Source organism: Coptis chinensis, chromosome 3 (genome assembly GCF_015680905.1).
Source record: "Coptis chinensis isolate HL-2020 chromosome 3, ASM1568090v1, whole genome shotgun sequence".
NCBI lineage: Eukaryota > Viridiplantae > Streptophyta > Magnoliopsida > Ranunculales > Ranunculaceae > Coptis > Coptis chinensis.
This window is the reverse complement of record NC_141458.1, coordinates 37,067,922-37,140,010: the sequence shown is the minus strand read 5'-3', so window position 1 is coordinate 37,140,010 and position 72,089 is coordinate 37,067,922. Positions and strand designations below refer to the sequence as shown.

Genomic DNA, 72,089 nt, shown 5'->3' with positions numbered 1-72,089 from the left:
AAGATAAACCTTCATCCCTGCTTTCAGGGGTTTTGAAAAAAAGAAAAGAAAAAAGAGTTTACACAGGAGTTTACACGGAGATTTTTAACAGAGAGAAAGGGAAAGATTATGGGGATTGCTTTCTGACGATTGTTACAGGGCGTTATTCGTTCTCAAGTTTTTATTCCTTCACGCCGCTCGTAAACATAACAGAGGTGAGTAGATATTTTGTATATGTGTAAATTTCTACGTGACTAGCGATGAAACATGATATTTATAGTCTGTCGTGAATATATATGTTATGTTGGATGATTATATATTGTCATGTCTACCGATTATAATTAGTATACTTATGATTTATTATCATCACAAATAAATACAGACAACTTCAGATAAACAGTTTTAGATCTCGTTAAATTCATGGAGTTAATGTATCATTTGTTTTTCTTAAAATTCTCTTTAAGGGATTTGAATGTAATTCCTTTGTTCTTCGATTTAACTGCCATCAATCTATGTAGATGTATATTTATTATTTGGGTTACAATACTATGTGATGAACTGTCGGATAGCTTACTGTCGGGTTATTTGTTTGGGTTGATTTGGGTTGTTGGTTTTTTTTTTTTTTTTTTTTGAAACAGATAATAAGGTTAGGCATACCCCTTGGACCTACATTAAAATATGATAAAAACCTTTCCTCTAACATCAGTAGCTACAAGCTCATCTAGTGTAGCATCAAGAGGTGGGTAGTTACATACATATTGATCATTACTGGAAGAAGACAGACTAGCTAAGTAATCCGCACTCCTATTTACCTCCTTATATACATGACAAAATTTAACATCAAGTAAGATAGCAACTAGCTTAGTTATAGCTCTTACAATGTTCATACAATACCAAGGCACTGTCTCTTTCCCTTTCAGAATTTGAATTACCCTTTGTGAGTCTGAGCAGACCTGAATTAGAGTAAGTTTAGTCTCCATACATAAAGAGAGACCTGCTTCTATTGCTTTCAGTTCTTGGAATATAACTGACCTCCTGGCTCCACCTCCTGAATATGTGAAAATCACATTTCCTTCCTGATCAATAGTAATGCCATAAAATACAACTCTCTGGTTAGCTACCGAACCGTCTGTGTTGAGCTTGAAATACCTTGTAGGTGGTAGCTTCCATTTGTAGAGAGTAGGATTTCTAACCGAGTACTTTACCTGTATATCAAGTCTTGAGAGTAAGGCTTTGATTTCTGCAGTGTCAATCACAAAGTCTATCTTGATGCTAATGTAGAGCTTCATGTCCTTCAAAATGTTACTTACCAGGTGTTGCCAAGTAGTATTTTGGTTCTGAAACCTCCTTTCATTTCTTTCTAACCAAAGATAGCCAATGGTAGCACATACATAAACTTTGTAGACTTCAGCAATGGGAGATTTTTTCCTGCAATAGTTGATAATGCTGCACCATTCTTCATTTGAGCTTTTCACTATGTTTTCCAATCCTAGAGCCTGTTTCACTCTTGACCAAACATTAGTGGAGTAATGACAGTAAAAAAACAAGTCTTTAGGCTAAGTCCAATGGTGCGGCAAAACACCAAATATCACGGAAATTTTGATCCAATGGTGCGTCAAAACGCTAACCCGCCAACGCTATCGGTATAAATTTACTTATATATAGCGTCAGTTTTAACGGGATAGCGTCAAGTCTACACGCCACTCAAAGTGGCGGGTAAAAGAAATCTAAACCACATGCCTTTGGGAATGGCGGCTAGAGAGTCAAAAAAAAAAAAAAAAAATCTTTTTTTAATTTTTTTTTCCCCACACGCCTGTGGGAATGGCGGTTGGAGAGTCTCAAAAAATAAAATCCTACCCGCCATAGGCACTGGCGGTTGAGAGTCTTAATTTTTTTTTTTTTTTTTTTTTTTAAAAAAAACCCGCCATAGGCACTGGCGGTTGAGAGTCCTAAAAAAAAAATCTTTTTTTTTTTTTTTTTCCACACGCCTGTGGGAATGGCGGTTGAAGAGTCCCAAAAAAAAAACCCCCATTGGATTGGGAAACGCTAAGCCGCTAACTGTATACACTATGCTATTGTGGTTTGGCGGGATGGCGCACCAAACCATTGGACTTAGCCTTAGAGTTTTCTCTCTCACTATTGCAAAAACAACACTGAGAAGTGTTTAGGAATTTTTTGTGCATAAGTCTATCTTGGGTGGGTAAGCTGCCCGAGAACAATTGCCATCCATTGAAAGAATGTTTAGGCAACACTAGTTTTCCCCATACCATCTTGCACCAGTTCGGATTCTCTTTTCTTTCGAAGATCATGGTATGTTGCTTTAGAAGAGAAGACACCTGAAGGGGAAGACAACCAAACTACTCTGTCTTCAGGTAAGTGTGCATTTATCTCAGTAGCTAAGATATGATTTTTTACATCTCCATCAGGAAGATTGTAAACTAACTGATTCCATTCTCCATTAGTAATGAGGGAACTGACTTTGGCATCTAGGGGGAGTGCCAATAGATCCTTTGCTTCTTGACAATGGAGTAGTGAGTCTGGTATAGCCCAAGGATCATGCCATAGAAAGGTTTGCTCACCAGTTGAAATGATGTACTTTGAAAGCTTGATGGCAGTTTTTCTATGTTTTAAAATGCATCTCCATTTTCACGAGCAGTCTTTTGGAGTTGACATAGTCCAAAAGAATTGCTCTTTGATGTGTTCTGCCCAAGTCCATGCAATCCAGAGACTAGGATCTTTACAAGAGATTTTGTATACCAATCCGCAATAAGAAACTTTATTCCAGATAACATGGTCTTGTATACCTAGTCCTCCCTCATCCTTTGGGTACTGAAGATTGTCCCTGCTTGAATGATGCATCTTATTCCCCATTTCTGGACCACTCCATAGAAATTTTATGTATGTCTTTGAAATCATTGTAAGCACACCTTTTGGGAGAATGAAAGTATTGGCCCAATATATATGAAAGGTGGCTAGGACTGAGATAATAAGTTGTAACCTTCCTGCATGACTCAAAAATTTATTTTTCCAGTTATCAATTCTTGCAGTAGTCTTTTCCACCAGAGGGAGGCAGTCTTTGACACTTATCCTTGCTGAAACAAGGGGTAAGCCAAGATACTTTATAGGAAGAGAAATGGACTGCATTCCCAAGAGGTAAGCTAAATGAGAACTATCATCTTGTGTAAGACCACCAGCAAGCAAAGAAGATTTGTTAAGATTTAGTAGTAAACCAGTAGCTAAAGAGAAATTATCAAGAATAAGCTTTAGAGCCAAGATTGAGTCCTATATTCCTCTTATAAAAATCAGGACATCATCCGCAAAACACAAGTGAGTAATTTGCAGTCTTTTTCATACGGGGTGAGGTTGATATACTTTTTGTTGCAAGCCCTTCAATAATAATGAGTTAAACAACTCCATAACTATGACAAAGAGATATGGTGACATTGGATCACCTTGCCTCAGTCCTCTCATGCCTTTGAAAAAACCCAAAGGTTCTCCATTGAAAATAAGAGAGTAGAATGGAGTGGTGTAACAGACTTCTATCCATCTTCTAAGCTTAGGTGGGATGCCAAGTCTTTCAAGCATTAAAGAAATAGTCTGCCAATTCACAAAATCAAAGGCTTTTTGAAGATCAACCTTGATAGTACATCTAGGAGTGCCATGTTTCCTTGAGTAACTTCTGAGCATCTCATGGGCTAGAAGAAGATTGTCCTATATAGTTCTTCCTGGTACAAAAGCAGATTGGCTAGGAGCCACCAAGTCATGTATAACATGCTTAAGCCTATTAGTGATGACTTTAGTAAAGCATTTATAAATGACATTGGTACATGAAATAGGTCTATAATCTCTTACTCTAGATGGATTATTCACTTTAGGTACTAAGCAAATAAAAGTGGAGTTTATGCACTTTGGAATAATAGAGTGAAGAAACATGTACTTGACAGCTTTGATGTAGTCAACTCCTATCATTTTACAACACTTCTTGAAGAAAAAAACATTGTATCCGTCCAGGCCAGGAGCTTTGTTGTCATCTTGCTCAAACAAAGCAGTTTTGATTTCCTCTTCAGTGACTTCCAGGTCCAACTCATTATGATGATGTTGCTGCAAAATGCTCGTGACTTCCAATTCATGAAAGAAACTCTCTTCTACAATATAGTCACCTTGCTACCCCAGAAGTTCTTTGTAATAATCTAGGAAGGCTTCAGAAACTTCGTCAGGTTCATTTAGTCTTTCTCCCTGCTCATTCACAATAAACCATATACAGTGTTTCCCTCTCCTTTCCTTTATGGCATTAAAGAAATAGGCATTGCACCTATCTCCAAACTCGAGCCAATCACAGTGTGTTTTTTGCTTGAGATCAACCTCCTCCATCTTGGAAAGTTCAATGTACTTGCTTCTGACCTACTTCTCAAGAATTGCTAATGGTATGTTATTTGGATCTGATTGCAGTTGAAGTTACAAAGAGTGCATGCTTTCTCTGGCTTCTTTTACTCTCTCACAGAACTTTGAGAATATTTCTTTTGACCATCCCTTGAGAGCTTTTTTTAGTTCTGCTAACTTAGAGTACAAGATAAAAATAGGGGTGCCATAAAACTACTTGTCCCACACAGAGGTGAGCACTTCATGAAAATTAGAATGCAAAAACCAAATGTTACAGAATCTAAAAGGTAAATGTACTTTCTTAGAATCATACCAATTTACCATCATGAGAGAGTGATCAGAGATTCATGGAGGTGTGAAAGAGGCTTCAGATAAGAAAATGTTGTTCCATGTTGCATTGACAAGAACCCTGTCAATTTTTGACATCTTTCTATGCACTCCTTGAGCGTTGTTTGACCATGTATAGAAGAAACCAGTGAACTTCATGTCAAAAAGCCCAGCAGAGACCACACAATCCATGAAATCTTCTACTTCTTTGGGATGGACAACATCGCAGCCAAGTATTTCATTTGTATATAATACATTATTGAAATCCCCCATGAAGCACCAAGGCTTGGAAGTGCAATTCTGCATTCCTTTTAGGATGTTCCACAAGGCTTTTCTTTCATTTAAATCATTGCTGGCATAAATCACTGATAATTCAAACACTTGAGCTGATGAAAGAAGCTGCACTGTTACATGAATGTGTTGCTTACTCTATGCCATTTTCTTCACCTCTATGTAATTGGGATCCCAACATATCCAAACTCTTCCACTGGGATCACTATCATAATTAGTGTAAGATTTCCATCCTGGGCAACACAGATTACTAATGAACACAAAATTATCTTTTTTAACTTTTGTTTCAATAAGCCCAAAAAGATATAGACTATTTTCTTTCCTTACCTTATTCACCTATTTTGCTTTCTGAGGCAAGTTTATTCCCCTAACATTCCAAACTGCTATCTTATTCATCATTGGAAAAGGATTAGGAGTGGTTCTTACATGCCCCCTTGGGCTTTGTTTTTTATTTTTGTTGGTTGGTTGTTGTTTGAATTGGATATTGTGGGTTAATGGTTTGGGTGTAGTTGAAGCTTGAATGGGTTGTTAATGGTGTCGAGATCGAATTTTTGAGGAGTGGTGGAATTGGGTTTTGGTTATGGCAAAATGTTGGGTTTTTTAGGAAGATCAAAACCGAATGGTTTTGGTGTGGTGGGGAGTGAGAGTGGTGGTGGCTGATTTCGGTGGTGGTGTGAGTTGTTGAGGGAGAAGAAGGAGAACACGATCTAATGCTCCATAACTAAAGTTTTGTTTTAGTTGGGCTTGGGCCGAATTTGAATGGTGGGCTTGAGTTGTTTTATAAACTTTTGGGCTTAAGTAGTTTATGGTTTTGGGCCTTGAATTGTTGGGCTGGTTTCTATTATTTTTGTGGGCCGGGTCCTTTTTATTTTAAGTGGACCGGATTCTATTAATTTAGATGGGCTTTAGGTTAGAGTTTGTTTTGGGCCAAATCTGTGCATGGTTTGGAATCGAGTTTTCACCTAGTTAGGATTAGATTCAAACTCTTTCCAAAACATGAAAAAATGATTTTTATGAGCCTTCTTTCCAACCCAATTGGCCTCGTCACATTCCGAGGTCTGTGGTGGTAGATATAATGTCTGAAAGTTTGGTTGATAGAAAATAGTGCGTCAGAAAACAGTTTATGCGCACTGTGTTCAAGTCCAGTTTTAATTTAGTTAGAGTTTGAACTAGATTTTTATGAAAACATGAAAAAATAAGATTTGGAAGTCTGCTTTCTATTCCAATTTGCCTCATTGCATTCGAAGGCCCATGGAATTAATTATGGTGTCTGGAAGTTTAACTGGCAGAAAACAGTGCGCCAAAAATCAGTTTCTGCACACTGTGTTCAAGCCTAGTTTTTGAACATTTAGAATGAGATTGAGTATTTTTGTAAAACATAAGAAAGTAATTTCTTTGTATTAGATTTTCAATGAAAAAAGTCTCGATGCATTTGGACACCTGTGGAAAGCGTTGTGTCATTCAGAAGATAGTCCGTCAGAAATCTAGTTTACTAAAAATTAGGATTTTTACCAAGTTTGAACTATTTTTACTCCAGAGATAGAATGACATTGGGACTTCGAGTTCTACATTAAAAAGTAATTATACCTATCCTAGTTTTCAAATAATCAAGTGGGGTATCATTTGGATGGCTATAGGAAACGTTATTGTTTTGGCAAGTTAACTAGATAACCTACCATATTTTCTTTTTAGGGGAGCTCTAGTTAATTTTTCTTATTGTAATAAGATAAATGATTTTACTTAGACATACGAGTGTCTTGAATCTTGATTGCTTAATTTCACATTTGTATTATATTCCAAGTACAATTGTTGCATATACACTAAATGTTAATATATATTTATGTTATCTTACGTGACATGTTACATTAAAGTTTGTGTTTAATATATATATAATTGAGGAATGAAAGGGAAATGAAGTGTGCAATCTTAAAACATGGATTCTTATTGTTCTTTGACTTTGACTATGTGGCTGATAAGAACTACGAAGGCTTGATTCCAATCTTGAAAGATTTGGATACGTAGGCAGCTTTGAGCAAAAGTGCAGCCACTATATTATATATTAGTTATTAGTTATTGTGATAACTATATGTGAATAATGTCGGCACTTTTGCTCCTCTGATTGGATCACGGCTTAGACCATTGGAAAGCTCTTTCCGAGCCGGTCGTTTTGACATAAGGTAGGCCCCATTTCGAGGTCTGAGTCCAAAGATATGGCCTTCGGAAGTTCTGCTGACTTTGTGTGTTGTTTTTGCCCGCGTCGACTTTTCAGCTTTTGACCGGGCTTTAGAAAGGCTTTGTCTTCTTGAATCTTGGTCTTTAATCACGGAACTCCTTAGTAACCGACCTTTGCTCCTTTATCTCGCTAAAGTGGCACATTTCTGCACATAATGGACTTTGAAGCCCGAAATGCATAAAAACACGTGTCGGTGTTAACTCTTAATTATTACTTACATAATTGGTCTAAAAGTATGTCATTCAGGGGTTAAAACTACAGTTTTGGGCTCTTATCAAACCACCCCAAACAGCATTTTGCTTGTCCTCAAGCAAAGATGAGAAATTAGAATAAGTGACCAAAATGGAGTTCTAACTACTCTCGTTTCGCTGAGTGTGATTGCATTGACCATATGCAACAAGGCCTTAAACCACTAGGAATTCCCTAGTGGATGAGTTATAGCCTCGTGAGAGTTTTCCAGTGAAGGTACTCACAAACTTCATCTATACTACAACGACTAAGAAATAAAACTATTATTTCCTTATTCATGCTCCAAATTATCTATACCTCTCATTAGCAATGTATATAGAGTAATCAAGTCGAAACCTAAGCTAATATATGCATAATAATCAATCATCTACAATAAACATATATACAATGAGTAATACTATGAAATGCAATAGCAGGTCCATTTCTGAAACTCGGAATAGCGTCCTTAAGTAGGTTCTCACAATAATAGTAAAGATACAACACTCTGATTTTTCCACTCAAGTTTCATTTACTCTAGTGCTTGTGCTGGGCACACTTTACCTTACAATCTCAATGACAACAAGGAAGCCGGAGTCGATCAAACACATCTGCCACTTACTATCACACTAACCTATTCCTAATTGAGCTAGAGGTCTTTATTAAGTGTTGCGGGGATTAGGAGATGGTTTAAGAAGGAAGGAAATGGATATTCAAAAGGACAAGTCTGAGATAATAGAGTCTTCATATTATGTAACTTAGAGAAAACCTTGTTATTTTCTTTTGCTTCTATACTTTGTTTCCATCCTTAGCCATATTTTTTTCCTTTTTCTTTACTTTGGCTTTTGACTCCCTTTTATTCTTTTTTTTTGGAGTTTTTATTTTATTTCTATTTTTATTTTTCTTTTCTTTGGATGGAAACTTCTTTTCTTTATTTTCTGAAGCAATTAACTAACTTTTGTTTACACAGGTTTTTCTCTTCTTCTTTCTTCCTCATTCTATTCTCAGACTTATCTTAATTGGGTAGGTTGAATATTTTTTTTTTATTTTATTTTGTAACAGGGTAAAGGATTTGTGGTTTATGAAAGGCTAAAAGAAAGGCTCGAGGGGCTTAATTAGCGGAAAATAATTCATAGGTTTGAATTTCTGGCTATATCGATCCAAAGAGGGCCTAAATTCTCGCTTAGGATATGGTTTAGTGATCAAGCAAGTGGACGTGTGATATCTCTATCCGGATTTTACTTCTCCCTTGTGTCATTTCTCAAATGTTTCGCTCATATAAGGCTTTAGGCTATATTCTCACAGGATTTGTAGAATAAGTACTCTAGCCTAGATTTCAGAAACTTACTGCTAACAATCATCGATACTCATGTAATATATTTATAAATAGATGCAAAGATTATTACCTACATATTAACCTATGTTTCTAAAAATTATTCTGATGCGTATTACGCGGAGATTTCTAGATTGTTAAGAGCATAGAGAAGGAAAACAATACCACTATTCCTAAGTGTATAGCATGAACTTATTTATTTATATTTTTGAATTTTTAAAATTTTAACTAGAAAACAAATGCATATTAACTCTATCTATATCCTAACAGATGCCTTAATTACACGTGTTTCTATGCCCCCAAACAAGAAGCATGCGTTGTCCTCAAAGCATTTAAATAAAGAGGGTAGGAAAAATACCATTGAAACGCGCGTGAAATTTAGGGATATCTGCAAAACAAAGTTAGAACGTACTAATATAGGAAATAAAACCGACGCAACTCTATACGGACGAGTTCTACCCATTATGGGGTTAACAAGAATGAAATTGCTTGGGACATAAGCAGACACTAACTAGAATGAAAACTTACCTTATCTCCCGCATTACTCATCATCTTACTCATCCTCTTCTTCCATAAAGAAGTGAGGTTCCTTTGCGTCCTGCCATGCCATGATAATTTGCCAGGCTTCCCGCCATTTATCATCTATTATTGCTAACCTATTAAGAGCCACTTGGTCTGATGGGGTGTAGGGTGCAACCTGATGAGGTTATATCCTCCACCCTTGCCAAGTCATTGCACGGAAGGATCGAATAATACTATTGATGGGTCATACCATGTCGACCGTAATCCAATCCGTGAAACGTGTACAAAAAACTGGAAAGAAACATAGCATAATACTGGAAACTAGAACGGGCATAAGAAGGAACTTATGCCTCATGCTATGGGATCGAGCTAAACTAGACATCAAGGTTCGGGGAAGGTCATGACACATACGTCCTGTGGCTAAAGCAAGGAAAACGCTGCAAGTGGCATCATTCACAGAAGAAAAACGCCATTCCCCTAAAATGTTTAGCATGATCCAAAACATAACAGTTCCTATGTTCATGGACAAGCTACCAAAAGCGACGTTATAGTCCCCTTGGTCCTCGATACGGAAAATACCTGCACCGTACGACTCATGCAAGAACTCGTAAGTGTAGACATACATATTATCTACCCAATAGCACCATGGGTCTTGTATTTCAGCGGGCATAGCAAGTCCAAGAACAAATGCTAGCAAGAACCTGGTAATTTCCATTGGTTCATTATCAATGTTGATGGAGAACACTTGTTCTCCATCCGGTCTTTCAAAGAAAATGCAGTTATCGTGAAAAATAAGATGCTAGTGTTGGAGAATAAAGTGCATCGTCTTACCATAAAGCGGCTCCCAAATAACGTATGTGATCGCCTCGAAACCAAGCACCATAAGTAGTGCTTTGGAACAAATCTTCGAAAGACTGTTCCGGTATCAATGTTGGAGATGTCATCTCAAACTTACGCTCTGGAATAGCTGCGAATGATCCGGATACTTCCCCGCAAAAACCGGAAATTTTTCTCGTCCCACGGAAGTCGTATGAGTGCGCTCGATAGAGAGATGAAAAGCGCTCTGAATAGTTGGAATTTCCAGTGTTTGAGCTGGTCGGTCGCCTCAGCTTAAAAAGCGAAGTGTGCTCGACAAAAATTCAGAAAAAAATGCAGAGCGAAAGTGCGCCTCCTCAGAGAAAAGTGCTTTTCGGAGTTCTTGAAACTTCGAAAAAAAGCCAAACGTGGGAATCGTGGGGAGTGAAAGGTGAGTGATGGAGTTTAGGTGTAGTGTGAGTTGTGAGTGTAGAATGTATGAAGTTTATATAGGTTTTAAGTTGCTAAAACGGATCGGAAGTTGCCAAAACTAACTAAAGGCGGTTTCGAAATCCTAAAATTTCCAAACCCAAAAAACGAAAACAACTCATTATCTTGATTCTAATTCAAACCTAGTATCTTTTAGGTTGAATTTATGATAGAATCTACCTATTTAATCTAGATTTCATCCTACCCTTATACTTATTCCTGGATATGCCTAATCGGCCATATTTTCACTTTGACTCCGCAATAAATTCTAACACGAGGGTTATATAAAAATCATGCTGGAATAGATAAAACCACCCCCAAACAATTTGGGAAGGTGGGATCAATATGAGACAACCACGCATAATAAAAATAACCGCATTATATTAAAAATTTCATTCGGAGTACATTTCACTACAAAATTCAAATTACGGAAATAAAACTTACATTAAAATAAATAACAATAATGAAACTACAAATAAACATAAAAACATCAAACGATGCTATCCCTAACTACTCCGGTACTGGTAGCGGAGGGCACACGGTCCGGAGACTACTCCTGGGCTCCTGATGGGCCAGCACCATTCGTCCTTCGGCGACGACGCTCGTGCCTCGATGGTGTGTCCTCAGAAGGAGAGTCCCCGTGAGGTGGGAATCGTGTAAGCATCTCTTCCCGGAACTGGTGCTGAGCTTCTAGCTCGGCCCTCATCTATTCCCACCTCTCGTCCTCTCTCTGTGTACGGATCTCGAAGTTATGACGCATCGTTGCCTGTCGAGTCCGGAGGTCTTCGCAGATGGTGTTGAGCGAACGCATGCCACGATGAATCACAGCCATGCGTTCTGCGTCTAACCAACACCTCTCCAAGGCATCCGCATCAAAACAAGTCAACTCCTCCTCATCCTCCGAGGCATTCTGATTTCCCCCAGCCTCCTCGGCATTCTGATCTCCACCATCCTCTTCTTCTTCTTCTCTATCCTCAGCCAACCTCCAAACTCGTTGGACGCACTCCTTATAGATGCGAGGGTTACGGTGTAGGGTGATGTAAGTCCTATCGATCCTCGAGCTGCTCTCAACTTCAACATGATCTTGGTTATCAACACGGGGAGAGGGCAACGGACTTCCTTACTCCCCTAATCATGCTAAGTAAAACTCCAAGATGCGTAACTCATACTTCGCTCCTGAGTATCCATAAGATGTGGAGGCGATTCGGGCCGATGTCGCTAACCTTCTCCTTCCCGGATCGTTCCGACCAATCCACGAGCCGGCCGGTTGGTTGGTCCTAAAGAAGCTTGACGAACACAATGCGACCTCGCATTGTAGTTCCCTTCAAGAATCGCCTCGCTCATCAATGGCTCTACCCCATTATGTTGGGACTCCTGCAACGTGACATCAAATGGATTCTAGGCGGGATGCCTAGAATCTCAAAACAACAACCCGTCGTCACTTCCTTTCTCCTCTTCACCACCACAACAAAAATCCTCATCTCTTCCAACTCCCTCAGATAGAACCGTCGGACTAAGTCCTCGTGGTAATAGGCTTCCAGTCGAGTTACCACAAGCTAAGCTATTCCATCTCGACCGATCATTTCGTCACCGTAAAAACGGCGCGAAGTGGTCGCTGTAAAAGCTTGTTCGCAAAAATTCGCGTTGTTGACCCATTGGTGTTTGGAATGTAGTAGGGGTTTAAATGGGATGTGGTGGTGGTTGTTAATCGACCAACCGGAAGCAAACAAAGCGGTGGTGGTGGTGGAGTGGTGGTCGCGGCAAACAACAAAATTTGGAATTTTCGGTGGTTTTGCTTATTTAATTTGGTGGAGGTGGTGGTAGGCTGGCGTTTGCGATCGATTTGGGTTGGGTATTGATTGTGGGCTGGGTTAATTTAGGTTTTTTTTTTTTTAGTTTTGTTTTAAGCTTTGGGCGTTAATGGCGGATTGTGAAAGATGATCGCGACTATTGGTGAAGGTAAGGGCTGGTGCGCTTATCAAGATTGGTTGGGTTGGCCAAGCCCAAATCGAAATTTGTGATTTTTTTCGATTTTTGCGAAACTTCAAATCAAAATTGCCGCCGTTCGGGTCCGATTTTTGCGAATGAGTTATGGAAATGATCAGGAGAGAATTTCAAATCCAATGATCCATAAAACACTCTATTCCGACCATGGATGACATATAAGATAGTGGAAAATGCCTCGAAGTGCGTGCATGACGTGACGTTATCTTAACAATTGACTCTAAAATCATGGATTATGTCAACCCGAATCGTAATACAATTAAACGGCCTAAGCAACTATAATGGGACATAAACATTCTAGGATCGGAATACGAACACCCCACCCCAAACAAATTTTTTTAAACGGAGCTTAGAAAATTTGTTTTAGCAATAGGTCTTTTAAAGTCGATTCCCGAGACTTCCTATTACTATGTTTATTTTTAATATATATATATATATATATATATATATATATATATATATATATATATATATATATATATATATATATATATTTTTTTTAATTTTAAAAAGAAAACAATAAACAAGAAGGACATAATTCACCCCATAGAGAAACATGACTCAAAAATCCGAAAAACATGCAAGAGTGGAAAACGTGAATTATGTTTAAACGTGGACTTAGGATCCGGTACTTACAGCCACACACTCCGTAGGAGGGCCGGTTATCTTAATGGTGCACTCACCAATATATGGAAATGAAAGGAAATGCACCAAACACAAAAGTTGAGTCGTTTATAGTCAGATACTCGAGACTTATCTAAACATATGTATGAACATGCAGTTTATCATATATCAACAACTGAAATAGTTGTGGATCATTCCATAAATAAATATCACAGAAAACATATCCAAACACAATCAAGCACCAAGATTTCCTATGACGCAACCTAGTAAAATGAAAGCGAAGTCGGATAACCCTATTACTTAACCTAGCATGCACCTTCTTTTTCATTTTTGAATGAGTGGGTGTTCTAGTGAATAAGTGTGGAAGAGTGAATGGTTGTGGAGAATATGGTGGATATGGGTAAGTTGTAGAATGAAAACATGGAAAAAATGAGGATGTGGGTTTAGCACAAAACTCATTCATAGTGTAGGTAGGGACTGTCTCAAGTCTGAAAATGAAGGTGTCACACGCTTTTGTCTTCTGAAGTATTTGTTTAGTAGGTGAATTTAAAAACTTATGAAGCACAGAAGAAACAAAAGGATCGAGTGCAAACTTGAGATTCCTTTGAAAGGGTGGAAGGAAGGAAGTCGAGGTGGATGTTGTGGAAAGTAGTTCTTGATAGGGTGAATTATCACCTGCTCTAAGAAACTCATCGAATTGCTCATCTAGATTAGTCATATCCTCGTTACTATGATAGTCCTCTACATCTTTGAGAAAGTCATCTATCTCATCCTCATTCGTAATATGTGTATCGACTAGTGTAGGGATGGAAATGTTGGAGTCTGAACTTCCAAAGGAAAGAAATTTGGGCATATGATTATCAGGGAACGTGTTGTTGAAATAATCTCGAGCAAAGCTCTCGATCATGCTAACCTCTCCATCCATAGACGAATCGGGTAACTGTGTCTTTGTTTTAAAAACATTGACTTCAACAGCAAGATGGCCAAAAGACATGGACATTGAACCATCGCGGCAATTAATGAGCGCATTGGCAGTTGCCAGGAAAGGACGCCCTAAGATGATCGGGACAGAGTCGTTAACGACTTCTGTGTCGAGGATGACAAAATCAGCCGGATAGTAAAAATCCTGAATTTTTACCAGAACATTTTCGACGACACCCTTAGGATACTTAATAGACCGATCAGCTAATTGCAACGTCATTTTAGTGGGTTGCATCTCGTCTAGACCTATTTGTCTATACAAATAAAACGGGAGTAAGTTAAAGCTAGCCCCCAAGTCTAATAACGCGGTCGTCGTATAAGAATCTCCTAAGGTGCATTATGCAAGAGGGGCGACCGTGGTCCTTGTACTTAACAATTCTATTATGTTCGGATAAAGTTGGGAATTGTTCGTTAAAAGCGTCTTTTGGTATATTGGTCTTACGCCTAGTAGTACACAATTCCTTTAGAAACTTAGCATGGTGTGGTAGCTTTTTATAGCTTCGAGGAAGGGAAGGTTTATAGTTAGATTCTTGAAAACATCCCTAATCTCCTCATAATTTGTATCCCTAGTTAACACGGCTAATTTTTGTGGAAACGGCGGGTTTCGCTTTATATTTAGCAATGGTATCACCGGATGTTTAACCGTGGCTTTACGTTTCTTAGGTTGTGTTGTAACTGGTACCTCTACAGTGGTAGGCTCTTCAGTTTCTATTTCGGTATCTAGTAAAATAGCAGGTGTAGGGGCGACTAGTAGGGTAACTATAGGCATAGTTACTTTGTTATCAACCACTCTGCCAGAACGGAGAGTGGTGATGGCCTTTAGCTCACCTACATTTTCATATTCATTACTAGTATTATCGGTTACCTCAAAGGCTGTATTTGTTGTTTTAGTATTAGGTATTGCGTGACCTGAAACACACCTTTGGGTTGGGCTTTATCTTGAGCCAACTGTTGGGTTAAATTATTAACGGATTGTAGAAGCCGTTGGTTAGATTGAGCCATGGTTTGGAAAAAAAGTTTTGGCTCACTTGTATGAAGGTGTCAAGACGATCCGGTTGTGTGGGGTGTAGTAGTCACGGGGTGGTGTGGACGAACTATTTCACGAATTATTTATGGGTGGATTTTGATAGTTATTATTTACCTAATGATACCTCTATTAGCATTATAATTATTATAACTACCTTGACTTTGTGCTTGACCTTGTCGAGGTTGCACTTGGTTGTTATAACTATTGAAATTCCCCCGACCACTGTCCCTGTCGTGAGTGGGGGCTTGGTTAAAGCCGCGCGTAGGCCTAACATATTGATTATTGTACCCTTGAGGTGTGACGTGTTGGTTATTTCTCCAACCGGTTGGGATTTTGTCTCCAAGGTGCGTTAGGTTCACTATTAATAGAACAAGCCTGTTCATAGGCTATAGACGATTGGAGTCGGGATGCTCGTGGCTCCAACAGAAACTACATGGATTTGAATTTACATTCATGACGGGGATAGGCTTTTGTTGAACAGAAATGGCCTCTACCTTTTTAGTGAGTGATTCGATTAGAGTTTTAAGCTCGAAATCGTGTTTAATTTCAAACATACCGGCGGCCTTAACTGTATTTGATGAACTAGCGGGCGATGGATATCATCACTACCCCAGTTGTTATTTCGCTTAGTTTGATCCTCTAAAATTTATAAGCCTCCCGGTGGCTCCTTTGCTTAAGAAACTACCCCCATTCGTTATGTCTAGGACTTCTTTATGGTGGTGTAGAAGTCCTTTGAAAAAGGCACGAACTAACGTGTCTTTTGCTAAGTTATGATGTGGACACTCTATAAGGAGATCGGTGAAACGATTCCAAGCCTCTGAAAATGATTCATGAGGATTTTGTCGAAAAGAAATGAATCTTGGAAAGCATCTCATCCGTCTTTAGGGGTGGGTAAAATGTTCCATAAACAACTAAACAAGTTTAGCCCATGAGTCCACGAATTAGGCGCTTGGGCGGTTAACCAAGACGCCGCTTTATCGGGCTAAGGTGAAAGGGAATACCCCGAGTTTAATTTGTTTCACCAACCAACCCTGATGGTGGAATGTTGTTAGGACTTGTTCAATCCTACGCGTACGTGATAAGGTTTTTCATGGTCTAATCCATGAAAAACGGGTAACAAATTAAAAATATTTGGGGGGATTTCCGAATCCCCCACTGGGTCTCCTAGAACGATGCAAGATTTGGGGCTATCGCTCAAGGCTTTGTAGAAGTCAGAGAGTGGAGTCTTTTCTTCATCGGGCATTGTGTCAGGTGATGTGTGTGAAATAGTAGCTAGAGGTGTAGTGGGTGGTATACTAGATAGACTTGTTTGTTGACGTTGTTGTGTAATTACGTTCTGTGTTTTTGTTCGGCCAGACCTTAATCTCATACAAGGCTAAAACCAAACTTAGCTAAACACATCAACACTCCAAACAATTCTGATATACTAGTATAAAACTCTAATAGGATATGCAAGGTGTGGAAGAAAGGAATACCTGATTGCGTCCTTGCTTCGCTTATGAATAGCGTCTTGTTTACGCGTGTTCAGTGTATATAACAGGTTAGAACACTGAAAATTTTGAAAAATCAAAGTTCGAGTCAAAACTGTAGAATTCCGGAAAAATTAACAAAGGGCGCGGGTGCGCTCGCATAGGGCGCGGTCGCGCTCCGGGTAATTTTCAAATTACAGTGTTTTTAGGGCGGGTCGCGCTCCACATGGGGGCGGGTCGCGCTCAGTGTTCAGGCTATAGGGCGCAGGTGCGCTCCTTCTGAGCGCGGGCGCGCTCAGTGTAATTTCTCGCTGAAATTTTTCAACGATGAAACGGAAAGCCACAGTATGAATCAAACACGGGTGGGTGGGTGAAATGGGACTTTTAAGAAAAGTACTTACACTACGAAAACAATGCGAAAGTGCAACTAAGATAGCAGCGGGGCCATTTGATAAAGTAAAATTGGATAGTTTACCTACGAAATGAACGATGAACTCAAAACGTAAGTAAACTAAAACTAACTTATGATCCTATATGCTTATCAAAGATTTCTACTCTTAATCCTATGAGATATAGTGGAGTAGAATGATTCGTTCCACTCCTAGTTCTTCCGCATGTTAATGTTCTCTAAGTATAAGTATTCTAACTCTAAATTCTAATAAGAGATTTACGAAAAGGCAACTAGACTAAGATGCAACTACCCACAAGATGCAACTAGTCGGTTATCAAAATAACTAAGGGAATGCTACGTTGATTCGATGATAAGGAGTTAGAGGGGGATTGATTCCACCTTAACTCGACTTAATCCTATTAACGGCTTAATCGTCAGTAATCGAATTAAATCGCTTCGCGAAACAATTGGTTCTTCCTAATCCCTAATTACACATGGCATTCCTACCAATTCATAACTAGCATGTGAACGATTAAACCCATTCTCATGGTGAACTAATCGTTTCTAGAGTGGAAAGGAAATTACGGCGATTCTACGATAGTCGAATCAAGCTTTTATCAAGGCTTCTCAACCCCTCTAATGGAGGTTTAGCCGAGAATCATTACGCAATCATTTCCGATTAAAGTTAAACTAAATATGATATAAAGAATTGAAATTTACTAATCTAAATTAAACAATAATTAAAATCTAATTAATAACTAAGAATTGAATAACAAGTAGTAAATGAATCAGATCTAACACAAATGTAAATGACAAGAATCGAAATTTAACAACTAGCTATTTTATTAATCAAACTAATTAAAAGTAATGATTCTAATAGTTTAATCAAAAACAAGAATTGGATTTGAAATTAAACTTAATTAAAACAATTAAATCTAGATCTAGAAGCTATTCTAATGGCTACTTTCTATTCTAAGCTATCTACCATTAACTATCTACCATTAACAAAGAGCTAAGCTTTTGTTTTTATACTTTCAGATCCAAAAATCGTGCATGGGCTTGGAGCCATGTTTTGGGCCAGAGAATCAGGCCCAAAACCCAATTCTTTCAGTCCAAAAAGGCCTCTTCAGCTGTAGTTGGCTTCAATAGACTTTTCGTCCACTTCTGCTCCTCTGATTGGATCACGGCTTAGACCATTGGAAAGCTCTTTCCGAGCCGGTCGTTTTGATATAAGGTAGGCCCCATTCTGAGGTCTGAGTCCAAAGATATGGCCTTCAGAAGTTCTGCTGACTTTGTCTGCTGTTTCTGCCCGCGTCGACTTTTCAGCTTTTGACCGGGCTTTAGAAAGGCTTTGTCTTCTTGAATCTTGGCCTTTAATCACGGAACTCCTTAGTAACCGACCTTTGCTCCTTTATCTCGCTAAAGTGGCACATTTCTGCACATAATGGACTTTGAAGCCTGAAATGCATAAAAACACGTAATCAGTGTTAACTCTTAATTATTACTCACATAATTGGTCTAAAAGTATGTTTGTTACAGGGTTAAAACTACAGTTTTGGGTTCTTATCAATTCATAAGGGATGAATGTACTCTCTGGTTGTGATATTTTCCTCGTTCTCATAAGTAGACGAGAGGTTTTTAAGAAAAATATTAGCTTTAAGTATGAACGAGTTGTTGGATATGATTGGTGATATATTATGATATGATGCATATAATTTCTTACGAAGGAATGTGAATATGGTTAGCGTGATATGATGGATGTGGTGGTGTGATATGAATGTTAGTTAATATTGGTGATATATTATGATATGATGGATATGGTGGTGTGATATGAATGTTAATTAATATTGGTGATATATTATGATATAATGGTTATGGTGATGTGACATGAATGTTAATATTGGCGATATATTATGCCAGATTATATATACCCATGATGGTTGCAGTGAGAGTGAAATAGATGTATACTATAAATAATTACGTTTAGGAAATTTAACTTTGTTTTGCAGGAGGGTAAGACTTATTAACTTTTTATGCAGAGACGTTGTCCTACCCTAAGACGACGTGCTGGCTTAAAGGTAAAGTGTCTCAAACTCATATTTAAATAAGTTATCATATGTGTATGTATTAAGTTGAATGTAAGTGGAAATTATATTGTGAGTTATTTTGGAAAGTGGGCATGATGAATACTGTTATATGAGATTTCTTGGAAATGTATATTGGGGGTTGAAATTTTACTTGGGAAGAAACTGCGTGCTGTTTTGAGAATATGGAACTAACTTGTCTTCCAAGTTGAAATGATTGAATAGTATATTTCTTTTTTTGAAAGATATGAACATATTGCTATTTTATATTTAGTCTTACTCATACCAGCAAATTTAATTTGTTAGCCCATGTTTGCTTTGTTTTATAACGTGGGTGTGTCCTTGGAAACATAGATGATGGAGTGCAGTGGATGAGGACACGTGATTTGGATTTGCTCTTGGAGTCTTCTGGTTTAAGTTTTCTGAAGTAGAAAGTTTTGATTTAGAACAGATGTAATAGAGTTAGTTAGTTATTTTTTTATTCGTGAATGAAGAGTTGTTATTTTGATCTAGTTTGATCTCAAATATTTAATATTGTGTTTCATAATGGGTTATTAGGGTTTCATTTCATCCTAAGTTTTCAAATGATTGAATAGGGTGATGATTGAGATATTTATATCTTGGATAATTCCCTATTTTAAATTTTCTAGAAATTTGGGGTGTGACATGGTGTCTCCTAACATGTCCTGGAATATTTCGGTTACCAATCTTTGGTAGGTCGCTCTTGCGTTCTTTAGGTCGAGTGGGAGGACGTTGTAGCAGTAGATGCCCTGTTATGTGATGAATGATGTTTTCTCTTGGTCTTCTTCGGCCAGAGGAATCTGGTTGTAGCCACTGGTAGGCTTTCATGAATGACATGAGTTCGTGGCTAGCGGTTTGGTCTACGAGCTGGTCGATTCTTGGTAAAGGGAAGCTGTCTTTGGGGGTATTTTGATTGACGTTGGTGAAGTCAACACAAAGGCGAACTGTGCCGTTCTTTTTTGGGACTGCTACTATGTTAGCAACCCATTCGGGGTATTCTACCTTTCTAATGAAGCCTACCTTTTTTAGATTGTCGATCTTGTCATTTATTGCTTTTCTGAACCTAAGGGATAGTTTCCTAGGTCGTTGGCGAACTGCCTTAACATTAGGGTTCACATTTAACTTATGGCATGCAATATTAGGATCGATTCCAGGCACATCAATATACGACCAAGCAAAAACATCTTTATTCAATGATAAAAAGCTTACAAGTTGTGCCTTGAGAGTAGGATCAAGGTTAGCTCCTACATAAACAAACTTGGGGTCATCCTCCATTCCTAGGTTGACCTTTTCCTTCATCTCGGTCTGGGTAACCACTTCGGTGGGCTGGGCGACCTCTGGTGTCTTGGTCCCTTGCGATGTCTCCTCCGCTTGTATGGGTGGAGCGACTTTTAGGGGCTGGAGTCCTAGAAGGATGTTTTCTGCCGAGCTCCCAATGTTTTCTTTAGCGACCTCGATACTGGGGGTATTAATCAATGTCTTGACATCAAAGATGAAATCTTTTGCTAGCTTGGTTTTGGCAATTTCTCCCTTGTTGCTGAGGGAAGCCCCAGTAGGTTTGCTAACTAAGTGGATATGATTATAGTTGTGAGCGTCGAGCTGGTTGCTTCGAGAGCTCCATCATGCCTCTGGGGCCAGGGAAACGTAACACTTTATGAAGTGTTGATGGGACAGCTTGCATCTTGTGGATCCAACATCGTCCTAGTATAGCCGTGTAGGATGAGTTAACATCCAGGACCTTGAAGCATGTGTTGATGCTGACCTTGTTTTCATGCGATCCCACTAAGACAGGTAGAATGATATCACCTATTGGATTAGCTCGTGATCCGTTAAAGCCATAAAGGGGGGCTATTGGATCGACCATGACCGACTTGGGCATGTTCATCTCCTTCAGAGTTCGATAGAATAAGATAATGCACGAACTACCTGGATCGATGAGAACGTGTTTGACAGTCCATTTGCTGATTTTGACATGGACTACCAAGGCATCATTATGAGGGAGGCACATCTTGTTGAGTTCGGCCTTCAGTGAAGGTGATGTCTCCTGAGCTGTGGCCACGTGGGATGGCGGCCACTTGTGAGGAAAACTAGTAGACTTCCTGGAGGGTGCCTACTCGTCTTCTTTTTTCTCTGGAGGACGTGACAGAGTCGTCCAAGAAGGTGATCATGTTGATTATTCTATCGGTGTCTCTGTCAGAGGAGTGTTGGTGACGCTCATGACGTGGTCGCTCATTTTAACGTCCTCTAGCATGAGAGCGAGCTCTGTTGGTTGGTCGTGGTGGAGTCAAGCTTCGCTCCCTGTGAGCCATGAGTTTATGGCGCAGGTCGCCATCAGGTATATCAATGTAGTACTTGATATGCCCTGCCTCGATAAGGTCTTGAAGGTAGCTCTTGAGCCCCTGGCATTCGTTAGCCTCGAGACACTTTGCTTTATGAAAAGCACAGTACGGCTTTCCTGGTGTGTCCTCTGGGCATTTTACCTCAGGACGGTAATAAGTCCTGTTTTTTATCTTCTCCAATATGTAACTTGGAGATCTTATAAGCATAGGGAATTCTCTTTTGCTTTGGTTCCTGGTGCTGGTCTGTTGTCCCTGTTGCCTCGGTCACTTGTTGGAGGATGGGGCGTTATCCGAGATTGCAACGACCTCGCCTGCTGTCTTCAGTCTTTCTTTCTCGAGGCCTTTGGCAAGTTTAATGTATTTCTCCACTCGCGTATACAGCTCGGCAAGTGTTTCAGGGTGCTCTTTCAGGAGCGACCTAGATAACTCAGTGTTTTTCCTGATTACATTGGAGAAAGCTACTGTGGCGAACGACTCCTTGAGGCCGCTTTCCATGAACAGTAGCTCTGTCTTGAAAGGTCCGAGGAAGGTGTGGATTGGATCGTCACTCTTCTGAGACAGTTGGAAAAGTGAATTCAGGTTGGCAGTTTTACGTCTGTTGTAGACGTATTGACTGGCGAACTGGTCAATGAGTTTTTCGAAGCTATCGATGAAGTTCGGTCCTAACGAGTAAAACCAATCAAGAGCTCCATCCTTTAAACTTGCTGGGAATAAGCGGGGGAATAAGCGGCACTGTAGGTGGTAGAACTCTTGCGCACTGTAAAGTGCAAGGCTCTTAATGTAGCGAGCTACGTGCTGACCAGGGCACGTACTGTCGTCATACATTGCAAACCTAGGTGATAAGTGCTCAAAAAGTGCAATTTAACCCTCGATTATGCCTTTTGTTTAGCCATCTTAGTGGACTAATAGTGTTTGTAAGTTATGTTTTATGATTCTACAGGTCAAAGAGAGAGTTTTGTGGAATATTAGAGAAAAAGGGGTAAAACGAAGCATTAAGGATCACATGGGAAGCCCGTGGACAATCATGGAGAAGGCCAAGGAATTGGAGCTATTAAAGATGCGCCTTGGACCTATTTTAAAGCCTATTTGGAAGCCCAAGGCCAAAGGATTCGTTGCTTGGACCAAAGCCCGCAAAAAGAGGATAGAAGGATAGAAGCGAAAGAGACAAAATCGGGCTAACGATCTGGGACGATGGATCGAAAGCGCCCAGACGCATTGCTTAAGCGTCCCGAGACGATGAATAGTCGAGGCCCGCACGCATGAATCGACAATGTAGCCAATTCCTTCTCAGTTTTGGAGACGAAGTTGGACTCTGAAAGAAATTTATTTGTATTAGGAAACAAATGACGGTTTGGAATGCTTCAAGAGCTCATTGTAACCTCTATAAATAGAGGACCTAAGTGCTTCATGTAATTTGCCAATTCACTTATACTCTTGTCTCCAGAACTTGAGGCAGAGAGAGATTAATAATAAAATATCGGTTTTAACTAGCTGAGTCTTAATAAATTAGTCTTTCTAGTCTTATGTTCTTCAACTCTTCTTCTTCTCGTTCTTCCTGTTCTTCCTTCTTTATAGAAGGCTAATCTTCTACTTCAAGGGAGAAGATGAAGTCGGTGCTTAAGGTTTAATGATTCTTCTGGTTCATGGTGTTCTTCAATCAGGTTAGTTCTTTATGTTTTTAGTTATTAGTTCCATTGCCCAGACCAGGGGATGGAAGTATAGATTAAGGTTTTTATTTATTGCAATTGAATATCATGCTAGTTTAGGATTTTATTTATTGCAATTGAATATTTGCTAGTGACATGCTTTTATTTATTGCAATCGAATATCATGCTAGAATAGGGTTTTATTTATTGTAATTGAATATTATACTATTATTCTCTACTTTACTTCTAGTTGTGTAGTGTTTTAGAGTAAGGGAAGTATTCCTTGTGTTTGCCTTAGATGGTGATTCATTGAATAGCTGCCCAAACTCACATAAAAGGAAAGAAGATACTAGTAACATGAACATAGGAACAACCTTAAGTAGAGTTATTCGTTAACGATGTTTCGTCCAAGAGGGCATCGGCACTCGCTCGATTGCCTAATTGTAGTCTACTTGTGAGAACAACCATGAAGCAAAAGGTCATTGAATCAAAAGTATTGGTGGATTCTAATCTCTTGAATTCCCTCTCTTATAAATTCTTAATAGTTTAGTTTATTTTAGCTTAGTATTAGAATCTAAAATCTCTATAATAATAGTTTTTAATCCCTCAAACCCCCTTTCCAGTCCTGTCCTTCATATAAACATACACTTAAAAGTGAAACGATACCCTACTCATCCTTTACTTATTGAGGGATAATTAGGTTTTGATACGCTTCTATTTTGTTCAACGACAATCATCTATCTACATCATCCATATACCATCTCACACACAAAAAGAAGATTGTCAAATGGCGGCGCTGCCGGGGATATAATTAATTGTAGCTCTGGAACATGATCAAATGGCGCCGCTGCCGTTTTAAGTTATTTATGTTTAACGTTTTCTTTCAAGATTAGAACTTTGGATATTTAGGTAATTTTAGCCGCATCATCCATCTTTTTAAGAAAGAAAGAAGCTTGAAGGACATCTCGAAGATAAGATCTACCATCCAAGTTAGTCGAATCTTCATTCTTTTTATTTCATTCTTAGTATAGTTGCATCATAGTTTAGTTTTATTGTTTTCTAGTATAATTGCATTTAGGGCCTTTTCAACAATTGAAGTTGTAAGCCAACACAGCGAAACATCAAACTCTAGTGTTTCTTGTCTGAATCTTGACAAATGGACTATCGTCTGTGGGCCGTGGTACTTAAGCAATCCAAGTGATTCACCATAACCCTAGAAGAGACAACTTTAGACAACGGGCGAGATACTAGCTGCAAAGCCCAACCCAGTTGAAGGAAAGTAGTTTTGCATATTAGTATAATTTAGAATAGTTGCATATTAGTTTAATTGCATTCAAGCATAGTAGGATTGTTTTCATCATCTTCGCATAGCAAGAATACTAGACAGGATTGATACAATGGTCGCGACGAATGATGGAGGTGTTGTGGACCTGAATAATCCCGGCTATCCCACACATGCAAAGCACAATGAGAGGAAAGAAGCCGAAATGCGATTTCTATTCGCCAATCATTGGAGATCCACCAAGCAGTATTGTTTTTCCAGAGACAAAATCTAACCAGTTTCAACTTAGAGCATCAGTAATCTCTATGCTTCCAAAGTTCAATGGTTCAGACAATGTTCAGCCATATGTTCACATGAACAAATTTCTATCAGTCCTCAGAACTTTCAAGAACCAAAATATCAGGGATGAGAGTATCAAGATCATTTTATTCCCGCTCTCACTCGAAGGTAAAGCCTCTGAATGGTTAACTGCACAGCCAATCAATTTAATAGATAACTGGGAGAAATTGAGAACAAAGTTTATGAACAAGTTCTACCCCCCCCAGAAGACAGATGCCATGCAGCAAGCCATCAGCAATTTCAAAGGGAAGGTGACTGAAGAATATCATCAAAGCTGGGAGAAATTCAATAATATGCTAGTCTCATGTCCACATCATGGATACAACAAGAGCACACTGGCTCATTTTTTCTATCGAGGACTCTCAATGATGAACAAGCAGATGATACAGTCAATGCACAAAGGCAAGTTTACATCAATGGATGGAGAGGAAGCTTACAACTTTCTCGAAAATTTAGCTGAAGAAACACAATAATGGACTACTAGCAACGAGGATGTTGCTAGCATAGAGGGGGAGCCAAAGCAATTTGGTTACCAAGCACATGAACAATCAGATCAAGAACTGAAGTCTATATTGGCCAGCCTGGCCACCAGCATTGAAACTTTGAGTAAGAAATTCAACCAGTTTTCTATGAATCCCTCCAAGATCAACAAGTCTCAATCTAAATCTCCCCCAGTCATGCAAGCTAGCCGATACTGTGAAGTCTGTTCAGACACTTCTCATGCAACTCTAGAATGTCCTGGTTACTATCAACATGCATCAGTTGGAGAGTACAATGTGAACTCATTTCAGAGGCCTAACCAAGGTGGTAATAACTTTCAAGGTAATTATTGGAGACAGAACGCTGGATCCCCAGGTTCTCAAGATCAAAGTTATATTCCACAGACAAGTCAAGCTTCACAGTTGGTTCCTCAACAACAATTTTACTCTCAGCAGAATTCCAATACAAGTGAAGAGTTAGTGCCAGATCCTAGGAGAAATTATGCCGCACCTGCCAACCTGGAGAATGCAATTACTTTGTTGTCACAGAAAAATCAGAAGTTTGAAAGTGTTCTAGAGCTTCTTGCACAGTCCTCAAATCTCCAAAGAATCTCAGGCAAGTCAATGTTCTAGAATGGAGTCTCTAGAGGCCAAGGTCGACCAACTCACTATTGCTTTGTCTGTAAAGACACAAGCCATTCAACCTAGCTTATTGGAACCAATATCGAAGAGTGAAGATGTATGCCACATTGGGACAACTGCTAGTACCGATCAACTCCATGATCATGTCGACTCAGTTACTACTCTCAGATCAGGATTGAAGATAGACAACAAGGTTGACTTACCTTCTCAAGATAACATTGCTACAGAGCAATCGGTCAAGATTTCAAATGAAGTTCGAAAGGAAGTGGGAGAAATCCTTTCCACTCCCATTTATCAAGATGACCAAGACAAGATATGCAAGAATGCTGAAGAGAAAGAAGAGCAGACACATGCTGATGTGTTTGTACCAAAGGCACCTTTTCCTATGTTTTTGTTCAAAGCAAAAAGGACAAGCAATTTTTAGAGATGGAGGCATTTGAGAAAGATAACATCAATATCCCCTTTCTCAAAGCAATCAAGCAGTTGCCATCATATGCCAAATTCTTGAAGGATGCATGCAACATAAAAAGAAGTACTCATGTTCCAAAGCGAGTGTTTCTAGCTGGACAAATAACATCTATTATCCATCAGCAAGCTCCAGTCAAGCTCAAAGATCGAGGAAGTCCTACAATATCATGCAAGATAAGAGAAAAAGTTACGGGTAATGCTCTTTTAGACCTTGGTGCTAGTGTTAATCTCTTGCCATATCATGTGTACCAAGCGTTGGGCCTGGAGAACCTAAAGCCTACAAAAGTCAAATTGAAGTTGGTTGACCGTTCTACCAAGATTCCCAGAGGCATAGTTGAGGATGTTCTTGTTCAAGTAGCCGATTTCTACTATCTAGTGGATTTCATTGTGATAGACACCCAGGAGACCTTTGATAAAATTCCAATTATTCTAGGCCGACCTTTCCTCGTTATCGCAAAAGCTTTGATAAATTGTCACAACGGTGAAATGAAGATCAATTTTGGTAAGATGTCCATGGACATAAATATCTTTCACCTATTGCATAAGGATTGTGATGACACCGAAGGGGGAGAGGTGTACTTACTTGATAGCATGATACAAGAATCCTTCCCATTCAAAGATACAATTGAGAGTGCTCAATCTACAGAAAACTATGATGAACCTGAGAACCCAACCACAGAGGCGTTGCTAGCCATGTTCTTGGAATCTCTGCAGAAAATTCAGGATTTAAGTGAGCATAATGGAAAATTGGCAGAGAGAGTATCATACCTTGAGAAGATGAACTCTACATTTCAAGATGAACAATAGACTTCTGCCCAGAAAAATCAGTTACTAGAGAATCAGCTTAAAGAAGTTTTGGAAAAACAACAGAATCTAGAAACTGAAATGAGTCTTCCGAAGCAGAAAGTGGGCCATATTGATAAGAAGCATTGCACTGTTGAAGCCTCTTCTACACCATCATTGTCTGAACGAGAGAAGTATGTGAACCAGTCTACCGCCCACCTTGAACGCAGTCAGCCAGATATCTATTATCATTACTGTGGTGGTAAAGGGCACATCAGATATTATTGTCCTGTTAGAAAGAAAGATTTTTGTCAATCTTCTACACAGAGGAACCACAAGGCCTATCACATAATCATCAGACCTGAAATAGTTCAAGGTAGAGAAGTAACTTCACTAGCAATCTTTCCGGCATATCAAGGAGTATTTTTGATAAACCACAAGGTGAGACCTCCTCGTCCTCCAAACATTCGTCAGATTTGGGTAAGAAAATCTGATCTCCTCACTCCAAACTGATAATGCATGATATATAGTCTTGAGGATCTGACTATAAAAGACTCAAAAGTCTTGAGAATCTGACTTTAAAAGACTCACATTACGTCTTAGGGATCTGACGTAAAAAGACCTAAAAATTTGTTTCTTGAACTAATTCTGATATTCAGCATCAATGGTAATATCCTACCTTTTTCTCATCCATTTCATTTACTTCTTTATACATTGAGGTCAATGCATGCATAAGTAGGGGGAGGGTGAGAAATGAATTTCGAAAATTAGTTTTCAAAAACAAAAATATTTTTGTTTCTATATCAGTAGCATGAGAAAAATGAATTTCAATGATGAGTCTGAGATATATATTCTATACTGCTTAGTGTTGAGTTTGATAGATAGTTGATATTTTTTATTTCATTACCGCTTAGACTATTTATTATGCTCGGACATAGTTCTTGTTGATAGAATTCTTTATCAAGGCACCACCATATTACTTGGTCAGTTTTGTGTACTTTTGCTAGAAGTGAGATTTAAACCCCTAGTAAACTGGAAGGAAAATTTTTAGACTTAGCCGTGAGACTTGAGCTTTATACCCATTCTTTGGAGAGTTCTTACGAAAAATCCGAGTCTTAGTGACTCAACATCTTTCAGTTCTTTATGTCGTTGTAATATAGTCTCATTATTTGTTGATTTGGTTAATCACGAAGTGACCCCATCAACTGGGGAGATACCCATTAGGTCTTGTAGTATATTCGAAACAGAGTATCATACTGATAAGTCAAATAGTGAACCCATTCAGCCTTTATCCCACCTAGTAAGACCATCATGTTAAACCCTTTTGAGCCTTACAATAAGTCATTTTCTTTCATAAAACCCTTTACCCGTCACCCAACTCCAGACAAGGAGTATAGCCAAAATCTTTATCAGCCATACCCATATGTTTCTGAGAATACGAGGGGCACAAAGAGGAAGAAATAGCACAAAAAGGAAGATTACAAGGAAATACCGTAGAGATACAATGAAGACCATCATTCTGTTTCTAAGTGAAAGAAGCTAGTGGAAAACAAGCATATCCAAAGTACTAATCAAGGATATACCACCGAAGTTAAAAAAAAAAAAAAAGAAATGGATGGAAAAGCTAAGACAAAGGAAAAATTTCTCTCAATACAAAATTTGAAGAAATCTTCCAAATAATGAAGCAAAACCCTTAGTGTTTTTCAAAACAACCATAGAATCCTTTTTTACCTTTCCTTCATAAACCAATACCCAAGCCAAGTTACAACCCATGACTTATCACTACAAAGATGGTACAAAGTCTAGAATAGGTGAGAGGATGCTAAAGTGAAGGACCCGACACTTCATATGTGATTGACATTCTTTCCATGAGACTACTTTTTATTCAAGTCTTTTTTAAGGTAGTATGTGGGATGTTCGTATGCATTATTCTTTTCCCCACATACATGAGGTAAAATAGTAGACCATCTTCTGAGAGATTCTTTTCTGAGAGTATGACCGGTGAGGATTGAAAATCGAGATTATCTACCTTTGGTAAACTAGGGATTCCGTTTCTTGGATAGGAGAGTATAGGAGATTGACTAAGTACACACATAAGCCTTGAGTACAAATTTTGTCAATTTTTACTATCTCCCATTATAATTTATGAGTCTTTGCAGCAATGTAGTTAGCAATGGAGACTGTCTGTTAGAGTAAACACTAAGTGGGTAAGGAATTTCTCTCTCTGAAAAATGCTATCATTCTTGAACATGCTATTGATTGATTTTGTGGGTATATCACCTGAAAACCCTCACGAGACTATAACTCGTCCTTTTTAGGGAACTTAAAGGTTTAAAGCCTTGTTGCATATGGTAAATGCAATCGCGATGCCTGCAAAAGTGAGTTAGAATTTTATTTTTGTTATTAGGATGTGATTTTGATAACTTATCTATTTTTTTATCTTATTTGCTAAGAGACTAGCAAAAGGCTAGTTGGGAGTTGTGATAAGTGCTCAAAAAGTGTAATTTAACCCTCGATTATGCCTTTTGTTTAGCCATCTTAGTGGACTAATAGTGTTTATAAGTTATGTTTTATAATTCTACAGGTCAAAGAGAGAGTTTTGTGGAATATTAGAGAAAAAAGGGTAAAATGGAGCAATTCGGAGCATTAAGGATCACATGGGAAGCCCGTGGACAATCATGGAGAAGGCCAAGGAATTGGAGCTATTAAAGATGCGACTTGGACCTATTTTAAAGCCTATTTGGAAGCCCAAGGCCAAAGGATTCGTTGCTTGGACCAAAACCCACAAAAGATGATAGAAAAATAGAGCAGAAGAGACAAAATTGGCTAACGCGTCTGGGACGTATGGATTGAGCATCCAGACGCATTGCTTGCGTCTGAGACGCATGAATAGTGCGTCTAGACACATGAATCAACATTGTAGCTAATTCCTTCTCAGTTTTGGAGATGAAGTTGGACTCTGAAAGAAGTTTATTTGTATTAGGAAACAAATGACGGTTTGGAATGCTTCTAGAGCTCATTGTAACCTCTATAAATAGAGGACCTAAGTGCCTCATGTAATTTGCCAATTCACTTATACTCTTGTCTCCAGAACTTGAGGCAAAGAGAGATTAATAATAAAATATTGGTTTTAACTAGCTGAGTCTTAATAAATTAGTCTTTCTAGTCTTATGTTCTTCAACTCTTCTTCTTCTCGTTCTTCGTGTTCTTCCTTTTTTATGGAAGACTAATCTTCTCCTTCAAGGGAGAAGATGAAGCCGGTGCTTAAGGTTTAATGATTCTTCTGGTTCATGGTGTTTTTCAATCAGGTTAGTTCTTTATGTTTTTAGTTATTAGTTCCATTGCCCAGACCAGGGGATGGAAGTATAGATTAAGGTTTTTATTTATTGCAATTGAATATCATGCTAGTTTAGGGTTTTATTTATTGCAATTGAATATTTGCTAGTGACATGCTTTTATTTATTGCAATCGAATATCATGCTAGAATAGGGTTTTATTTATTGTAATTGAATATTATACTATTATTCTCTACTTTTCTTCTAGTTGTGTAGTGTTTTAGAGTAAGGGAAGTATTCCTTGTGTTTGCCTTAGATTTTGATTCATTGAATAGCTGCCCAAACTCACATAAAAGGAAAGAAGATACTAGTAATATGAACATAGGAACAACCTTAAGTAGAGTTATTCGTTAACGATGTTTCGTCCAAGAGGGCATCGGCACTCGCTCGATTGCCTAATTGTAGTCTACTTGTGAGAACAACCATGAAGCAAAAGGTCATTGAATCAAAAATATTGGTGGATTCTAATCTTTTGAATTCCCTTTCTTATAAATTCTTAATAGTTTAGTTTATTTTAGCTTAGTATTAGAATCTAAAATCTCTATAATAATAGCTTTTAATCCCTCAAACCCCCTTTCCAGTCATGACCTTCATATAAACATACACTTAAAAGTGGAACGATACCCTACTCATCCTTTACTTATTGAGGGATAATTAGGTTTTGATACGCTTCTATTTTGTTCAACGACCATCATCTATCTACATCATCCATATACCATCTCACACACAAAAAGAAGATTGTCACTAGGCTGAATGAAATCTTGAGGGGAGGCTTTACTGAGTACCTCGAGTGTGAAAGGTGATGCCCAGTACGTCTTTAGCATCTTATGGATGACCTGGGTGGCGTCCTTCTTTCCATTGCTATGTTCAATCTACTGGGAGAGGCTATTAATCTGCTAATCCCGCCCTCAGCAGTAACTCCGTTCGGGTTCTGTGAATCAACCTTGGTTTTGAGAGTGGCATTCTCTTGTCGGAGCTGGGCGATGCTACCGATCATGGCTTTCATCTGGGTAGCCATATTCTGTACTTGTTCTTGAAGGTTTTCCATGCTTCATGGGCTTGAAAATTTGGGAATCTAAGAAGATTGTTAGAAGTTATGTAAATTCTGATTAGATAAATTTTCAAGAAATTCGATCCACAGACGGTGCCAATACAAAGGTTATATTTAGTTTTACCCTACATATTCAAGAAATTAAGTGAGGGAGATGATGTGTAAATATGGTATTGACCGAGTTCGTATGGACAAACTGCCTACGTATCAAGTTCTCTCTCTGGGGGGGGAACTTGAATTAGGTCAGACATAGTTCATCATCCTCTTTATATAGGCAAGGGGTTCGCACCTCCGGCTCGCACGCATCAGGTCAGATCTAGGTCTTCAGGTCACGTGCACGCCATGATGACGAGTTAAGGACATTTATGGTGAAGCGTGCCTGAAGCTCCGGCCTTGATGATGGTATTTAAGACTTATATGTACCCTATTCCGGTTCCGGTTGAGCTTATATGTACCCTGTTCCGGTTTCACCCACTTGCAGTGCTTCTGAGAGGAGCTTTTGTACTTGGCCATGATAGTCTTTCCAGTAAACATTTGTCACTAAAAATACTTTTAACTTCACCTAGTTTGAACCCGGCCCCAGCTGTTGTTTTACTTCCTTCCATATATATGGCCTTGCTATATGGGCACTCAAAAAATAATTGCTTCGAGTTCTCCCTAGATTGGTTACATATATAGGCAGCATGATGATGAGTTCTGCAAGACCTTTTTCTTAGTTAGTCTGTCTTTAGCAGGTAAGTTTCATTGCCAGCAAACAACTTAAGTTGTGAGAAAGAGTGACTAGGCCGGCATTGCCATCTTACCCCAAACCATATTATACCATCTAAATTTTTCCCTAGGAATGAACTCTAAATGCGTTATATACTGATGTAGGTAATGTCTCTTGTGGGAACATTAAGCTTGAGAAAGGGTGTAACTTAATACATTCTACTCATTTGATCTAGTGCCCCCAAATACTTACTTAATATATTTTAAATTAATCGTATAGTTTAAATTAGTTGGTCGGGAAATCTTATCCTCTTTTTCTCTCCATTTTCTTTCTTTTTATGGTAATGTATGAAGACCAACTGAGAAGATCGAAGATAGCTGATCTCTAATTTCTGTGCTTCGTTAGCATCATGGAGAGTGTTCCTCCTACAGGTAACAACTCTAATATATGTCATGGAGTTCCCTTTTCAAGAAACCAAGTGCTATAAGAACCACCACCATCTTGAATAGTTTCTCCCCAATTATTAATGATGGTGCTACTATGGTATCTAAGGATCTAATTGATGGAGTGGCTGAGTGGAAAGATGTTTTAGTTGGTTATTTTCTGGACAAAATGATGGTTTTACTTTTGTTAAGAGTGTCTTGGAGAAATCATGGAAGCTAATAGAAGTAAGAGGGTGCACGCCTTATAATTCAGTACAACTCGAGGGCGCACACCCCTTCCCATTCAATGGACAATATCCACCATTTGTACATATTGTTTCTAATTTGTTTCTAAATTTCTACTCACATGTATAGTAACAATATATATGGATTGATAGATTTAGGAGCTTATAAACTCTATATATACCATTGTGTACTCCATAGAAATTAATCAAGTAAAATATTCTCTTCATTCTATTCTCATCTTATCATGGTATCAGACTAAATACGATCCAACACCCTAATCCTAGCCTCTCAAAGCTTCTGCCTTTTCTTAATTCTCAATGGCTGAACTCATCAACACCAATTAATACCAATGCTGACTCCTCTCCAGGATCCGATGATCCCTTTGTCAGGACCAAATTTAAACTGGTCCGACACATATTTTGTTGATGAAGATAATCCATTTTTCACACAATGCCACAAATAATACGTAAAACAGCAAGAAAGATAAATAGTACAAGACACAAACTTTGTCGTGATTCAACCAAAAAAGATGCCTACATCCACACTGATCTTCATTAATGGTGTTTGATTTCTAGTTGGTTACAAGAGTGGAGATCTCCCTTGAGAATGATGATCTTTCTTTGTACAGGATGAGAGTGTGTGTGAGCTGAGAAATCCTCCTCTTCATAATGGGGTTCTTATCCTTTTGGGAATAAGGAATCGGTTCCTTATTTTATGGCCAAATCCCTTGATTTATGGTTCCATCTTTATCTCTTTAGTTTCCTTAAATGTCTGTCTTGCGGTAAATGGACCTAGCTAAAAGAAAGGTCCACACATATCCCCCTTCTCGGATGCTTGAGTAATTTATGACTCGAGTGTTCGAGAATCCTCAGATAGTGCGGAAAGAGTAGGCCGGAGTTACTTCTGTGTACCCATGTGGCATAAAAGACATCTTAGCTTAGATCCCTATGTCCCTTTAGCAACATGGGTGAGTCATGGTCCAGAACTTCCTGTGTGCCCGCGCAGAGTGTAAAAAGGTGTCTCTGGTTAGACCCCGTATACCTTTAGAGGAGTGGGCAAGTCATGAGCCCGGAGCCTGTGAACTCGTGGGGCATAGGAGGTGTCTGAGGTTAGACCCCTAGTGCTTCGACAACATAAGTGAGTCTTACAGCTATAGAGCGCAATGTTAGCCTAGGGCGTAGAAGATGTCCTTGATTTCTCTTCTGCATCGTAGAAAAACCAACGAAGATATGCTCTTATAAGCACAATGGCAGAGACATATCATCACTTCTTATGCCGCTACTTGTTTGTAGGATGGAGTTCTTTGTATCCACCCATGTTCTTAGACTTGAGTAGAATAGGAAGCGCTTGAGACCTCCTACAAAAATCGTTAAAAGACCAAGAAAATATATGCAATAAATATGGTCAAAATCGAAGTGATTTAAACATCAAGAATTAGCCCCCCACCTGGTAGGTTGGGCTCGCATATAAATAAATAAGCAAGCTACTCGACGACCGAGTTTACATGCAATAAAAATGAAAGAAGTTGCAATGAGTAACCATAGGAAGAATATGGCCATGAATCACTACTCTAACAACTGTGTGTTGCTTTTGTCGACTAATATATAGCAAGTAAGGTCCTCAACCACCAATGCTATTCTGGATAAAACGTTAACTGGTGAGTGTTGGTTTTGTCCAGACTATGGCTCAAGCCTCAAATAACTTTATGTGATATATAGAAAATGTTTCTTTCACACAAATGAGATGGTCGTCACTCCTCAGCCACACACACACACACACACACACACACACACACACACACACACACATATATATATATATATGTGGAGAGTAATTATTTTTTTATTCTTAATCACAAGAATACACAGTAATGTTTTATATCAAAACATGAAATGTAATCCACATTATTAGAATTTACGTACTCAAACATTATTTGGAAAGGTTTATGAAATGGGGCTCTCCATATGTAGGTGGATTTAAACTAAGCTAGGCTCCTTAATATTTGACAATGAATACGAAATTTTCTAAAGTTTGAATAAACAAGCTAAGGGACATCACATAATAATAGTGACAGAAATCAGGCGTACTTGAATATCAACAATAAGTCACTTGGTAGCATGCATACTAAATATTATGATTGGAGAATGAGGTACTTATCTGATATGATAACACTTGCACCTATACCCGAGAACCATGGATCACATTAGAGTTATCTGCCTATTTTGTTGCTGGTACTTGAGATCAATTTGGAGTTCTCGGGTTTGAATCAGTAAAGCATGATGCAAGATTTCGCATCTCTATTTCAAAGTAGCAAATCATTACCGTACCACTCACATGTAGCCCAGTAACATGTAGACCATATGACTGATAGATAACAACTTGGATATATACTAGAGTATTTGATCTGATCCAAAAGGCATTAATGAAGATTCCGATTTTTTATTTGATAAATCGTGGAGAGAACATTGACTTCTCGTCTTTTCCCCACATACGGTGCCACTGTCAGGACCAAATTTAAACTGGTTCGACACATATTTTGTTGATGAAGATAATCCATTTTTCACACAACGCCATAAATAATACGTAAAACAGCAAGAAAGATAAATAGTACAAGGCACAAACTTTATCGTGGTTCAGCCAAAAAAGATGCCTACATCCACATTGATCTTCATTAATGGTGTTTGATTTCTAGTTGGTTACAAGAGTTAAGATCTCCCTTGAGAATGATGATCTTTATTTGTACAAGATGAGAGTGTGTATGAGCTGAGAAACCTCCTCTTCATAATTTGGGGTTATCCTTTTGGGAATAAGGAATCGGTTCCTTATTTTATGGCCAAATCCCTTGATTTATGGTTCCATCTTTATCTCTTTAGTTTCCTTAAATGTCTGCCTTGCGGTAAATGGACCTAGCCAAAAGAAGGATCCACACACCCTTCTTTGTGCACTAGCCCCACGGTTGTTCTAGTGTCTCCTATGCTATCGGGTGACAATTATCCTGCATGGTTGCGATCTATCTCTAGAGCACTTCAAGCAAATGACAAATTTGGTTTTTTCAATAGCTCCATCATGCCACCCTCTACTCCCAAAGAGAAAGCAAAGTGGTCACAATGTGATGATCTCTCATTGCTTCATGGATTCTCATTTATGTTACTCCAGACATCCGTGGGAGCATTCTTTATGTCGACTCTGCATTCGAAATCTGGAAGGATCTGGGTGAACTTTTCTCACAGACTAACGCACCCAAGGTCTTTCAACTGAAAGAGTTAGTCACTCTACTCAAACAAGACAATCATCTGGTATTTGTTTACTTCACTCAACTTAAATCTTTATGGGATGAATTAAGTTCTTTGTCTACTATTTCTATTTGCACTTGTGGTCATGCACGCATCCGTTTTTGCCAAAGAGATTGAAGATGGTCGTTCCATGAAATTCATGCAAGGCCTTAATGATCGTTTTAAATCCGGCCATTCGCAGTCAGATTCTCTTAATGGATCCCTTTCCTCGTATGCCCAAAATTTATTCTTTGATCTAACAGGAAGAAAAGCAACAAGAAATCCATACACTATCTCTTCCTTCTGCTCCAGACAATGTTGCCTTGAGTACTCACTTTAAAAAGCCCACCTAGACCCACCTTATACAAAACCTGTGCAGTACAATTCTCAGCCAAGCAATAGTGGTACGAAACCCGGGCGCACTGCACGCCCTATAATTCAGTATAACTTAAGAGCGCACACCCCTTCTCTTCACGACCCGGCCTTCTGTGATCATTGCAACAAAGTTGGACATCATATTGGTACTTGTTATAAACTGCATGGCTATCCCTCCAAGCCTGCTCAAGCCAATTCGGTTGCCACTAAGGCTGTCAATGGATCGATCGTTTTGGGCCAGGTTCTGAAAAATCCAAACCCAAACTAATAATAAAATTGGGAACCCGAAACCGAACCAAACCGATAATATTACATTTCATCCAAAATCAAACCGAACTGATAAGATATATTGCAAACCGAACCCAAACCGACCCAACCTGAAAACTATAAAATCAATTAAATCCTAAATTAAATTAATTAATTTCAACTACACAATTGATAAACATATACAAAATTAATCATAAATATTACTAAAATTATATTATCGATTCGGGTTCATATCGGTTCGGTGGAGACCAAACCAATATCTTATTGGTTCGGTTTCGGGTCGGTGGAGGACAAACCAAATTACTAAAACCCAAACCATTTTTTATCGGTTTGGTTGGGGAAAACGATACCAATCGATCCCCACTAAGATAGCTTGCACTTGGACAATCTACTACTCCAATTCAAAAAATCTAAATTTTAACTACAACCAACAGTCATAACCTAAACTATGGATATAACTATCACAAACAAGCAATAGAAATATTAGATAAAGTAAAACATACCAGTATACCACAACACAAAGATGTAACGTGGTTCGGCCAATGATGCCTACTTCCACAATAGCTAATCCTTTTATAAGTATGAGAAGGAAGATTACAATCACTCCTCTCAAGTCTCTCCACCTTACTAGATTACTCCTCTCTCTTTACAAGTTTTTCTCTTTGCAAGGGTTTTCTCTCAATTTTGATTGCTCTCAAAATTGAGCTTCTATTCAAGTCTTGGTTTTCCAAAACCTAACTTTTGTTTTTATAGTAATCTAAAATTTCGGCACGTCTGCAAAATTTCGTATTTACTGTAGAAAAATCAGAACTCGGTTTGTTCAGGCATGAGCGCGGGGGCACTCTTGGCAAGGCCAATCTGAGCACGCGCGGGGGCACTCTCTTATTTTTCCAGTTCCCAAACTCCAGTAGACATGTTTCGTGAGAGGCTGAAAAAAAAACTATCTTCCTTTTCACGGCAAGGGCACGGGCGCGCCTTAGTCACGACCAATATGAGCGCGTGCGCGCTTTGACTTATTCACACGAACAGTACTTGTTTCTCTTTCTTTCTCATGTGAGGGATAACTCCAACAAATGTGTCCACCCTCTGAATGCTGAACTCTAAATGTTGAATGTTGAAAACTTGTTTGTATTTTGTTTACATAAACTCACTCTGAATACTGAATACAAATGTTTTTGACGATATTACCTAATAAGCTTTTTAAAAAGTACTTTTTCGATTCATGCCAAGTAATTAGAAAAAAAAAAAAAAAAAAATCATTTACCAATAAACAATTTTACGCAATAGGTCGAACCTGGGCAATTTGGCATCAGCTTTAATCTGTGTGAAAATTGAGCTTGGAATTGAATTTTCATAATTTGCAACTGTAAAATGTGGGCAATTTGGCAGCTGGTAAACCATTTTCTTGTGGAAAAGTTCTTGTTGGCTCAATTTTCTCAAAAATTAAAATAAAAAAATGGGATAGGCCTTGCTTTGAAATTAATTGTAATAATATATTGTAGCATCCAAGACCATTGTATCATATAGCCACCCAACCAATTGTTGGTCCTGTTAGCAATTCGCTGAATTATTCGTGAATCGAATTTTTGAAGGGCAAAACGTATAATACTTCTGAATGTTTGAAAATTTCGGAATAATTCGCGATTTTTTGCCTTGAAACGTATAATACGGATTTTGGCGAATTTTTCAAAAATTCGGCTAAAAAATTTAGCTAAAAAAAATGAAAATTCGGTTGCGCTTTTGTTATTTTTTATGTACTTTATGTCTTCACTCTTACTTTAAGTCCCCAATTATTACATTTTTAGTGATAAATTAATCCAAAAACTTTGCTTTTATACTTTTTGGGCAATATTTAAATTGTCATGTCATGGTGTGTGTATTTTGAAATTTGAACAGTAATTTCAATCAAAGAACAAATAAATAAAAGTACCTATGTCACTATGTGGACCATTCAATTGGTTTCAATGTTTTTGTAGCTAAATTGTTTAGATATGTTTGTTATGTTGTAAAGAATGACAACTATTATTAATATTTACTAACATAATATCATGAATTTTTTACTTCCAAATTTTTGCAACCAAACGTTTAAAACGCGTATTAATTAAACACCGCATAATTGTCGTATTGCAAAATTTTGACCGAATATTTAACCGAACCGTTTTTTTGAATCACCGAATAATCGTACCGAATTTTTGACGTATCCCGAATGGACTCGAGATCTCTACAACCGGGTACAGAGATCATCTCTGTAACTGTGTTATCTCGCCGTTGATCCGAATCCGAGATGTGTGTGTGTGCCTCGATACCTATGTGTGTGCTCCGAGATGTGTGTGTGTGCGCCGAGATACGAGATATGTGTGTATGTGTGGTACAGAGATCAATCTCTGTACCCGGTTATAGAGGAACTGGGTGTGCGCCGAGATACGAGATGTGTGTGTGTGGTAAATCTCTGTACCCGGTTATAGAGGAACTGGACTCATCCCGAATTGCTAACGAGGGTCCCTATCTCTCGCTTCTCTCTCTCTAAAACCTTCGTATCTCTATTCTCTCTCCATAAACAGAGAAAAAACCTCATTGTCTCTCTCTCTAGCATGATTGAAGATGAAAGGGCAAGGCTGGAAGTTTGTAACTCAAACAAATAGATTCAGCATTCAGAAGGAAGATTGCCGCAGAACGCTAAAGACCAAAGTTGGCGCTGAACACTGAAGATAAAATAAAAACAAACAACTTTTCTGGTCACTAAACACTGAATACTAACCCTTTAACACCACTGAATACTGAATCCAAAAAAAGCAAACAACACAAAATGAGGGACACTGGTTTTTCTTAATTGAAGAGCTTTGAAAAAGAAAAGATGTCCGATCTTAAAGAGTGCAACAGAGTCAATTTTTGTCCAAATTCACAATATGAGGGTGGAGTTGGACCGGAAGACCTTTTGCTGGCATGGGCATTGGATCAACAATTATCTTTTCGTTAGGAAGTACTTTATCCCATTTGAACTTGGTTACCACATTGTGCATGAAAACCAATATTTCTAACCGAGCGTACTCTTTGCCAGGACACATCCGTGGCCCTCCTCCAAATGGTACGTATGTGTAAGGAGCTGGTCCATTTCCTTCAAATCGTGAAGGATCGAAGCTTTCAGGATCAGGAAAGTGGTTCGCATTTTTGTGCGTTGAATTTGTGCTCCAATATAACTGTGAAAAAAAATATATAATTTTACAGTCAAATACATGTATTTTACCTAGTACGCAAAAAAAAATGTTACACAACAAATATATCAAGCTACACAAGTTGGGTTCAGCCATAAACCCCTACTCTATTCCAAAAAAAAAAAAAGTTACACAAGTTTCATCCATATCAAGTACCTTCCACCCTTTTGGAATCGAAAATCCCTCGTACGTGAAGTCAGTTATGGCTTCTCTAAAGGCTCCTTGAAGAGGAGGTGCGAGTCTCATCACTTCACATGCAACGTTCCATGAATATCTCATCTTTTGAATGTCCTCCCAATTTAGCAATTCTCCTTCTTTCTTTGATTTTATGATCTCCATTTGCTCTATATATTGTCAAAAACAGATTATAATTTATGGACCGCTTCTAAACTTTTGAAATTTCTGCACTAGAAAACGTTGGAATATTGATCGATGACATATCCAAGGGAACAAAATTTGGCGTTTCTAGTATGGTTACGTACTTCGTTCTAAAAGTACCCATGTAAAGATACGCGAATGTATCAGCGTATGCACGCGACTCCTTGGATTAAAGGCAACGATTGATTGGGATGATGGTGTTAAAAATTTGGAAGAGATCGAGAGGGTGAAGAAGTCAAATGGGAATATTTGTTTGGATATCGACTCTCCTAAAATCTAAGTCGTTGGCGTGAATGTTCTTGGACAGATACCATCTTGACTATCTGGTTGTTATAATGCAGTATGTTATTTTCCTTAGGAGGTACCAATAAAATTTGGAAGCCTTTTTAAAATTTTATTTTTCAGCTAGGCGGCCACTATGGTTCTTATTAGAAAAAATGGGGGAGTAAAAATTGGAAAAAGACAACTAGGAAGCTCCAATTAAACTGATGTTTGCTGGACATCATGGTTTAGATAACTCCTCCTGACTAAACCTGTTTCATAAATTGAACAAATGGCAAACGGTCGAGATTATATGTTATAGGCAACAAGGCTTACCTTTGAGTACCTCATTGTAGACATGAGGAAGCTCCCAAGATACTTGACAACAAAAGTAATGGCAGCACTAGCAGTGTCATGACCTCCAATGAGCAAACCAAGAATTTTATCAGCTATGTCCATTTCATTCATAAACTTTCCATCATCATCAGTTGCTAACAACATATGTGACAGTATATCTTGTGTGGGCGACGCCCTATTCTCCGCTAAATCCACCTTCCTTTTCCTTATTATTTCATGAAGATCTTTTCTTATAAAAGTGGACGCTTTAATCGCTTTATTAAATGGTGTTCCGGGTAAATTAACTGGTATTGATAGGATTCCAGATGCCAAAAGACTAAAAGGATCAGCAAATCTCGCTAACTGAATGGGATCATCTATGCTCATGAACAACTTGCAAGCTAAAGCAAATGTGTAGCTTTTGGCTAGATCAAAAACCAATACTTCCTTCTTGTCATCCCAATAGGTTTTTACGTGCTGTTTGGCTATGGTATCCATTATGCTAATGTATCTGTGAAGTGCTTCCGGTTTAAGAAAGCCTGGAAGCATTTTACGCATCTTTTTGGATTCTTCATTACCTGATGATTGTAATGAAGAAGGGAAGATTTTATTGATCGAACTAGGCCACCAAGATGTAACAAGCTTATTATCATTGGAGAACAAGAATTTGTTACCGGCTGGACCACATAAAACTGCGAAGGACTCACCAAATAATGAAGTTTTAAAGACTTTAGAAGAGAACTTTTGCATCCTATCCTCGAGGAATTTTTCCGGGGTACCTTTACGCCCCAAGTTAAGGAACTCAAGACTTTCGCCTACGAAAGGCCATCCAGTCTTCCCCGGTGGGAACTTCAAGGTGTTATCAGTAGATGAATTGGACTTGTTTCTACCGAGGAGGAACAAGAATGGAAGTGAAACGAATAAAGCCACAAGAAGGAAAAGCATGGAAAGTGAAAAGAGCTCCATATTGTTGCTACTGAAGGGTGTAGGAGAAACTATAGAGCAGGACTGCAGGAATTAATGAGTTATTATAGAGAGTAACAAATTAGTCTAGTCCTTAAATAGGCAAAATATGAAGAGGCAGGGTTTTCTTCAGTGACGACTTCAAAATTATTGGTGGTGATAGTTACAGATGTTGATCTTAACAATCGGATCTCTCATCTAATAATGTTTGGGCCAGTATTATTAAATTGACCAATTGTTGAAAAACTGCAAATGGAGCTTTCGATTTAAAAAGGCTTATCATACATTCATACTACCTTGTTTCCAGTGAAGAGACATTTAATGCTTTGTTTGGATGCCATCCACGACTACTTAGCTGTATTTTTTATCAAACACAGATCAACCTATACTCTACTGCAGTCCACAGTTACGGAGTCAATGCGATCAGGACAGCAGTTCCAACTTCCAAGACCCAATAGGCTTAATATAGGGAAAACATTGAAAACAGGCCTTGGTTAATAGTAGTGAACAGATCATCGGATGTGTGTGCATGTTGGGTGTGGTTCAGCCCGACTGAGTCATGACGCATGACATGCCTGATGCCTGTATTACACGGGCTTAATCGGCTTATATCTTTTTAATCACTTGAAATTCTACCCAGGAAAGACTCAAACGGCAACCTGAGTATATATTATATATACCTTCTCTAATTATCTTGCTATAAAACAAATGACAAATAACTAAATGGAAAAAAAGGAGATATATCAATTGCACAAGTATGGATAATGAATTTCTCGACTAAATTTGAACGTACATTAGCATTTGATATGAACGTAAGAAACAATCCCGACAATGCCGCAGCTAAGACGTTAAGGACAATTGTGCATCACGCTTTAAGCCCAATTCAAAGCTTGGTTCACGCTTTAGTTGCCAGTAGGCTTTTGTGCCATTAAAGCCCGCTTGGGTTTTATTCAGTAGCTCGTGCTATTGGGTTGTCCAGATATGCTGACTAAAAGTCCAAACCATTCACAATTGTCTAAATTATTACTAGTTGGGCCCAAAGACCAATCTCTTCCTGATGCTAAATTGCCAATCCCCACACTTTGACTATGCAGCAAGTGTAATTTCACTAATTTGAATATTCAGTGATGTGCTCACTGGATTGGACTGGAATTATTATCAGAATAAATTTGTAGACAGACAACTATTTGTTATTCACAAGACATCAACTGCTGATTGGTGGAGTAGGTGCCCGAAAAAACTATTTAACTGCCCAAATATTAAACTGACCAATAAAAATGTGATGTTTGTGGACAAGTCTGTCCACAAATTCGTTCTCAATTATTATTCCTAAAAATTAATTGGTAAGGGGTGTGTATGGGTATCCGATTACCCAAAACCAAACCGGAATTGGAATCGTAGAGGTTTTTGGTCCTAAAATGTTAGACTCATTAAAAGTGTCTTTAAGAACCGAACCGATAAAAAATCGAACCTGTTAGAACCGAATAGTAAAAAATCATTGAGTATCCGAACCGAAACCGGAACCGATTATTATGATTTTGATATATAAAATTTAGTATTATATTACACTAAATAAATGCAAACCCAAACATTATAATATATAGTTTTTTTTTTTAGGTGTAAAAATTTACTAAATATATTGGAGAAACATAATAGTGAATGTATGTTATTAAATACATATTTTATAACATTACATTGAACACGTTTATTAAAAATATTAATAATAATGTCAACTACTACATGTATGTATACATGATAATATTAACCAATAAATTGTATATATTAACGTATGAATTAATTAATAGACGGCATATATTAACTAATAAACGTGTACATGATAATATTTATACAAATGCGCATGTTTGATATATTACACATGTATACATGTATATATATGATACCGAATGCATGCAATGCTAACAATTATTGTAGTACATAGACTTATTCTACATGTTAAAATTTAGTGTGTGATATATATTTATATAGAACGTATGTATGTGCGTATAGTATAATATGCAAGTGTCCGATTTGAAATGCAAGTTAATACACGTGTACGTACAATTTATGAGATATATTTAAAATTTTTAGAAATTTTTCAAAGATTATTGAATTTAGGACTACAACAAGTGTTATTGTCGCGCTAAAAACCAACTTTTATATTGGTTACGTAATTAAAAACATAATTTTAGTAATAATAATGTATAACCTGAGAAAAAACCGAAACCAAACTGAACTATTTTGCTAAGTTGGATAGGGTCTTCTTTAATGCTACCTGGAGCTTGAAATGCAATGGGTGGAGGTACAAAGTGGGTCCTAGACATGCTTCTGATCATGCCCCTCTACTTGGTGTGCAAACTTGTGTGCCTAAACCAAAAAATATCCCTTTTCGATTCAATAAAATCTGGATTTCCCATCCATCCTTTTTGGAATTAATTCAAAGTAGTTGGAGTCAGCCTTTATTTGCACCACCCTTGGTGAGAGTGATAAAAAAACTTCAGAGACTCAAGCTGGACCTGAAGAAATGGAACCATGAAGTTTTTGGTAACTTAGACAATAATATCCGAATGGCAGAGGCACAACTTCTTCAAGCTCAAACTCTTGCAGACCAAGATAATCATGATGAAAATCTTATCAACGAAGCAGTTCTTAAAGAGAATGAACTTTCCACAGCAAGAAATAACAGAGCAAGTCTATAGAGGCAAAAAAAGTAGATTAAACTTTGATGAAGAACTCGATAGGAACTCTGCTTTCTTTCACAACATGTGTAAGTTAAGACAAGGGGCATCTATAATTTCAGAGCTTATAACTGAAGAGGACACTCTCCTTTCATACCCGAAGGAAATACAAGACTATATAGTACGTTTTTATGAAGCCAAATTCACAGAAACTGCTGTGATTCAAGATGATCAATTCTTAGGACTCACTCCTGAGTTAGTTACTGATGAAGATAATCACTCTCTCACTATTATTCCTGATTATATGGAGATACAAGAAGTGGTTTTTTCCATGAAAGTTGACAGTTCCCCTGGTCCAGACGGATTCCAAGGTCACTTTTACCACAAATGTTGGCCTATCATCAAGCTACACATATGTGAAGTTGTTCAATCTTTTTTCATCCAGTCCAGATTACCAAATGGCATAAACTCTAACTTCATATCTCTGATCCCGAAGGAAAAAGATGCAACGAAGCTTAGTAAGTTTAGACCCATCTGTTGTGGCAATTTTCTCATGAAAATTATTTCCAAACTACTACAGCTTAAGCTTAACTCGATAGCCTCAAAAATTATTACTAAGAGACAAGCTGGTTTTGTTCCTGGTAGGTCTTCTCAATCTAATATTGGGCTATCTTCTGAACTCTTTAATGAGATGCAGACTAAAAGAAGAGGAGGCAATGTTGCCATCAAGATCGACATCACACAAGCTTATGACTCTATGAGTTGGTCTTTCCTCATTCAGGTTATGAGTAGATTGGGTTTTTCTCTCACTAGCTTGGATCAATTAGATCAAAGTTATTATGAGTTCTGCTCATCTTTCTATTCTATTCAATGGTGGACCTATTGGCTTCTTCCCTATGAGTAGGGTTTAAAGCAAGGAAATCCCTTATCTCCATTGTTTTTTGCTATACCAGAAGACATTTTTAGTAGGGGCATGCACTCTCTAAGACAGCAGAATCTTATTAAGCCTCTTACTATTGTCAAAGGCTTTCCATCTTCAAGTCATCTTCTCTTCGCAGATGACATGATTATCTTCTCTAAAGGTGACAGCATAAGTCTCAGATATATTAATCAACTCCTTGATAGATATCAATTGGCATCTGGTCAGAACATTAATAAAGCCAAATCTAGAATCTTTCTTGAAGGTTTTACCATGCTCAGGAAAAACAGGGTCCTTAATGAACTACAATTCTCTGAAGGTTTTCTGCCAGAGAAGTATCTTGGGGTACCTATGGTATATGGAAAAGTCAAGCGTTCTACTATCTCTCCAATTCTTGATAAAATTAGGAAGAAACTGACTAGTTAGAAAGGAAAGATGCTCTCCTTCTAAGGTAGAGCAATTCTAATCAAATATGTTCTTTGTAGTATGCCCATATATAATATGTCAATCTACAGATGGCCATCTTGTATCATTAAAGAAGCTAAAAGAGTTATGCGTAACTTTCTCTGGACTGGGGATCCTTCTTCTAAAAGGTCCACTACTGTGAGATGGGAGAACACTTGTAAACCTGTAAATGAAGGTGGCCTTGGCATTCGTAAACTCAGAGAGGTGAACATGGCAATGCTTATGAAATTGGCATGGTCTATAACCAATGGGAAAGATGATTTTGCACAGTTTATGAAGCTTAAGTATACAAGTAGAGATAGCTCTCTGACACAATATCATAAACCCTCCTCGATTTGGTATGGAATTAAAAAAGCTTTGGAAGAAATCAGTACAAGGTACAAGTGGATTATAAGCAACGGAGAATCAATTGATTTTTGGAGGGATAATTGGCTAGGCAATTTCTCTCTTCAACATGTGTTAGATCTTACTGATCAAGAGCTAAAAGGTTACAACTCTAAGTTGAGTATCATTGTCAATGGTAATGATATTATCATTCCTCAACCTTTTATGCAATTGCTTGCGTCATTTATAATCATACCAGACGTCTCTTGTGATCCTCAACACAGCGATTACAAGGTCTGGTGCCCAGACATCAAAGGAAAATTCTCGACCAAATCAGCATTCGATGATATAAGGAAAAAAAAAGTCCATTGTTTCCTAGTCAAAACTTGTATGGAACTCGCATACTCACCCTAGAGTTGCTACTACTGCTTGGAAGTTGATCAATGGATGTGCGGCTACTGATGAGAGCGTACAAAAAATGGGAATCAGACTAGCTTCTTGTTGTCATTTTTGTTCTCAATCTGTTGAATCTCTTCACCACATCTTATGGCAATGTCCTTTTGTTGTCCAATTGTGGTCTTGGTTTTCAAGTTGTTTCCATATGTCACAACCCCTCATTAATTTCCATGAAGCGTCTATGTTGTCTTCTTTCTGGAGTCCGTACTTGAAACAAGCATGGAACTCAGGATTATTGGCAGGTATGGTTGCGAGTTGGAAGCATAGAAACAAAATTGTTTTTGAAGGTTCTACTCCTAATGTGGATATTTGTAAAAAAAAAAAAAGCAATTAGATCCCACATCTTATGCACTGACCATCTCTCCAAAGCCCACATGGATGACACCGCGAGAGATAGACACTTTTGTATGTTTTGGAACATTAATTTCAGAATTAAGCCACCACCTACTCTGAAATCTTGTTTCTGGATCCCTCCCGAGCCGGATATAGTAAAGTTGAATTATGATGGTGCCTCTTTTGGCAATCCAGGTCCTTCAGGTATAGGCGTAACCTTCAGAAACTTTACTGGTGATTTTCTTATTACTCTTCATAAGAACTTAGGTGTCAGCACCAGTTACAAAGCAAAGTGTCATGCTATCGTTTTGGGTGTGGAAACGGCGATTGCACGAGGTTGGTTAAAAATTTGGGTAGAGTCTGATTCTACTGTAGCAGTGGCTTCTTTCACTAGCGGAGAAATCATTTGGGAACTACAAGCGAGATGGAGAGCATGCGGTTGAAACTTCAATCCCTTTCCATTACTCACACATAGAGAGAGCCAACATTGCAGCTGATATCTTGTCAAAAACAAGTGCATGCTTGCAAAAAAATGCTTCGATCATCATTGAAGGAAAGCCTTCATAGCTTATCCGATGGGAAAACCTCTATAGCAAATTTGTGAGAATAGGCTAATATTGTTGGAGTACACATAACATATTGGTTAGAATCAAAGTTTGGTTTTCCCATACTCAAACCATTCTTTTGTATTTTTCTCTTTATTAATATATTTAAACTTACATAGCAAAAAAAAAAAAAAAAACCAACTTAATTAACAGGTAGTCAGGTATAGTCCCAGGTTTTTTTCTTAAAAAAAAAAGGTATTTGTTATTGACAGACCCCATATTGTGTTGGGCAGACTCCAACAAAAAAAAACAATTATTACAAGTGTGCCATTGGTCTCAAAAAATTCAAAAAAAAACAAATATTACAAGTGTGCCATTAGTCCTAAAAAATTGAATTCGAAAACCTCAAGTTTAAATGACCCGGCTAGGTCGTTCATTGTGCAAACCCAACGATGTGGCCACACCGTGTGGACTGAGTCCTCAATGATGTGGCCACACCGTTTGGGATTTGAACTTTGAAAAAATATATAATTCTATTTTTTGGCGTTTGAGACTTAGTCCAAACGGTGTGGCCACACCGGTCAAGAGGCCAAAAAATAGAATTTTATATTTTTTCAAAGTTCAAATCCCAAACGGTGTGGCCACACCGTTTGGACTAAGTCTCCAACGATATGGCCACACTATTTGGACTAAACCGTTTGGGATTTGAACTTTGAAAAAATATAAAATTCTATTTTTTGGCATTTGAGACTTAGTCCAAACGGTGTGGTCACACCGGTCAAGTGGCAAAAAAACATAACTTTATATTTTTTCAAAGTTCAAATCCCAAACGGTGTGGCCAAACTATTTGGACTAAGTCTCCAACGGTATGGCCACACCGTTTGGACTAAACCGTTTGGGATTTGAACTTTGAAAAAATATAAAATTCTATTTTTTGGCGTTTGAGATTTGAACTTTGAAAAAATATAAAGTTCTGTTTTTTGGCCTCTTGACCGGTGTGGCCACACCGTTTGGACTAAGTCTCAAACGATGTGACCAAGTCGTTTGGGGACTTTAGTCAAAACGATGATGTTATACCGTTTGAGACTTAGTCCAAACGGTGTGGGTACATCGTTTGGTTTGCACAATGAACGACCTAGCCGGGTCGTTTAAGCTTGGAGTTTTCGAATTCATTTTTTTGGGACCAATGACACACTTGTAATATTTGTTTTTTTTAGAGTTTTTGAGACCAATGGTATACTTATAATAATTGTTTTTTTTTTTGGGTCTAGGGGTGTAATATGGGGCGGCCGGTCAATCATTTGCAGTCAAATAGTGATGTGGCGGGCTTTAGGGATACAAATCCGGTGGTCCCGATGGGGCGGGTTGAAGTGTTATGTCTTAGTACCATCACCCCGTTAGGTCACCTTTGAAGGCGGTTCTCAAGGGTCATCCGGGTCGGTGGAAATTACCATTTTAACCCAATTTCACTCAAAAAAACTTTCTAATTCGCAAAGTAATATATTTCCAATTCACGATAGAAAAAAAATGGAATCAATCAATAAAAATAAACAAAAATAAAAAAACTTGAATTTGAACCCAAAACCATATCTGTAAATTTGAAACTTATTTATCGTGATTTACCATTTGTAAATTGATTATTTTCCATAACATGATAAAATGAAGATGGGAGCGAGGATTTATGATGTAAAACAATAAAATATAAACTAAAAGAATTCGAAATGAATACAATGATGAATGATTTATCTTCTCCAAAATTCGAAAGTTGAATTTGAACTTTTGATATTTTCCTAATGTTCAAACTTGAATATGTGAAATTGATGTTGAACTCATAAGTTTGTATTCATATCTCTCAAATTCCTACAAAAGTTAAAATAAATTATAAACAAAATACAAAAATATTAGAGTTAGAGTCTTGAAATTGTGCGGGTCAACTGGGTTGGCTCAACAGCTTTTGATACGGTACGGGTCGGGCGGCTTGACGGGTCGGGTTTGAGCATAGAACTTACACCTATAACCCGACCGCATAAAAACGGTGGCAGGGCGGAGCGGGTCTATTTTCGGATCGGTGCGGATTTGGGTGGCGGGTGAAAACCGGGTACCCTACCGGATGATGGGTCAACGGTTTTTTTTTACACTCGGTCTGCCCAACACAATATATGGAGTAAAAAAACAACGAAACCTAACCTACCCATGATTCCATGAACCCCTACTTCTAGATTTGTTCAAAAAAAAAAAAAAAAAAAAAAAAAAAGTCAGATGAGTTGTTTTATTTAGAAATAAAGACAGGTGTCAACGCGGCAAAGTGTTTTTGGCCGTATTAAGCGACTTTGTCTTGGAGTCCTCTCCTATAATAATTTCCTCTCCCTCCAAACAAAACCAACCAAAAAACTCAATCATTTCATTTTCATTCTCTCCTCTCTCTCTCTCAAACACACACACGCACGTACGTACGGCGTTAATCATCATTAGTTAGATTTTAGTTTTGTGAATGATATCCAACAAACAAGAAACCACTGCACCCATCAATGAATAAAAGGAGGTTGTTATATATTAAACAAGAATAATTTGTCTTTTTTTTTTAGAGTTATCAAATTTTAATGGGGAACTGCTTGACATTGGAACAACATATGCTTCCCCAAAATCCATCAGGTACTACTCTTTTCTTTTAATTTAACTTTGCATTCTCAATATTCAATTTCAATTACCATTTTTGGGTGTTATAAACTTGTGTTTTGAGAATGCGGAATAATTACCAACCCGCCCCAATCATTGGAATCACTTTTGGATTTGACCCACTATAGAATCATCTGAGTTTAACTTTCTGGTATAACTGTAGTTCAACTAAATGCTCACTACAATTTACTTGTCTTTCGTAGATGTCACTTTATTTTTAATCATGATTTTGCTCATGTATAACCCCGTTCAGCAAATTAAATTGAAAAGGCGATACTCCTCTTCATCAGCTTTTGAGAAGCAACATTCTTCGTGCAGAGCTAACTATTTGGAGTAGCTCCTATTCTGACCCAAGGGAAGGGCTAAACAGCGACGTATCAAGCTTTTTAATACATCCAGATGACCTACTACTGCTCTAGATTTTCCGAATCACAACGTGAGAGAACTTTTTCCATATTAGTCATCAGCTTAAAGATCATTTTACACGACAAATGAATTGCCTTGAGAAGTAGGACCTTAGTGATGAATGTACTAGTATACTGCATAGCAGTGGGGGCGTGAGCAGAGAGGGAGAGGCAGAGGGAGACAAAGAGAAGAGATGAGGCACACGAGAGGGAGACGAAGAGAAGAGATGAGGACAGACAGACAGAAACCGACCAAATCACATTTTGGCCACATACCCCCCCTCGGCCCAAAGCGTTTGCTCCGCTCACTTGATTAAAGAAGAAGAAACATGTTCTCAGAAAATTGGATGATATTTATGATCTGTCCCTCATTAGTGCCTGCAACAAAGACACTAATTACCTCCTATAGAGCCTCAATCTCCATATAAAGAGAAATGGAGAGATATGGTTATTTTTAAGGAAGCCTGATGGACGTTCCTCTACAAGCATGGATAAGAAGTTGCCCAGATACGTGACAATCTAGTGACACCTTTTCTTGCCAAATCCCAAATTTGAGAATCGCAGTACACATCTCTGTTTGACTTAGATCAGTCAACAGCCATGGCCTATTCGTTAAGCTGTGGATTCAATATCATTAGCCACAAGCACATTTTCCCGAGGCTTCCTCCTTTCCATAAACACTCTTTGCGTATGGGAAAACAATTGTTGGCAACCCTAATTTAAGCATAGATGTCAAGTCTTATTTATACGTGATTATCTTATGTCGTTGCAAGGTGCTTAACAATGTTGTTCTTGTGTATAAGTTGATAATGTCGATGCTTCTGCCATTTTTTCAGAATTTATATTATATATTATAAGGACTAGATCACACACATACCACAGTGATCTCTGTTTGAGTGTGACGCTTGGTTTATATTGCAGAACACATATGCAATGATGCAGGTACATCACCTACCAAACCAAACAGATCTGGAAATGGTTTCAACAGCACAAGTAGTACTTCAGTGGCTCCGAAAAATGTCAAAGATCTTCGTCAAAACCCTGGATATAGTAACGTTGATATCTTTACATATGAAGAATTAAGACTAGCCACCAATAACTTCCTACCTGATCTAATTCTTGGGGAGGGCGGGTTTGGGGTTGTTTACAAAGGAGTTATAGATGACTATGTCAGGGAAGGTTACAAGAGCACTCAAGTTGCAATTAAAGATCTTAATCCAGAGGGATTCCAAGGCGATAGAGAATGGCTGGTAATTTCTTGTTGACTTGTCTCTTTTTTCTTTGTTTCCCTTGGTTAGGAATTTTGACAAGGACAGGTAGTTATTAATATGCTGTAAATAGTAACTACGATCGGAATAAAATATCAAAGAATGGTCATGTTAAAGAGGATCAGGTTTAAGAACTTACTTAGGTAAACCGACTGTTAAGAGAATTAAGTTGCTCAGTCTCTTTGATTGTGTGCAGAATCTTTTGAAGACATTGGGAAGAGGTTGTCACAACTGTAAAGTTTAAACTGAACTCATGTTTTTCATACTAGATATGTTTCTTTTATGAGAAGAAGTACTAAAAACTATGCATAACCTATAAACTTGTTTCCTTTCTTATCAAGCTATGGCACCACCATATATTTGGTTCTTTAGCCTTTTGAGAGTTGGATATGATTTTAACATTCAACAAGGGAATGCTTTGTTGTTTCATGCTATAAACGATCGTACATTTTGGTCAAAGGAGACAAGGTCTAAGCTTTTTCATCCAAGGCTGGCATGTCCAACAATCTAACAAGAGTAATCAAAGAAGGAATATGTAACTTCAGAAGATTATTTACAAGCCATACATTATAACATATAAGTGGATTAATGAGATGTTATGTTTGGTGAGTGGCATTGTTGACAGTGGTTATATATCTAACGTACTTTCCCTTTTTGTTCTTTTGGCTTTCGTTTATCCCCAGGCAGAGGTCAACTACCTTGGGCAGCTCAGTCATCCCAATCTTGTGAAACTCATTGGTTATTGTTGTGAGGATGAGCATAGGTTGTTGGTGTATGAGTACATGGCCTGTGGGAGCTTGGATAAGCACCTTTTCCGGAGTAAGTGGTCCAATGTGAATTTAAAAGTCTTAGATCTTATACTTTTAAAATTTGAAGGATACTACTAATCATCTCATAAACATAAGAAAATGCTTCTATTCATCTCAGACGTTGCCTTATCATAAAAAAAGTGCGGGAAATAGCCTAAGATGATTCATATTCATTAGAAAATGACAATAGAAAAACTAAATTTATGACAGGAATGTATAGTATAATTGACAAAAAGGAAATATCATACAATGAATCAATGTTGATGAGTACTGATGAGTAATAATGATGGACCGAGATGACATGCTAGAGAACAATTGGCAAAGGAGGTGACACTTTAAGAATGTTGCTTAGATGTATATCCAATATCCATATATCCATATATGTTTATATTTAATCCTAAAGCAGTATCCTTGTCGTCATCTCTATATGTGCCATCATTCATGGTTCTCTCCTTTACTTTCTCTTAAAAACTATAGATGCAATATTTTGCACAACTTGCATCACTCTCATTCAAGCATGCTTTCTCATTAGAATTTGGTGGTGACTGTCAATGAGAGTGGTGATGGAATAGTAGTGAAGAGATTCATTTGTGCCTTTTGTCATTCACTGATTCACCCAATGTCTTACTAAATTAAATAAGTGAACAAGGAATTGGGTCTATCTGTGGTGGCGTTCCAGGTAAAAGATAAGAAAGAGTATGTACATGAGAATTCATTTTAATAATAGTAAGATGGCATTAAGATAGTCTCTTTCTCGTGGTTCGTCCAGTAAAATTCTGGAAAGATTATTTAAGTCCAAATTTCTGCGTTTTGTAGAAATAAGAAAAGAGTGTCACAATTTTGGGAATTTCTGTTGTTGCTGGTAATTCTTTTAAAAACAGTCTCCATAAAAACCTTAAATTGTTTGATGACCAAGAAGTTTTTGTTGATTTTGTGAAAAGGCTGCTCCAGCAGGTGAACCGATTTTAACATTTGTGACTCTATTAAGTTCTAGTATATCTATATAACAAAGAAGGGTGGAGTGGGTTGACAAATTCCACCTCATAAGGTGATATGTGGTCGTGCCACCCCCTAACCATAGCTACTAAAATGTTTATCTGGGGTGAGTTAACAAGTTTTTTTGGGGTGAGTTTAAAAGTTTTTCTCACCTCACCCACACACAAAAACGGCTTGGACTATTTTTGGGCTGAACTTTTATAGGTTGTTGGGCTCTGGAAACATGAGTATGGGCTCATTTAAAAAAAAAAGGTTTTTAAATTTTAATTAAAGCAATTTATTGAGAAATTAAAACGAGTTTTTAAGACTTGATTAAAATAATTTGTTAGAAAATTAAAACGGGTTAGCAACAAAAACAGGAATCACGATTTGTTAGAAAATTTATATATGTATAGTTATGATTATTTAACAATTTTTTAAAAGAGCCGGTGCGTCTGTACGGGTCTACTTTCTAGTATATATATATATATATATATATATATATATATATATATATATATATATATATAGCCTAGCTCCTAAAAGGGCCTTAAAATAAGTACCAAATCTAAAACAACACACAACTTCACCTACAAAATGAATTAAAACCTAATTTTTTGTGGATGTGATCAATTGACCATAAATATCATCTCTACAAAAATTCAACTTGTTTGACAATTTTTAACATTGGCAAAAAATGATTGGAAAAACTCGACATTTATGGCTTGTTAGATATTTTTTCAAAAATGGACAACAATTTTTATCTAGGTTTAGAGGATATCAAACGAGTTGAATTTTTGTAAAGATGATCTTTATGGTCAGTAGATCATATCCACAAAAAATTAGGTTTTAATTCATTTTGTAGGTGAAGTTGTGAGTTGTTTTAGATTTAGTATTTAGCTTGGTACTTATTTTAAGATCCTTTTGGGAGCTGGCTGATATATATATATATATATATATATATATATATATATATATATATATATATATATATATATATATATATAAAAAAAAACAAATGTTTCTTGAATTTAACCGGATGTTTTACCTTCTTTTTTCTTTTCCCTTTTTTTTTAATGTATTTCATAGTTTACATATTCTGTGTTCAGGGGTGTGTCTTACTATGCCTTGGTCAATTAGAATGAAGGTAGCTTTGGGTGCAGCTAAAGGGCTTGCTTTTCTTCACGGAGCAGAAAGACCAGTCATATATCGTGACTTCAAGACGGCAAACATCCTACTGGATGCTGTATGTACATGATCTATTATAAGATATTTAGTTATTTATTATTCAATTCCTTTTTGTTTCTTATTTTGTAGATCTTTAAGTTTTGATTCCTGAAGAACAGGGAATACTAGTTTTGTGCCACAAATTAAAAGAGAGAGTAACCAGATCATATAGTTTGAAAGAATTTTACACTACTGTGGTATTTTTGCAACTCATACTCAAGTTCTGACCTGCAGGACTATGTTGCTAAGCTTTCAGACTTTGGGCTCGCAAAGGACGGGCCAATGGGAGACCAGACTCATGTTTCAACACGGGTGATGGGTACTTATGGATATGCAGCGCCTGAATATATAATGACTGGTGAGTTAGTCTAGCAAGTTGTTGCTACGAGTACACTGCACGTCAAAAGCTAATGACTAAGCTTTTGTGGTTGTCTGTCCAGGCCATTTAACAGCTCGTAGTGACGTTTATGGTTTTGGAGTTGTGCTTCTGGAGTTGCTTATTGGAAGGCAAACACTGGACAAAAGCAGGCCAAGCCGAGAACATAACTTGGTCGAGTGGGCACGTCCACTGTTAAATCATAGGAAAATGCTGAAAATCTTAGACCCAAGAATGGAAGGTCAGTATTCAGTTAAAATTGCTCAAAAGGTAGCCTTTTTGGCTTACCAATGCCTGAGTCAGAACCCTAAAGGAAGGCCTGACATGAGTACGGTAGTTGAGACACTGGAGGCTGTTCAAACAACAGCTGAGAAACAGGACAGTGGAGGCAGCCGTGTGACCCTTTATGAGGCCAGGAGCCTCCCTGTTGATGCAACAGCGGGGAAGAAAAGTCCAAGAAGAAATGAAGTAGGGAGGACATGTGACGAGGTTCCCAGGAGCAACACTGTTGATTCAGCAGCAGGGAAGAGAAGTCCAAGAAAAAATGAAGTACGGAGGACACGTGATGTGCATCCCAAGCAAAACACTATATCAGCGAAGGGAAGGACCAAGAGTGAGCCTCCTGCTGAACGTGATCTTTACAGCCCTTCTCCAAATTTTTAACTCATGGAGAAGACTTCCACTTCCACTGTAAAATTGGAATAAGTACTCAGCCATGGAAGTAGTTCATTTGTACGAGAAGTGATAAGGCTTTACCATCAAATTGGTATTTAAAAATTTATATATATTAGCCTGCCTTCGCAATGATCTACACCCATCTCATAAATTCTTCCTTCTAGTGCAAACCCAAGTTTGCTTCTGAAAATGCACGATCAATTTGCATCATACCTCCAAACCGCCAACACAGATTTTCCTTTTGTAATTGCACTGTCTACCTCCACCCTTCTGACGGTTGCAGACGTGCATTACTGTCTGATTTACCTGTAATTTTATGTAGCGTGGAATATCATTAGGAATTTAGGATGATACGTTTTGGAACTTTTTTAAGCAGTTTCTATTCGTTCCACTGTCATAATTGTACACCGTCTACTAGCCCGCGAGTCGCATAGCTGTCACTCACTAGAAACTTTTCAAGGGGTTGGCAAAACGGCTTTGGAATCCAATTGCATTCTCTGTATTCTAGGACAAAATTGAACATGCCCAAATATCTCAAATTTCAGATGTGTTACGCTCAATCAAATAAGGTTCAACATGGAGTTGAGAGACAAGTAGGAAAAGGTTCCATTATATGGGGATGTTTGTTTTGCATATGATTTGATGCTAAAACTCCTTTTTGAATATAGATGGAAAAACCATTACACTAAAGCCTGCTCAGCACAAAATGGCGTTGACTGCTTGATTAATTGAGCACTAGCAAGTAGCTAACGAACAACACAATATGATGGTTTTGTTCTCACCTACTATCAAATAATAGGAACTACTCTACCCTGCCATTTTAAAAAGACTGTTGAGGAGATAGAAACATCAGATCCTTACATGCGAAACAAAATTGCATGAGACCGAACCCCAATATCAAGAGAGAAAACCGCCTTCAATGCAGAGATGAATAAATGAGCAAGCTTTGGGAAGAAGTAAACACAAAGACAGATGGAATTTCGGAGAAAAGATCAATAGTGTCAAGTGTCAACAGCATTCCGCCTTGCATATTCGTAATGAACATTTGCAAAGGTTGTCGTAATTCTTTCCTCAACAGAAAATTACAATGAACAAGAAAATATTAATAAGCATCTAATCATCCAGTAAACAGCATTTCCTGCCTAAACTTCAGAATATACTAAGGCATGGAAGTTACAACTCAAACATATTTTCTCCTGTGAAGGAACTGCTCCAATCAGGCTCAACACTGCATCATGAGATCTTTCCTGTATTGAAAGAAAATCAAATTTTCAGGTGAAATTCTAGTCACCAGGAAAAAAAAAATTAATTAATTAATTAATTAAATTAAATATATAAATATCATGAACAGGAAGATTCAACACTTAATAGAACAGAAAAATTCAGTTCAAGTCGATGAATGGACTACGGTGAGTAGGCCAAAAAGAGCTACTAGGAATGAATGTAAAGAACCCCTCCCAAGTGTGGTCAAGGGACGTTCACCTGGTGAAATCAGTCCTACCCTAGCTATGATGAACAGATGAAGCAAGCATCCAAGGCAAAATATAAAGGTAAGAACCTTGATGGATACGTTAAGGAGATTTGGGATGACACTCTTGGTTAAATGTATGCTTGCTGTGAATGCGGGACGTTTTTCTATGATTTTGAGCATGCACAAAAACATTTAAGGACGGACCATCTGACCTTGAGGGATAAGCTTTTATTTGGTGGCAAACGATAGATGGTTACCTGTTGTCAGTCTTGCCTGTACACCCGCGTTGGTGTTATGTTGATGTGTTTCATGATTGTAAGGTTATAGGCTAGTGTTTCAAGAGTGTAAGGCTCATAGCCTAGTGTCACTGTATTAAGGATCCTCCCTCTAATGATCATACTCTTAGGGAGGTATGTAACTCTTTTAAGTTTAATCAACAGATAGGCGTCTGCCTTAACCCCATAACTTATTTTTTTTTAAAACACACTTAATAGAATAAAAAGTTGAGGTAAGCTGGAGACAGACTGCTAACATAGACAAACCCGTACTAGACACTAATTACAAAAGCCTCATAACTAATTCTAAATCAAAATTCAGAAGCTCAAGAAAGTACTGTCAAAAAGCTTGTGCAACGATGTGGTCTCAACTCTCAACAAACCTGAAGCAGTTTAAAAGGCAAGTTTTCAATCACTTTTCAAGTTCATAAACGAAGGAGGAATTTATCAAAAAAAAATAAAAGGATAGAATACACATGGCATCCAACAAAGATGGAAAAAGAGAAAACCCTGTAATGAGAATTAGTAGTCTTAAACTCTAGGAGCATTAACTCAAAAGCAAATTGGCAATGAGTGGAGAGGCCCAAGATACTGCAAGGCTTTAAACATTTCATGTGGGACTATGCTAAACATCTCAACAGGTACCAAAGACACTTGTGTAGTTATCTCTACAATTGAAAGACATCAAAATCAATGCCTACAATTGAAATACATCAAAATCAATGCCCAATTAATTAACTGGAAAACGTATGAAGATGAGGACAGTTGACAACAGTCCATACGCGAATGGGAAGCACAAAGTACTTTGGTCACAACATTTAACCACAAATAATACTACCCCATTAAATAGACAAAAAGGTATGACACAGTTTGTGGAAACCAAAGAACTTGACTCTTCAAGATAAGAACATTGACTCATGAAAACTTCTTAATCAAGTGCTCCTTGTTCTCTCACACCCCAAGGCGTGTGTTTCCCAACAAATGAATCAGGTATAGATACTTCACCAGAACCAGACAAGTAAGGACCTCAGTAGGTCGCTCTGCAGGTCATAACCCAATAAGGTCCAGAAAGTTGTGTCCAGAAATAGAACTGCTTGACACCACAAAAACCGTATAGCTCAAACAGTCTAAGCTAGTGCCGAGAAACTGGTTTGCCATTATGAGCCACAACGACGCTCCTAACACGTAGAGGTCATATAATCAATCTCACAAGAAGCTCAATATTTTGATTCCCACCATGCGCAGAACAAAAAAAAAATCAAAGGTAAATACTTAGCTCAGCGCCATTGTTTAAGATTTTTTAATAGAAACAACCAAACAATCCCAGTTGACAAGTTTTTTTTAACATATGACTCCACAGAAAATTGGACTGATTGATAGTATGTAGCCATCAGATCAAGAACCGCAAATTTCTTTCAGGTTTAAAAACTTCAAGTCATTAGAATTTTGTCATTTTTAAGGTTATAAATCAACAACCAGCCTAATTTTGAGTGTCCACCCAGGGTATTGGCCACACACCTACATATTTACATAACTACATTATGAAAATATATATGCTGAAAGGTACAAATTGGTCGCGCTGTATTGGCACCTTCAAAAATCGGGAATTGAACTAATGGGACTCATATATCATAACAAAAGATGTTAGCACGACATATTACAGAACATTCGTATTATAATTAAAGGAGCAATTTAGTCTCTCGACCAATCATATATAAACATAAAGGACATGCTTTTATAATTAGGGACTCACCCCCAGACTTGTCGCAACTTCAGAGCCAGCTGTATAATAGATCTTCTATCTGCAGGGTTAGAAAAATCCTTAGACGCTGCTGCTTGTATTGCAGATAAGAACTCCTTTCTTGCCTTGGCAGTCAAATCGAGGTAACCAGGTCCATAGGTAGTGCTCAAGTCAACCACCTGGAATAATCAAGGATGGCATTCCAAAATTTTAGAAGTTACAATATAACAATGTATTACTTTATGACTTGACAAATCCAATCGATGATAATGAGTGCCAGCAATGAAATTATGAAGGAAACAAAAAAACAAAAAAATTAAGAAATATAACCAATGCTGAAAGTAATACAGATATGAGAAACCTAACATGTAAGTTATTTATTTGGGTGTATCATTCGACTCAATTCACTGCATTTACCGATAAAGGAAGAAGTAGAAATTGGTTTATCATAAAAAAAATTTGTTTAGGTAGGTTCCTTCTAGATTTAAAGGACAGTTAGCATCCCTTTGGCATGTCATATGACCTAGGTTGTATGCTTCAGCACACCCTGTGTCACTTGTCTCACAAACAATGCACAAGGGATTACCTACCCACGCACTGCAAACCCACAATGGTGAGGCAAACCACACTGAGTGGTCTTACCCTCGGTCTCCAGACCTCCACTAGTCTTGGTATTAAAATATACCATACTTTAACCCTTTGGAGGATTGATGACAATGAATCTAAATACCCTGCGAGAATAAAACCCTATTCACAAGTATAAACCCCACAAGAATCACTATTCTTATGTGTCAAACAAATCTGTCATAGAAAGCTCAAACAAATTTCAGAAATTAATATCGACCAACACCTATAAGGTATGATCATTGAAACACTACTTATGTGTAATGAAAATGAATAATAAAACTGAAAATTCAGCATAGGTGAAAACACTGCTTCATGAGGATTAAGATGGAGAAGATATGGAGATCTTCCCACCATAAATGTCATCCTCACGTATCTGTTATCAGTTTCTATGACAACGGGCTCCACAAGAGCATTTGAATCATCCCACTTCAAACACAAGCATCGACTTTCTTAGGCTAAGCACCTTTTCAGCATAGCTTCAGTGATAAACCCTCAGAATATTGCAGCTTCAATATGTAGTCAAATAGGGAATCAAAATAAAGCGATCATGAAAGCCCAGTCACTTATTCCAAACCATCTTAGAAGATAAGGGAACACTACTACTCAATTACCTAGCATCAAGGTCATGATTGTCAAGTTTCTTTAGACACAAATATTCAACACGTCATAGAGTATATGAAAAGAGAAGCACTGTCAAAATAAACATGACATGTCACTTCGGCAAAAAGAAGTAGATTACCTGCTGTAACCAAGGTATTATGGATCCCAGAAATCTTTGATCAAGGAAGTGGACTGCCAGTGTGCTAAGAATTTCACCAACTGTCTCAGGAGACAACCTTTCCAGAACAGGACCAGTTCGATCTATAAGCTCAATCAGAGTAAGATCATCTCCAGAACTGAGAACCTCCAAAAATGCAGAGTCTAGATCACCGGTGCAAAGAAAATCCTTCACACGTTTCCACCAAGTATGTTTACTTTCTAAACTACGCCTCTTGTCTATAGCATTGAAAGCGGAAGAAGTGACACCTTCAGCATTTCTTGTTTGACAATTCACATTTTCAGGCTGACATCCGAAAGTTTGCTGCTTTCCCTTGACTGCAGGGCTTCTTACTATGTTCAGTCTTGGATCTCTCCCCAACTTTGAATCCTGTGTCCCTGAAGTACTTGATCTGCTCTTGGAAAATGCAGCCTCCCCAACAACAACCCTAGTACTATTAGCCGTCAATGAAGGTTGATTATTATATATGTCCAGAGATGAACTTGGTGTGTAGATCAAGCGTCTGGGAGAAGAGACACTTTGAATTCCTTTCGATAGCTTCGAGTTTACCACCTTAGAATGATTGTTTGCTTGAACAAGATTTTGGGATATTCTGTCTACAGAATGTTCTAGTCCAAGCACCTTCGACTGCAACGTCGAGAGGCTGTCCATTGTACTCCCCATAAATACCTACGAATAAACAAGGAAAAGTAATTAGAAACTGAAAACCTTACGGATCTCAGGAAGGAAACTAAATATTCCAAATGTAAAAACAACTTAAACTTCATCATACGAATGTCGCGTACTTATCAACAAAATTTAGTATTTTCAAAGCATAAATATGCAAATTTAGTACAGATTTTATAAATATCTATACCATAAACCTACAGCCAGGTTCTTACTTTTAAGCAAAAAGAACTAATGGGTTCTTATGTTTTCTCTTCACAGTTTACTGCTAGGTTTACGAGCTCAACCACATAGTGCTGGCTTGCATTGTTGACATATACAAAACCTAGTCGAGCTCACTTTCCCAGGATACTTTAACCACCTCCAATTGGTTGAAAAGAGACCAGCACTACTGCACTAGTCATCCTGTTTAATAGTGCAAAAGAGAAGACTGGGCAGTAAAACACATTGAGCTTGGACTTCTAATAACACGATAGACACAAACCCCGCAACAAAAGTAATTTATTTATAACTTCCAATCAAATACAAATTAGCAGAATGAGAAGTGCAACTGGATAGAACACTTTAGTTTAAAGTAAAATTAGATTTCGGCCTTATTACAAAACGTTGGACTCAACATCCTCTATGACATCGGTTTAATTAATATGTTATTATATTCCTGGAAATGATTCTCCCCAAAACTGTTCAGGAACAAGCATCAGCTAGCATTACGAAATTCTACTCCATATTACACTAAAAGGTCACACTCGTCCAAAGTTAAGCCAAAACTAAATAGTAAGCAACAACCTTGATGAGGGACTATAAATTAGTAAAAACATCCAATCAATAAAAAAAAAATACCTGTAAGAGATCCATCAAATTGGATTGCTTCATTTCAATGTCCAGAAGTTGCTTTTGAATGGAAGACATTTCATTTAGCGTTTGTGAACAGCACCCTTGTCTACCTAGCGGGCTTACTTCTGTAACAGTTGAATCCATACTTTGACGCTCTCGCAATCTTTGTGAAATTAAACGTTCACTAACAATCTCTCCACTTTCAGAATTGTGGTTCATAGCCATTGGGCTTGTCAAAGCACTGTTTTCAGAACAGTCATAAGCATCTGTCACACACTTGGTCTCAAAATTACTACTAGTGACATGATTTGACACAGAAGAACTCTCTGGTTTCTCATCCACTGACACATAATCATACTCGATATCTTGAACCACTGTACCATTTGCATCTGATCTTCCAAAAGTATTACTGCAACAATTGCTCTTTGATTCTTCATTGTAAGTGTATGCAGAAGAAACAGTACAATTTTTTCGGGTAGCAATTTCAATGTGCCAATCATTTGCTTTTGAGATTTGAGTGCCCTGAGCAAGACTGGGGCAGGCTTTTCTAGCAGTAAGAGGAATCCGTTTCTTCACCGAACAGGTAGCAAGTTTCTTGGAAGCAATATCTTTCCATCCACCCTCACTTGCACTGGTAAGATCACTGTAGTCACCTCCACCAAAATTTTCTGTAACAAATTTTACACAGCAAAAGTATGATTCACAAACATAAGTAACCAACTCTGCACAAACTTTTTAAGCATAAGAAAGAAAGAACGAAAGAAAATCCAGCACAAGGAATGATATTAAATGTCAACAAAATATATGCACGACGGGCTGAAAAGAACCAACTTCTTACTAGACACTGAAAAAGATTCCATGTGGGATTATATTAACAATCTCAACAGGTTCAAAGTTTGATAAAGAATAAAATACAATTAAAATTCTTATGTATTAATAAAGTACTTTCATGAAATCAGATCGTGTATATCTTTTGGCCTTCAAATATATAACTGTCCATCGCATAATCCAAAAATTATCAATATTATAATTTTGTTTCTCAACTTGCAGAATACATATCAGTCTCATGTATAAATCTTATGAAAACCCATTACATATTCTTTTAAGGAAACCATAACACCAATGCCTTTAAGCAGTTATCAGCATACTAATTTCAATGCATAAAATTAAATCTACTAAAAGCAATTGAATCATTTTCAAATATCAGGCCACCAACCTTTAGTAGAAGATCCAGCTTCTGAAGGGTCACAAGAATCAGATCCAGGGAGCTTCTTCCAGCAATGTAATGCCTGCAGCACTGAGTCTCTAACCGGTTTGACCTGTAAAAAGAAAAAAAGGCAACTGCTGGAGTCCTGTGCTTAACCATTTGCGAGGAATAAAAACTCGTCTAAAACTATTGATCTTAACTGACCTTGTCAAAACGGCAGGATTCAAGGGAATGGACACAAGACGCCTTGATAGATCGCAACAAAGTGTCACCACTCATAGCGATACCTGCCAATGCGACAGAAGCAGCTTTCCGTGTTGTCCAATCACTATTTTTGAGAGCTTCTTCAATGTTCCTTACAGCAGCAGATAGACCAGATTGAGTAGGAGTACCCCCAGCCTGAAAGAATTGGAGAAAAATGATAAACTAATTTAAAAACAGCCTGTAATGTGAGAAAGTACATAATATCCACCATAACATCAACTGATGACAGCAAAATAAACTTCCAATAGAAGGTATTAAAAAAACCACAAAGGCAATAATCCATACAGCTTTCTACTCTAGAGAGCTCGTGTTCAGCTCGGAAAACTAAACAAAAGATTTTCCTTAATGTGAGACAGATACGAGTTATGCAGAGTCGCAAGGATACATAATCTGGTAGTGTCTCTTAACTCCTAAGACAAAATATCATTTTGGTTATTCTGTGTATGTGTCATGATAAGTGTACATAAGATTTGAGAGCAATCCGTAATTGCAGTGATAGCAACTACAACTTTCTCAACAGACAATACTAAATTATATACAACGTTTCTTTTCCTCGGCAGCAATGTTGTCCACCCACATTGTATAGATAAAGAATAACTATCTGTGCAAAGATATCTCAAATTCTTGGGATGAACTGAGCGAATCTTCTTCTGCTGCTCAACTTCTATCCAATGCCAAAGCCTCCCAAAAACACATTTTCATAGACCACAGTCCATTCCCTATACTATGTTGGTCTACCATAGCTCAGAGCACTCAAATTTAACGGTCTAAACTTGATTGCAAGAAGTTCAACTGCACAAGTGCAAAAATAATTCAATGCCTTCCACAGTATATTTAGGTATTTGTTACTGCATTTTCCCAAATGGCCCTTATTTGATATGTCCCATTTGCACACTAATGAAACCTAAAATCCTCATCTTTGTTACATTGCTTTTTAACAGGCAATTTCTTATTTCCCAGAGTTCAACATAATAGATCAGAATTAATCTTATTGTTGACTCACAAAAGTACAAATTGATAAGAAAGAGTTGGTCCTAAAGGATTAGCACTCACAAAGCACACGCCATTTCAACCATTCAAGTCCTAATACTATGAGCAATATCGATAGTCCCATCCTTATAAGTAACAGAACCAATATACTTAAAGTGCTTACAAGAAAAAGAACATTATTCACAAGACTAAATTCCAGGCAAAATGAACAAAAAAACAAAAGAGTAGAGCGCAAGGGAGGAAAAGGGAAGGAACGAACGAGAAAGATGCATGATCTCCTAATATGTAAATGGATAACAAGGAACTCCTTTAAAAAGGATGTTGCTTTCGTTTGTCCACCTACATATTAGTAGGTCAAGTATCTCTAGTACCTCATTCTTTCCTTCTTAGCCTCTAAAACAAATTTGCAGCATTCAAACTCTAGAAAAATCAACTAATACTACGTCACCGCAAATTATGTTATATATGCGAGCAATCACTTGGTCTGTCCACCATAGAAAACAAATATATACATAGTGTAATTCAACCACAAACACAAGTATATTTGTCTACTCCCAATATGTTTACAAACTAATATATCTCCGCCAATTAAATTTACCAACCTGAACAATGCTTCTAATCAACTCAATAACAGCCGGCTTGGCCATAAAGTGCGGGTTCTTAAGAAACTTAGTTATCCGAGTGAGCATCCGCGACAAAACAGAAACAGGTGGGCTAACAGCATTGTCAATCACACTAGCTAAACACAAGGCTGAACCAGTTTGCACCTGTCTATTCTGTTCACCCAAAGCTTCAAAAAGCGGTTTCACTATCACAAGAAAGATATCATCCCCACATTTACTCAAGTTGGATGAAAAAACAGCAACAACTTCCACACAAGCATCTCTAACAACCGAATCAGGATCCTTCAAACGTTTAACAATAGTAGAAAGCATCTTTCCAATATGCTGAGTGAGTAAGTCTTGGTGCAACCTGACTAATGTGCCCATAACTCGAACACATTCTTTCCTAACCGAAGTCTTGTGCCCAGAATCAGTGTCGAGAACACACGAGAGAAATGGGCCAATCCCTTCTTGTGTCAAACCATGGGCAGTTTTCTCAAGCTCCTCAATACCAATCTTAATAGTATCTCGATCTGCAAGCTTGTGCAATGCGATAACGACACGTTGCTTGAGTTCAAATTGAGGATTTGGCCGATGTGCACGTGTCTTCTTCATCACAAAAACCCTAACAAGAAAAACCTCTGAATTGTGAATTTTATTAAGTTTTTAAGATTTATTATTATTTTATTCATTAATTAATCTAGGTGACTTCAAATTTCGCGCTTTTACTTTTTCTTTCAAATTTTGCTTTTTTTACTTTTACGGTTTTGTTCAGTGCCATGTGTAGCTCAGTGGGACCCCACACTGTTATAAACTGCTTTGGGCTTTTTTAAACTCTCACAGTGATTTGTTTTCTTGATGAGGAGTAGATGAAGATCTCTGTATTTGAATACAACATTACTAACATTCGAAAATAATCAGTAGATGAAAAATGAATATTTGAAATTTGAAATAAAATATCTCAAACATCATTTGAATACAACACATGTCAAAACCTAAAACCCACATCACAACAGGGGATCAACTTATTCTCCAAATTCCTCAACTATCACTTTATTAAAAACTTTCTTCCATCCTATCAAACATAAACAAACTTTAAGAATAACAATTTCCAATATCGAGCTCTCATGTCATATAAAAATGTAACCTACGTTATTACATCCTTCCAAAAGATCGGACCTAATAAAACTAAACTCTCATCTCGCCCTCGGTTCAGAATCCCAATCCAGATAATCATGGTTCCAGCCTTCCACCTATGTTCCTTTTATAAAAACAAAGCAAACGTAGGTTCGACAAAATGGAATTTCTTTGGTATGAGTTGCCACGTATAAACATTATCATACTTTAATTATCCAAACAATCACTTTATATTTTCATAACTTAATCATTATCGATTTCAGTACCAACTTCATTCAAATCACTCATTTTAATATCTAAATCATTGCATTAACACTTCAGATATCCATCCATATAATAAGGGGGACCCGGTGTCCACTGCACAAAATGTTATTAAGTCCTACCCTCCTCGCAAAAGAAAGTTAGAACTTCTATATAATATGTGTAGATATCCTATACAAAAACCCAAACACACTCGCCAATCAATTCAATTTCTCTTATCAAATAATCAATTACTTTTCTTATACACATATTTCACAACCTATGTACCTTAGGTCATTCCCGCCACATTCAAGGAATACCCAACCCTACATTCCACCAAGGAATACAACTAACCCTTGGCAAGGCTTAATACCTTAGTTCCTCTCTAGGGTTCCAAACAATCACGGTCATTCATGGCACATTCAATGAATACCGGGTCATTCATGGCACATTCAATGAATACCCATAGATAACGCTTAATCCGCCATTTATGGCACATTCAATAAATGTCCACCTAACATATGACATCAATATTCAATTCCAAAACATGAGGCATGGAGGTCTAAAAGAGTCGCGATAAATTTGTTTACGATTATTGAACTTTATTTTATATATCATTTTAGAGAATGAATGAGTATCTTGATTCCTGTATTTTTGATTTCTGGCGTTATTAATTTTAGGGATGTCTTAGTGTCATAACATTGCATATCATAAAATAATCGCAAAAATCACATAGTAGTTAATACACATACACAATATATATAGAGGTCTTAGCCTAAAGTCAAGTATGCTAATAGTCCTAGACCTATCTTAATAACCCAAATCATAATCCGAGTTAAAAGGTCAATTGGGTGGGTTTGGTCAAAGTCAACCCCAGTCAAAGTCAAAGTCAACCATCATGGTCGGTGAAACCGCTGCTTTCCATGTTCAACGGGTTGGTCATAATGGTTCATGGCTAAAGTCAAAATGTATGGCTCGTGGCTCGGTCATAGTTCGTTTTAAACAAAAGTCTAAAACTTATTTATTCTACGACCCCAAATGGGGACATAAGGACCAACCCACATATAATTATAAACCGCCCAAAGCCTAATGGAACTGGCCCCCCAAAACCTTAAATTGAACCCGATCCACAAATTTAAAACAAAACCGATGACATCAACAATCCCCATAATAAATTAGTCCGCCCCCCAACAAAACAAGCTAGGGCCCAAGAAACTAAACTAGAATCCGCCCACCAAACAACATAACCTTGGGCCCAAATAACAAAACCAAAAGAAATGAATTACCCAAAACTTAAGACAAAACCGGCCCAAGCCTCAAGCCCAAGCCCGAGGCCCAGCCGGCCAAAAACAGTTCACCTTCTTCACCCCACCAGCCACCACCGGCTTGAATTCCGGCCACCACTTGTCCACCCATTTCAAGCCAGTGGTTTTCATCCTCATGAAAACCCTTTAAACTTTAACAAAAGCCAAAAACCGAAAAATCATACAATCAAAACTTTTCCTAAATCTAGATCTGAAAATCGCGACCACCATTAATGGCTTCTCTAAGCTCTCCATCAACACTCAAGCCTCCACACTACCCCCATCCATCAATCAACCAACCCACAATACCAAACAACAGTTCAAACGACGAAAATAACTACAAATATCGAATCTCTCAGTATCGCAGTAACGCCATTAACGACGGTTCAAGCTTTCTCCAAGCTTCTATCAGCCCAGTAAACCAACAGCCCAAATCGATATCCCAACCTCAATCAAACAACAATAATACAACATCAAAATCCAACTAATACAAATTCCAAAAACGTAGACTGGCGATTTTATTTGGGTCGCCATTAACACTTCAAAAAGTAGTACTGTCGATATCTCGGTCAGAGCCTTGGACGCCATTGACGCTCTGTCGAAGCTATCCACACCCCCGACATCACCCACTACCTCTAATCAGTTATACAATCCACACAACAAGAGTATAACAAAAAAAAAAAAAAAAACAGAAAATACAAACACTTCCAAAACATATCATATCAATTAACCAAGTTTTGTTTTGTTTGGTAGAGGGCTTCAAGGCGCCATTAACGACCTTCCAACAGTTCAATCTCAATTTTTCGGAGTTTTCAACAGATTTTAATCAGTTTTAATAACGACAATTTTACCAATGACAGGATGAATATTAATACCAGAATAATTAACATATTTCGTGAAATAGAAAACTATCTACTCACCTGTAGCGCTCTCCGATTATCAACCCTTTTCCTTTCCTTCCTTCAGTAAAACTCCAATTTTTTCTAAAATCCTCGTTGTGTTTTTTTTCCCCAAAAACTCTACGTGAGAAAACTCCCCGAAAAACAAGGGACAACACTTATCCATTTACCTACGGGCTTTTATCCGTATCTGATAGTTATCTATATTCAGTTATCTATTATCTATTATTATTATCTTTATTATTATTATTATTAGGAAAATAAAAGAATAAAAACACGGGGTGTTATATTTCTGTTATATTAAGATAGTGTCATTGAGCTACAAATGCAGATAATCATGGAGTAGGATCACTTTTATACCAATGTAGCATTTGCATTACAAACTATAGAACATTAATCAGTCATGATTTCAGTACCAAGGCTACCAACCACAAACCGTAAAAACAAAACTTCTAGTGACGTGAAACAAGATGTTTAAAATCAGTGGTCCAAGGATTCCTAGAATCTCAAGGATATGAGAGGTAGTGTTTAGAAAACTGGATCGGACCCGGTGGTTGAACTGGGGTTGACCAGAACCGATAAATCTTCCCTTTGGGTTAGTAAAAATTCGAGTTTTTTGTTAGACCCTCGGTCTAAACTTACACCGTGGTTGGTTGAACCGGTTCAGCTCTAAACCAAATAAAACTAGACCCCCTTTATTATAAATTTTTTTTGAAAATTTGATAATGTGGGGGAGTGTTGAACTTAACACCTAAACAAAATAGTCCAAGTTCCGAACCAACATACTATTATATGTTTTTTGAACAAAAAATTCATTTTGATTTATAATATCAATTAATATTAAATTGAACATGTATTTATTCATTTTATTATTGTAATTATTAAAAAACTTGCTAAATAAACATCATCGGTTCGTTTTCAAAACATTGCTGAGAACCATTGTTGTCAATGAGTAGTATTGGATGTCATCACCCCCTAATATGTAGTCTGAGATGCCCACAAATACATCTAAAAGAAATCATAAATATAACATCCCGTCTTTTATTTGCTTTTCATATAATAATAGTAGTAATAATAATAATAATAATAATAATGAAATAGATAAAACAAATATATGATAACTATCAAGGGATAAAAGTCTCGTAAGTAAGTAACTAGATAAGTGTTATCCTTGTTTTTCGGGGAGGTTTTTTTTTTTTTTTTTTAAAAAATGGTTTATCACGTAGAGTTTTTTTGGGAAAAAAAAAAGGGGAGTTTACTGAAAGAAGAAAAGGTTTTGAACGAGGAAGATTGTCCTTTCGCGCAACAGGCCTGACCAGATCATCTAAAATACAATTTTACTTTTGAATTCATTTGTGTTTCCTGATGATATCAATAACACCCCCTAAATTTTATTCTTTTATTTTATTAAATATATGTAGTTTAATAATAATAATAATAATAATAAAATAATAAAGGATAAAGATAAAGATAAAGATAAAAATAAAAATAAAGATAAAGATAGAAAGATAGAAAACGTTGGAAAAGAGGATAAACTTTCTTCCCTGTTTTCGGGGGTTTTAAAAAAAAAAAGGATACCAAAATATCACAGCCCGAATTTCTAAACAATTATAAAGTGAAAATTTGAAATATAAATATCTCAAACATCACTCGGTTCAATTGTCTAAAAACCCAGGCTATGACGGGGTGGATACAACACATGTCAAAACCTAAAACCCCACCATCATACAAGAATCAACTTAAAATAAAATAATCCCAACAATTATCCGCCATTACTTTATTAAAATATCATCCCGTCCAAACAAAACATCAAACAGACTCTCTGAATAAATAGTCCTTACTACCATGTTCCCATGTCATGCTGAAAATATAACTACGCTATTACATCCTTTCAATAAGAATCAGACCTAACAAAAAAACTAACGGACTGCTCCAGGCAAGAATCCAAATCACATGCTGCGGTTCCACTGCCTTCCACCTATGTTCCCAAGAACACACCCACGTTGCCAAAACAAAGCAAACATGGGTCAGCAAAATGGAATTTGCTGGTATGAGTAGACTAACCATATATAAATATATCCAATCTTTACTTATCCTAACTAACACTTTAAATCTATCATAACCTAATCATTCTCATCTTGGAAGATGTGTGTAGTTTTCGGCCAACCGAATAGTTTCTTCCCAAAAAAACTTCCATTATATTAACTCATTCTAATAACTCGTTTTAATATCTAAATAATTGAATTAAAACTTACCAATATCCACTGCTGTATAAGGGTAGGACCGCGTCCCTACACAAAATATTATATTAAGTCCTACCCTCCTGCAAAAGAAAGTTAGAACTTGTATATAACATATGTAGATATCTTATGGGTATTTAAAAGTAAGTCCAAACACACTCGCATAATCAAATCAATTTCTCTTATCAATTAATCACCGGCCTAACCTCCAAGAATCTCATATAACAGTACTCATCATTCCCACTTTCCAAAATAACTCACAACATAAATACTACTTACATTCCATTTATTAAATGCACATATAATAACCTAATTAAATATGAGTTTGGTATACCTTATCTTTAAGCCAACACGTCGTCTTAGGGTAGGATATTTACGTCTCTGCAGAAAAGATTAATAGATTCTACCCTCCTGCAAAACAGAGTTAGACATCATAATAAAATTATTTATCTTAGCCAATCAAATTTCCATTCATAACCAAACCTCATTTAAGACATTTAAGTCTAATTGATATAACCTGGTTTGTCCCGCATATTCGGGGAATACCACTTATCATAATACTTATATCAAGGGTAGTCATTCATATGACATCATTACGTCATAAAGTTTCTGCGTGCATAACCATAGATCTCAGACTATCACAAGTCATTAATATTTTTGTAATAACATATCAAGTTATAGTCATTTCGCAGTCACATAGAAATCAC

The 72,089-nt window shown here is 37.5% G+C and overlaps 3 protein-coding genes and 1 pseudogene across 3 annotated transcripts; 2 read left to right on the top strand and 2 right to left on the bottom strand.

The window, feature by feature from the left end:
- Positions 1 to 15,975: 15,975 nt before the first annotated feature.
- Positions 15,976 to 16,070, top strand: LOC147509456 (small nucleolar RNA R71; annotated as a pseudogene).
- A 24,164-nt stretch (positions 16,071 to 40,234) lies between these two features.
- CYP716A2 (cytochrome P450, family 716, subfamily A, polypeptide 2) lies at positions 40,235 to 42,098 on the bottom strand. The gene is made up of 2 exons (XM_086599219.1): positions 41,018 to 42,098; positions 40,235 to 40,386 (listed from the first exon to the last, which is right to left on the bottom strand). Exons 1-2 carry the CDS (start codon positions 41,981 to 41,983, stop codon positions 40,369 to 40,371), a joined length of 984 nt encoding a protein of 327 aa, XP_086455345.1. The 5' UTR covers positions 41,984 to 42,098; the 3' UTR covers positions 40,235 to 40,368.
- Positions 42,099 to 50,078: 7,980 nt separating this feature from the next.
- On the top strand, positions 50,079 to 56,241 carry LOC147509454 (Protein kinase superfamily protein). The gene is made up of 6 exons (XM_086601747.1): positions 50,079 to 50,349; positions 51,699 to 52,027; positions 52,729 to 52,864; positions 54,939 to 55,075; positions 55,291 to 55,414; positions 55,497 to 56,241. The coding sequence occupies exons 1-6, from the start codon at positions 50,298 to 50,300 to the stop codon at positions 56,093 to 56,095; spliced, it is 1,377 nt and encodes a 458-aa protein (XP_086457873.1). The 5' UTR covers positions 50,079 to 50,297; the 3' UTR covers positions 56,096 to 56,241.
- An 844-nt stretch (positions 56,242 to 57,085) lies between these two features.
- LOC147509453 (ARM repeat superfamily protein) lies at positions 57,086 to 66,205 on the bottom strand. The gene is made up of 7 exons (XM_086601746.1): positions 65,563 to 66,205; positions 63,911 to 64,105; positions 63,716 to 63,818; positions 62,506 to 63,167; positions 60,961 to 61,668; positions 59,607 to 59,773; positions 57,086 to 57,354 (listed from the first exon to the last, which is right to left on the bottom strand). Exons 1-7 carry the CDS (start codon positions 66,175 to 66,177, stop codon positions 57,330 to 57,332), a joined length of 2,475 nt encoding a protein of 824 aa, XP_086457872.1. The 5' UTR covers positions 66,178 to 66,205; the 3' UTR covers positions 57,086 to 57,329.
- Between the last annotated feature and the right edge of the window lie 5,884 nt (positions 66,206 to 72,089).

Coding starts and splice junctions, on each gene's coding strand:
- CYP716A2 (XM_086599219.1), bottom strand. CDS start 41,983: ATGGAGCTCTTTTCACTTTCCATGCTTTTCCTTCTTGTGGCTTTATTC.
- LOC147509454 (XM_086601747.1), top strand. CDS start 50,298: ATGGGGAACTGCTTGACATTGGAACAACATATGCTTCCCCAAAATCCA. Junction 55,076..55,290: donor CAAACATCCTACTGGATGCT/GTATGTACATGA, acceptor TCTGACCTGCAG/GACTATGTTGCTAAGCTTTC. Junction 55,415..55,496: donor GCCTGAATATATAATGACTG/GTGAGTTAGTCT, acceptor TTGTCTGTCCAG/GCCATTTAACAGCTCGTAGT.
- LOC147509453 (XM_086601746.1), bottom strand. CDS start 66,177: ATGAAGAAGACACGTGCACATCGGCCAAATCCTCAATTTGAACTCAAG. Junction 61,669..62,505: donor ATTTGATGGATCTCTTACAG/GTATTTTTTTTT, acceptor GTTTATTCGTAG/GTATTTATGGGGAGTACAAT. Junction 57,355..59,606: donor AAGTTGCGACAAGTCTGGGG/GTGAGTCCCTAA, acceptor CTTTCAATACAG/GAAAGATCTCATGATGCAGT.